At 37.5% G+C, this 72,089-nt stretch overlaps 1 long non-coding RNA gene and 2 other non-coding genes across 3 annotated transcripts; 1 reads left to right on the top strand and 2 right to left on the bottom strand.

Annotated features, from left to right (window-relative positions):
- The first annotated feature begins 3,426 nt into the window (after window positions 1-3,426).
- Window positions 3,427-3,533, top strand: LOC141650066 (small nucleolar RNA R71). The gene has a single exon (XR_012546128.1). It is a non-coding gene; the product is annotated as a small nucleolar RNA R71 (small nucleolar RNA).
- Window positions 3,534-41,156: 37,623 nt separating this feature from the next.
- On the bottom strand, window positions 41,157-48,872 carry LOC141646229 (uncharacterized). Its single transcript, XR_012545445.1, has 3 exons — window positions 48,781-48,872; window positions 42,572-42,657; window positions 41,157-41,240 (listed from the first exon to the last, which is right to left on the bottom strand). It is a non-coding gene; the product is annotated as an uncharacterized LOC141646229 (long non-coding RNA).
- A 6,890-nt stretch (window positions 48,873-55,762) lies between these two features.
- Window positions 55,763-55,869, bottom strand: LOC141650312 (small nucleolar RNA R71). The gene has a single exon (XR_012546353.1). It is a non-coding gene; the product is annotated as a small nucleolar RNA R71 (small nucleolar RNA).
- Window positions 55,870-72,089: the final 16,220 nt, after the last annotated feature.

Below are 72,089 nucleotides of genomic sequence, written 5' to 3'. Positions count from 1 at the left end.
CTATGAGAGTCGAAAGTGAAAATTACCTCCGGATAATCATCTAGTTATTCAACAACCGGAGTAGAAGTAGTAGCTTCCATAGTAGGAATAGACTCTTGAATTTCCATCCTTGCATTTTGAACCACCAATGCCTTAGATGCTTGAATAGCTTGAAGAGCTTGTTGTCTTTTGGAAAGGTTCTTCTTTGAGGGTGCCTTTCTTCCGCCTTTTGTTCTTGCCATGTTCTCCTTTATGTAGTAACACCAAAGATAAGCTTGATTTCTTCAAATTCCAATAAGACCCAAACCAATTTAAGATAGTTGAATTTTGCCTTGTATCCTAAAACTCGATTCAAACTTTGAAGATGTTGGTGTTTTAATTGCTTGTTGTTGGTAAAGGAGTGATTTATTTGAGTTTTGAGGACGTTTGGAATTAATTTGAGTGATTTTGGTTGAGAAATTTGATGTTGGTGGATGGAGAGAATGAGGGTTTTGAGGGTTTTAGAGTTGTGTTTATGTTATGAGTGAGTAAAATGAATTGGGAAAGTTGGGGTTTTAATCCCGTTGGATTTGAAATTCAGAGGGGAGACGAGAGGATTTGGGTCGGGACGCTTGGATTCTACTCTAGTTTGCTTCACGAAATAAGACGTGCTGGGACGAGCGTCTTCTGAGGAAGACGAGCGTCTTTTTGAAGGAGGACGAGCGGATTTGTATGAAGACGCTCGGATTCCTTGTCAGGGAGAAATCCCAAATTTTTTCAACAGGAGGACGAGTGGATTCTTTATGGGACGAGCGTCCTGACTGAGACGAGCGGTCTCAAGAGGGACACTTGGATTCTCAGTCAGACAAAAATTTCATTTTCCAGCTCTCTCAGGACGAGCGTCTTTTCACCAGGACGCTCGAATTGTCTTCAGGACGAGCGAATTCCTGTCAGGCCACTCGGATCTTCCCTTTACCACACGAATTCAGTTCCATCTGTGGGTACTTCATAACCCGTGTCATTTATTCTTTATTCATTTGGTCTTCATTGTGGGGGCATTACGAAGGCTTGGGTAGCCTAGGCAATTGCTATCCCCACACTATGTCAAAACACTCCACATCAATAATCATATAAGTCCCTCCCTCACTTTCTCTCGAAATGATGAAAATCTTGATCAAGGCATAAAAATATAAATCCAAAATTGACAAAAATGCAATATAATAAGTAAAATGCAAGTTAAGGGGTTAGAATATTTACAAATGGTGGTTTAGGGAGGACTCCACCAAACTCTCATCCATAAGTGAGATGCCAAGAGGGCATGGCCAAGGTGTTGTTGATGTTGCTCAACACCTTGAAGAAGTAGTCGAAAGCTTGTTCATTGTCATGATAAAGATCTTCAATAGACCTTTGCACTTGTCGTTCTTCATTGTGGTCTTGGGTCATAGCATTACCGATATAGGGATTAAATATCCCTTCAAACTCATCATCCCAAAGACCGCATACTTCATCTACTTGTTCCCCAATAATATCACGAGTTGACAAGAGCAACTCTTCTTCCTTCTTGTCATGGCCAATGAGGCCTTCTTCTTTACTTGTCATGGGTGAGCTTTTCAAGCTCTCTTTGTTGAAACCTTCTTGCTCTTTGGGTGGAGCATCTTTCACTTTCCTCTTCCATATGGGTGGTAATTCATTACCCATAGCTTGTTCTTTGCATTGAGATGCCAACTTCTTCCTATCACTTTCTCGGCTATAGTGATCAACCATGAAACACGGCTCATGTAATCGGGGAGCTCTCATTGTCTTGTCAAGATTAAAATTGATTGTTTCATCTCCCACTTCAAGGGTGAGCTCTCCATGTTTCACATCAATCACCGCTCCTGCGGTGTGCAAGAAAGGTCTTCCTAAAATGATAGAAATGTTGGAATCCTCCTCCATATCAAAAATAACGAAATCTACCAGGATGAAGAATTTGCCAATTCTTACGGGCACATTTTCCCATACCCCTAAAGGTATCTTTATTGATCGATCCGCCATTTGAAGCGTGATATTAGTGCACTTGAGCTCTCCTATTCCTAGCCTCTTGCTTACCGAGTATGGCATGACACTTACACTTGCCCCAAGGTCACATAAAGCTTTGTTGATTGTAGTGTCACCAATAGTGCATGGAATGGAGAAACTTCCCGGATCATTGAGTTTTGGAGGTGAACTTCCTTGAAGAATAGCACTACTCACTTTAGTGAAAGAAATAGTCTGAAGCTTCCGGATATATTTCTTCTTTGTAAGAATATCTTTCATGTACTTTGCAAAGGCCGGAACATGATTAATCAATTCCGTGAATGGAATCGAGACTTCTAAGTTCTTCATAATCTCCATGAACTTTCCAAGTTGTTCATCAAACTTAGGCTTAGCTTGACGACTTGGGAATGGAAGTCTAATCACAATAGGCTCCTTCTCTTTAGCCTTTTCTTCATTCTTCTTTGAAACTTCTTGAATGGTGGGTTCTTCTTCCCCAGAGTTTTGCACAACTCTTTCCTTATCACTAGTCTCCACAATGTCATCCTCAATTTGTTTCTTTGTCCATTCATAGCTTGTACCACTCCTTAAATGGATGGCACTCACCGATTCATGTCTTGGGGGATTACTTTGAGGTGGTAATTGCTTCTTTTGTCTTTGAGAGCTAGAAGATGCTAATTGAGACATTTGGGTTTCCAACATTTTGGTGTGGGCTAGGATGTTGTTGATGGTGATGTCTTTTGCTTGACTATCTTTTTGCATTTGAGTGAAGAATTCTTGTTAGTTCTTTTGCATTTGTAGGACCGCTTTTTGAACATTAAAACCTTGGTCATTGGATTGATTGTATGGAGTTTGATTTTGATAACCTTGGTTTTGGTTGTAAAAGGGTCTTTGAGCTTGGTTTCTCATTGGAGGTGGGGTGTATGTTATTTGAGGGTTTTGAACATTTTGGCTTTTGTATGAGAGGTTTGGATGGAATTTGGTGTTTTCATTGTAATAGGTGGAATAAGGGGTACCACTCTTGTATGCTTGGAAAGCATTCACTTGTTCACTTGTTCCCCTAAATTCACTTTGGTCATGTCTCAAAGTTCCACAACTCTCACATACTCCACTTGGAATTGATGAAGATGCCACCACGGCATTAACATGTTGCTTAGGTGATTTGGAGGCTTCTTCAAGCTTAGCCATAGCCTTCTCAAACTTCAAATTAATGGTATCAATATGAGCACTAAGTTGAGCACCAAATTGAGTAATAGAGTCCACTTCATGTTTCCTCCTTTAGTAGCCTTCCGAGGTCTACTATATTGTAAGTTATGGACCGCCATTTCCTAAATCTTGTTCCATGTTTGATTATCGTCAACTTCGGTGAACATACCATTTGATCCCATATTGGGAATGTTTCGGGAGTCTTCATATAGACCATTCCAAAATTGTTGTATGAGGAACCACTCGCTAAGTCCATGATGTGGACAAGATCGGCAAGTATCCTTGAATCTCTCCCAAGCTTCATACAAAGATTCTTCATCCCTTTGTTTGAACTCGGTGATTTGGGCTCTCAACATGTTAGTCTTTTCCGGAGGATAGAACTTTTTGTAGAAAGCAAGTGCCAATTTCTTCCAAGAGTCAATACCAAGATTAGCTTTATCAAGGCTCTTTAACCATTATTTCGCGGTACTAATCAAAGAAAAAGGAAACAAGACCCATCGAATTTGGTCTTGAGTAACTCCGGTTTGAGAAATCGCATCACAATTGTCATAAAAAGTCTCTATATGAGAATGAGGGTCTTCACTAGGCATCCCTCCAAATTGACTTCTCTCAACTAGTTGTATAAATGCGGATTTTGCAATGAAATTACAGGGCAAATGTTGTGGTGTGGGAGTACCGTTTGGTAGGTTCTCCTCGGTTGGTACGGAATGTGATGAAAATTTAGGCATTGTGGGTTGATTTTGTGGTTGATTTTGTGTTGGGTTATCCTCTCCTTCTCTTGCAAAAGGGTTGGTAAACTCAATATTATTTGGTTGGATGTCCATAATCTCACCAATACCTCTCAAAGTATTTCTAGCAAGTCTTCTATTGTTGGTCAAAGTTCTTTCAATTTCAAGATCAATGGGTAACAAGTTACCTTGTGATCTCCTAGACATGCAAAATATCAAACAACTCGAAAACAATTAGAACAAACCTTGAGGAGTTTTACTTCCCCAAGATAAAGAAAGACACAACTAAAATAAATAAAATAAAATCAAATCAAGTTAACACCATCCCCGGCAACGGCGCCATTTTTGGTCGGTGTATGGATTTCGGTTACTTGTCGTTAAGAGTTACCTAGACCAATACAATATTTATAACTTCACAAACTACCATACTTTTAGTAAAGAGGTAAGTAAAGGTCGGATCCCAAGGGACGGGTATTGATGTAGGATTTTCGATTGTAAATGGTTGTGTCTAAGGGTGTCAGAATTTGGGTTGAAGTAGGAGATCAACTAAACTAAATAACAATGTAAACAAAGTAATGAAAGCAAATAAGATGATTAAAATGAGATGTAAACAATTGATTAAAGGCACTAGGGTGTCATGGGTTCACATGGGATTCATTGGATTTGATCATAGAAACATATTTTCTACTAGATGCAAGCAATTATTGTTGTGATGGGATCGAGTTAGTGTATATCTTACAATCCCTATGAAGGTTTGGGTCCCGGAGCCGAATCGATTAGATTGTACAACACTAGAAGTCGACTTAATCCTCCCTATCCAACTATATACATGGTCTAATGAGAGTCGAGTTGGTTTATGTCTTACAAGTCTCATTGAAAAGATAAGTGATGGGTAAAAAATAGGATTCATAGGCTCGCATTTCATCAAACATAACATGTGCGTAAGTTGGAATCACAACACGCAAGCAAATTAATTATGAAAACATATTAGATTAAGCATGAATCATGCCCCATGTTGGTTTCCCCTAATTCCCCATTAACCCTAGTTAAGGTAACTACTAACTCATTATCAAGTTTAACATGCTAACAATGTTGTCAATCATACTAGCAAGGCAAAACATGATGAACAAATGAAGATGATTAACAATAATTAAAAAGAATTAAGAGATAATTATACCTATAAAGATGATTCCAAATAATAAAGCAAAGAATAATAGAAGTACTTGATGATTGATGGAAGGTTGTCAATCCTCCAAATAAACCCAAATAATCTTCTAATTACCCAAAATAAATGATGAACAATAGAGAAATTAAGGAAAGATTAAGGAATGGGATTTGTATTAATGCTAAATTAAGAGTTGATTACAAGAATAAGAGAGTATTAAGAATTGATTAAGATAAGAATTAAGATGACATGCTAATCTAGGTAGTACAATGGGGTATTTATACTAGAGATTAGGTACAAAGATTAGGGTTACTAAGGGCTTAAATGACTATTAAGACCCTTAAGAAAAGTTAAGGAAGTGCTCCTCTCCAAGGAGATGCTCATCTCCGTTTTGGTGCTCTCCAAGGAATATGCTCGTCCCGAGCGTCTAGACAGCAGGGACGGTTGGTTCTGCATGGGAATCCGAGCGGATTGTGGGAGGGACGCTCGGATTGTTTGGCCTCAAGACGAGCGTTTTGGCATAGGGACGTTAAGATTGTAGCAGGGCGACGCTCGTCCTGGGCAAGGCGACGCTCGGATCATTTGTCAGCACCTTCTCTTCTTTTCTTTCCTCAACAATCCTCAGGGATCTTGTTGGAGATACAAGGATCCTTTCATCATTGTCCAATCTACTTTATTATCTACATAGGCCTTCTAGTATTGTCTTCCCTTTGATGCTTGGTCATTTAATTTGATCAATTTAGCTCCATTTTGCCATGAGAATGTAAGGTTTGCACTCCTTTCCTACCAAGGGATGAAAACCTCAAAGAATATGCAACACGGGAAGCTAAAGGTAGTAAATGACCTAAATATGCACTAAAAAGCATAGGAATGAGGCTAATTCGGGGACTAAATATGCTTAAATATGAGTCACATCAGTATCAGTTATATAGATTGTTGATTTGTTTACTGCTATTTCCTGCTAGTTTCGGTCTGAGCATATAGATTGTTGTTTTTTTATTGATGTTTCTAACCAGTTTCAGCTTGGGAGTGAGGGTAAAGTATGATATGGAAGAGAGTTACTTATGTTTCCGTTGTTGTCATGGTATAGTGATATTCTGTTAATAGGACACATTTGTGAGAGGTTGATGGAGTACTTTTGCACTTGTTTTAGAGGAGGTACATGAACTGGAAACTACAGGTGGTTTATAATGTTTACTGGGACAGTAGGTACGGAGTGTTGGGACTTAGTATCATATTAAGTTATGGGTGATTTTTGCGGTAATAAAAGAAAAGAACTTGAGGATCTAGTGTGAGTGTGTGTAACATTGTGGATCGTGGGTTATCATTCTGGAGATAAGTGCATGTATAAAGAAGTATGTCGTTTTGCGGTAATACAGAAAAGTTGGAGTGGTGGTTATGCTGAGGATTTTATGGTATAGGTTAGATGGAGTACAGAATAATTGGAGGCACGAGAACTGTTAGAGAAAGAGAGCCCTGGATATAGGAATGGTTTTAGGTGTTAAGGTTATAGTCGGTTATTGTTGACATGCGGTGGTCATGAGGGTTATGGGAGATATAGCAAAGGATCTGGTATTAGTGACTTACGAGGACGTAACATTTAGCTTAAGAGGAGTATGATGTGACAAAGAGAGTTTGATGGTTATACATGTAGCGGTATATTTGGAAGTTGAGCCTTGGTGTAGAATAAAGGTTGGATTTATGTTGTGGTTGATACTATTAAAGGTAATGGCAAGGCTTGTAGTATTATGATGTTTATGAGTGTGAGTAAATTTCGGGGACGAAGTTCATTTTAAGGCCGGGTGATAGAATGTAACATTCCGTCTGGTGGTAGCGACATTTGTGGTTGGTATTATGGAGTTAGTATCGAGAGACTATGCCATAGTTGAGATGATATCGTGAGCCGTGTTGTGGAAATAGGAAAGGTTGGTAGAGTTAATGTTAGGTGTCCATGTTTTATAGGTTGATTTTGAACTTCAGGGAGGAAGTTCATTTTTAAGAGGGAAGACTATAATACCTCTGATTTATGAGCTGTTGGGTATTCTATCGAGTAAAGGCTTACTCTGTCGAGTAAGTTAGTTTTGCGTTCTAGAGAATGTTCTTCCTGTTGGGTACTCGATCGAGTAGGCGGTACTCGATCGAGTACCTCAGTTACTCGATCGAGTAAGTTGGTTTATACGGGTTTTAGCCAACTTTGGTAGCAACGCGTGAAAAGGTTATATAAACATTTTCGTCAGTTTCTTTTACCTTTTTACTCATTCTTAACCTTTTACAAGAGAAAACAAACAACATAAGATCCTTCTCTCGCATTGCTATGAAATCCAAGGGCTAGAGTCGTCGGATTTCAGAGTTTGTTATACCGTTTAGACCGTCGTATTATGGGTAAGATCCTTGTACAGTTTTTACGTTAATTCGTTAGTTTTGGTTAAACCTTAATTGGGTGAATTGGGGGTGTTTGGGAGTATTGTTGATGATAGTTTCTAATTGTATGATTATATGTTGATAGGAGGTGATTTCATAGAGTAGCACTTTTTATCTGCTTATCGTGTCCATTTGTGGTGATTATTTTCCAGGTAGGGATTCCTACTCAATTATTGTATACTTGATTATGAGATGGTTGTTGGCATTTGATTATATCATAATTGATTTGGTATTATTGATATTGTAATTGGTTGTTGTTGTTTGTCAGTGGTTCACGAGGTGCGCCCTCGGCTGAGTGGAGTCACTTGCGGAAGTGGCTTTACCCCCTTGATTCGCCCCTTGTGGAACCCGCCACAAGAGGTGATGTGTACTTTAAGGAACAAGGGTTTTCTCTCGGTAAAGATGAGCGGGGATTAGGTGAGAACGACTGCGGTCCCCCACTGGCGGAGTGGATTACTGGTTGCAACTGGTAATCTGAAAGGGCTAGACCTTTAGGCTAGTCAGATGATTGGTGTTGTGACTGTGTTCGAGAATTGTGTATGTGTATTGTTGTTGTATTATCTTATATTGTTTAAGCAGTAACTGGCCCCGTTTAATTGTTTTAAAAACTGTGGTGATCCATTCGGAGATGGTGAGCAGTTATTGAGCAGGTATGATTTGGATGCGCGAGGGTTAGCTGGTGATGAGTCACCACGAGTCAGCTAGTAGTCTTCCGCTGTTATGTTGTGACATTTTATTTGATTAGTTGAATTTTTGGTTTGGAAACTTGTATCGTATTTTATTAGTTGGTTTTGGCATATAATCACTTAAACTATTTATTTATAGTACGTTCATTGATGGTCTATTTGATATACATTGCCTCGGGCAACCGAGATGGTAGCACTCTCAAGCATTAGGTGGTCTTGGTAAGGCGCCTTGGTGTATGGGGGTGTTACAGAGAAGTGAAGAAATCCACATGAGAAAGAGCTGAGAAGAGTTGATACTCGATCAAGTCAGCCAGTACTCGATCAAGTGGCTGTGTACTCCGTCGAGTATCCTATACTCGATCGAGTATGCAGTCTGCTGAAGGCTTTTCCGAATATTACCTAAAACCCATTATTTTGTAATATTAATACAAGACTCGTTTTAAGTTATTAGGTTACGCTTTAATTGTCATTAGAGCTCCTAAAACTCTTAGTTAGTCGGTGACATCATTAATTTCGGATCTACTCTCTTTATTACGGTACTTTGTTAATCTTTCTTCAATTATTAATCATTCAATATTTAGTTTATTCAATCGATCTTTTGTTATTCCTTCTTATTCTTATTAGCATGTTTATCATTCTATTTGTTGTTCCATACTTTATAATTATGAGTAACTAATTTCTTTATCTAAGGTAAAGGGGATCTAGGTTAAATAGAAGGCGATTAGCTGCTTAATTGTTAGTAATATCGCATGAATTATCGTTTGATTATTGTTCTTCTTCTAATTAATTGATTTAGGCCTGAATTGTTAATTTGTCTAGCAAATTGTGATTTTCTCCGACTGGGTTAGGACAAATATAGGCTGCGATAATTAAATTGATATAGTTTAATTATAGCGATTGAATTTTATTCTAAATATAAAGGCATTATTGAATTGACTGATCTTGTGACCTTAGGTAATTAGATTAAGCTTACAATTGATTAAATTACATCCCCGGATAATTGACCTAGCGAACCTGATCCCTAAACCTTTTAATCTTATTGAATTCATCCTTAATTATTCGCAATTAGATATCGCTAAACAAATCAATCTTCAAGAAAACCGTTACCTTGAGACATTGCATTAACAAATAGTTTAAACGCCTCCATGCGTATTCGATACTTGTCTTACCGCTAGCTATTAGTTAGTATTAAGGTAGGTGTATTTTGATTAAGGTGATACGACCTTAGCCCTATAAAATTTTGCGCCATTGCCGGGGAGGCAACAATTTTTTTGTTTGTTGTTATTTTAATTGTCTTTTATCTCAGGGAACCTCCTTCCTTGAGACCAATCTCACACTTTTCTTGTTAATTTCGTGTATGCCCAGGTCGACCAGGCTTGATATTTTACCACTAGATCCCGAGCCAGCGAAGACGTTTCACTACAGACAAAAGTTCAGAAAGAAGTGGGTCAAGTAGAAGGCGCGAGTATATTTGACAGTGAGATAGAGCATTCAATTACCTCAGAAAACCCGTCCTTTGAAGAGGACAACATTATTTTTGACACCGATATTCCAGTTCCTAGGATAATCAAGATGTCTACCTTTGCAAGCCATTCTGAGCTTACTTTAGCTTCCATCCCGAAAGGATTCAAGCTCCCTAATACATATGAAGGTACTTTTGAGATTCACCCATCATACATCAATTTGGTGGAGCAAAATATGTTTGGATGAGGAGTTAATGAGGACCCTGTAAAAAACATGGAGAAATTTACCGATTACTGCTGCTCCATCCCTTTAACTGCTGGGGTAACTCAAGATCAAGTTAAGTAGGTGCTCTTTCCTTTGTTTTTGCGAGATGGTGATGCAGCGTGGTTACGTGATTTACATATGGAGGCTCATGTTATCACCGACTGGAATTCCATAGCTCTTGCATTCTACAAGAAGTATTTCCCACCTCAAAATACTAACGCTCTGAGAGGCCAAATTACAAATGTCAAACAAGCTCCTACTAAAGACCTCAATGAGACGTGGGTGCGGTTTAAAAGACTAGTTCGTTCCGTTCCACGTCATGGCTTCCAGACTTGGTTTCTTTGCAACCAGTTCTACAATGGGTTATACGATGCTCGTCGAGCTCTCCTTGATTCTTCTGCCAATGGGAGATTTCAAAACAATAATAAGGTTACCACTACTTGGAAACTTATAGGTGAGATGGCTACTCATACTGCTAAGTATGGTAACCCAAGAGGAAGTACAAGGGAAGGAGGAGGAGATAGTGTTATTGCAGCAAAATTAGATGCGTTGACTGCCTCAATTGCAGAGAAGAAGACTATCCAATCCTTAGGTAAACAACAGACGGTTCACGCTATGGTTCAACAAGAGGAGTCTTGTGCTCGTTGTGGTGTTGATGGTCATATAGTTGTTGTGTGTATGAGCCCTATAAAGCGCGTTAATACCTTTCAGTCTTATTGGCAAGGTAGCCCCTTCTCTAACTTCTATAATGGGAGGATCAAGGAGCATTCATTCCTTCAGTGGACGAGTCAGAATGTGCAAAACCCGCAACCGCAGCAACAACTGACTAATTCTAGTTATGTGATTCCCCAAAACCGCATAAACCAGCAGGGTAATTATAACAGGCAGAACCAAGGAGGTAATCAGTTTAATAATCAACGCCAACAACAATTTCAACAGCTATAACCTCCGCAATAGCCTCCACAGCAACCTCCTCAACAAGCTCCAAATAATGATCTGGAAGAGCTGAAGGCTATGTTGCAACAAAGTTTGATGATTCAACAAAAGCAAACGGCTCAAATTACTGAACTTGTGGCTCATAACAAGATGTTGGACACACAAGTTGCTCAGTTATCCATCCAAAATCCTTCAAAGCAACCCGGAAACCTTCCTCCTCAAGGTAAACAAGCTCATGAGCAAGCTAATGCGATTCATCTGAGGAGCGCCACTACTTATCAAGATCCGAAGATGCCTACTGATGAAGATGAGATACTCTACATGCATCCTAAGGCATTGGGTAATTTGGAGCTAAGTGATGACAAGAAGGAATCAAATACAATTGAAACACGAAGCAAGATGAAAAGAGAAAAATCCACGATTCCAGAGGATACTCGATCGAGTGGTGATGGATCGATCGAGTACCCTCAATTGAAGAAGACAATTATGGAGAAAATAGGTTACTCGATTGAGTGACCCCTGAACTCGATCGACTAACCCTACTAACTGATGATGGTGTTTCCAAAACTATGACTAAAGCAAAGGAATCCGAACCTATTACTATTGTATTACCTTTTCCGCACAAACAACATAAATCCAAGTTGGATAGGCAATTCGGGAGATTCATGGAGGTAGTATAGAATTTACAGGTGAGTGTTCCATTTACTGAGTTGATCACTGAAGTGTCGGCCTATTCAAAGTTCATGAAGGAGATGCTGACGAGGAAGCGGTCATTTGATGAAGTGGAGACGGTCGCATTTACTAAAAAGATCGGCGCTGTGTTGCAAACTAACTCACCACCTAAGCTAAAGGATCCAGGGAGTTTTTCTATTCCTTGTCATATTGGTCATCTTGATATTAGCAAAGCTCTTTGTAATTTAGGGGCTAGTGTCAGTTTTATATTCTATATCTAAAAAGCTAAATATGGGTTAACTAAATGTAACTAATATGACCTTGCAAATAGCTGACCGATCTGTTAAGCATCCGTTGGGTGTTTTAGAGGACGTACCAGTTCGAGTGGGGAAATTTTTCATTCCAGTTGACTTTGTTGTTTTAGATATGGCCGAGGACGCCCAAATTCCTATCATCTTGGGTAGACATTTCCTTCATACAGCAAGGGCGGTTATAGATGTTACGAAGGGGGGTCTGACATTGGCTGTGGGGGATGACATTATTGTTTTTAACTTGGAAAAAGCTTTGAAATACCCCATGATAGAAGAAACTTGTCATAGAATTGATATTATTGATATTACTGATAAGTGTCTTGCTTTGTGTTTGAGTAGGGATTCTCTGGAGATTGCCCTAGTGACCGATTCACCTGCTGAGACGGGTTCATGGAATCAAGAAGTTGATGAGATTGAGAAGTTGTTGACTGGAGAGGAGTGCAAAAAGCAAAAGGTTTATTGTATAGGTAGCTCATCTAAAGCTACCGAGGTAAAGAAGCCTGAACTTAAACTCCTTCCCTCTCATCTTAAGTAAGTATTTGTGGACAACTGTGACATGAACCCAGTAATTGTCAATGTTAGCCTAACTGAAGTCCAAATTTCTCTCAAAACATTTTGGGTGCAACAATTAAGAGAATATCGATCTCGATATTTGTTCTTAGGCCAAATTGCTAGGACCAAAGGTTGATTCTAATCTCTACTCTTTTTGTTTATGCAATTTCGTTTATGACTAGCAATTTCATAATTATAATTTCGTTATAATCCGAATTTCTTGATGAAGTATACCGATATTTCTCACAAGTGGTATCAGAGCATAGGCCACGAAATTATTTTATATGATTTTCATAAATGGATTTAAAAAAAAAATTAAGAGAAAAAAAAAATAGGTCTCGGCCGAATCAAATTTTTTTTGCCGAGACATTTTTTTTTTTTTTTGATGCTTTGTTTCCATTTGATTTATTGATATTGTTGTTTTAATATGTTAAGATGATAATATGATAAATTTGTAGATGTTTTAATTTAATAAGAATTAAATTAAAATGGAAATGGAAATCGTTTTCATTGTTGATAATTTGTTTTTGCTATATAATTTTGGCATACAAGTTGATTTATAATGTTCAAATCAATTTTGATGAATCATATATTCGGATAATCGATTTAATCATAATTTAGATATTCATTTTAAGAGGTTAAATTGAATCATCTAGTTTGAATCTATGTTTAAATTAAAAGATGATGATTATGCCAATCTTGTTATATTAGCAACATTAAACATTTTGTTCACATAAAAAAAATTGTGAGAATAGAAAGAAAAAAAAAACGGCTGAATGCCGTGAACTTCTAAAAAGAAAAAAAAACTGGATTTTTTTTGTATTTAGGGCAAAATGCCGCAACAAATAAAAAAAACTGTTTTTGTTTTTAGGATTGGAATGCCGAGGGCATTTAAAATAATAATAAAAAAAAACTGTTTTTTTTATCTATGCCGAGAGCATTTTAAAAAAAAAATTTTTTTTTTTTTTTGGCCAATAATCTTTATACATTAAATCTATAATGTATGATTGTTTGTTGTGAAAAGGTTCACAAATTTGAGATACCCAAATTATTTTAGGGTTATTTCACGGGAATAATCCAACCTATGTCTCTTCTTCTCGTATTAATATGACCTATATTTTAACCCATATTAATCTGACCTATACACACATTCTTCTCACAATACACTAGGTAACCAACTACTTGTTTATCCGGTCATACTTTAAAAAACAAAATCATTAAAAACAATATAACCTTTTTAACTAGCTCCTTCCCTTCATCCCTTCCTCAGTTCATCCGATTACGTCAATTCACTTAATTGACGTAGCCTCGTTATGCTCAAATGTGCACAAATAACAATAACCAGCACCACACAACAACAATACAATACGCCACTCAATAACAATAACGATCATCAATTCGAAGGATGAGTAGAGATTAGGGAAAATTGATTTGGGGATCGTCGTGTTTGCATAAGAACATATAATTACACAATTGGTACATAGAATACTCCATTAATGGACTACCAAGCTTACTCGGAAGTTGTTTTGTGCTTTCCTAATCTACTTGATTTGTTGTATTTTCTGCTCCTTCTCGTTACCGCCAACCCCAACTCTCACAACCGTCACCCCCGCGAAAATCGTGGGGAATCCACCGATTATCGAATTTACGCGTTAATTCTCGAAGGATTTGTTGCTGGAGGCGTTTATCTCCCTTAAATCGAAGTCGCCAGATGTCGGCGCTCGCGTGTTGAGAGGTCGGTGTTGATAGCGCCGTCGGCGATACAGTGGCGATGAATTTAAGCCTCTTCTTTATGGTTTGTGGTGGTTGGTTATGGAGGAAGGAGGTAAGGGAGTGAAGGGATGAAAAATTAATGGAGAATGATGAATGAAGTTGGAAAGGGAAGAAATAAATCCCACAACAAGAAGAAGATCCAGGAAGAAGAAGATAAGAAGATCTAATTAGGTTAACGTATTAGGATTTTTCTGGATTTTGATAAAATTAGAGTTTTGTAATTTGGGAAAAGTATTGATTTAGGAAGATGAAGATTGATAAACAATGGGAAAAAAAGTCCTGAAAAAAAAAAATCCACAAGTGACCTGTTGGAAAACTTGTAATATCAGGTAAATTATGGGATCGGTTTAGTACAAGTTAAATGATGTTATAGTTCGGATTTTTCTCAGTTAAACATTAGGTTGGATTAATATGAGAAGAGAGGTCTTAGGTTGGATTATTCTCATGAAATAACCCATTATTTTAAAGAGGTTTAAAATAATGTTAGATTAATTCATATTATAGGTTAATGTGAATTAAGATTGGAATTATTGTGAGTAATTTAGGAATTTTCACATAATTTGATCATTTAAATAGGTGGTTTGGATAAATTACTCTACATAATTAAGGAATTATGTCTTGAATGGTTAATTTATAGTTGATGCATTTTTATTTGTAATACCTAGTGTGGCCTTAGTTAATTATATTTTCGTAATGATGGAAACATAATTTTAATGTAATTTTGAGATCTCGTATCTCCTTTGGTTTTCTTTAGTATTATGGTTTTGAAATTAGAATGTAAATAGGTTTATTTTGTAATTTTTATTGAAATTTTGAGAAGACTGAAGATGGAGATTGGATTGCTCACTCCCACTACATGGACCAAGATGGAACATCCAGACAAGCTTCTCGGGTCCTAAGAAGGATTCCAAAGTTGTATTAATGTTCATTTTGGTAGATAGGCCACACTAGGACTTTAATTTTGTTTTACGTTTTTCCATTCTAATTGTTGTTCTTCGCTTCATAGTTAGTGCATCATATTCCGCCTAAACCAAACCACCTACTAATATGCATGAAAATTGACTCATATAGATTGAATGTTAGTTATCATGGACATAAAGATGTCACACAATTTTAAGCCATCATCTTAGTTTATTCATTCTCGCATGTTAGATATTAGTTCACTTAAAATGAATTAAAATAAAGTTGATGGGATCTTCCTCTATAACTACAATTGAGACTAGTCTTTACAAGGCCAAACAACTATGAATCCCTTCTTCGTCGGTAGGCATATAGGACCTTACTCTCCATGTGACCCCTTCTACGTTGGGTAAGTAGTTTGTGTTGACTTATTTTACCTCAACATTATAATCCGAAGAGTTTCTCGTGATTATGATGGACTATAGATAGAATTTACAGAAATTTATCAACCAAGAATTCTAACAGTAGAATTAGCCAAGAGGTTGGCTAATCAATTTACAGATAATTGAGTCTTGGGATCATTTATATAATTCTTGAGGGAGGTCAATTGTATAAATGCTTGAGTCTTCGCTTATAACAGTTTTGCATTAGACTTAAATCATAACGATGAGTATGCTTATTATGTTTTTATTCTTCTTTTCGCAGTGTAGAATTCGTTTTATATTGATAATACTGCTTACAACAAATGACTGGAAATAATGATATCCCTATGCCAAGTGCCACACTTGCACGCGAGTCCTGGCTCAAAACTTTCATGTACCACATGAATCAGTCCACATGACTGAAGAATGACGGGTCCAACTTTGCGGACTGGGAGGCATCATTACGGAATGTTGCCATTGTTGACGGTAAGCTCAAGTACTTAACTGAGCCAATACCACCAAACCCAGGCCCTAATGCAAAAGCTAACGAGTCACTTGCTTATAGTGACTTCGTCATGGAAGCGGGTGCGATAAAGAACGTACTCATTTTTGCAATGGAAACCAATTTGCAAAGACGCTTCATTGCCCAAGGTGCGAACAAGATTTTCACCACGCTCACTAATGAGTTCTCAAAAGCACCGAGAATCGTTACTTATGAGCATACCTGTCGCTTCTTTGATGCGAAACTCCAGAAGGGTCAACCGGTTAGCCCACACATTCTTAACATGATTGAGAATGTCGAGAAACTGGAGGCACTTGATTGCAAAATCAGTGAGAGCATAGTCATTGACCGTATGCTTCATTCACTTCATGATGGTTTTGCCCTCTTCAGGGCAAATTACTACATGAATGACATGAAAAAAAGTCCTCATGAGCTACACTCACTTCTCGTACAGACCGAGAAGGATATGAAATTGAGTGGGAGCATGAAGCAAGATGTTCTCATGATTTCCAACAAGAATAAGGGTAAGGGCAAAGCTCACGGCGACCTAACTGTAGGAAAGCCAAAGTTTAAGAAGTCAGGAAACGGTAAGAGTGGGCCTGGTGAGACTAGTGGATCACAAGGCAAGGCAAAGAGCAAGGGCGGTGACATTGACTGCCACCATTTTCACAAGACTGGGCATTGGAGGAGGAACTGTCCCGTGTACCGTGAGGACATAAAAGCAGGCCGCGTCACTCCTGTTGGTATGTCATCTTATATTCATATGATTGAGATTAACCATGTAAGTTTCGGAACTTGGGTACTTGATACTGGTTGTGGTTTTCATCTGTGTAATCATTGTAGGGCCTAAAAAACATCACACCTCTCGCAAAGGGTGATGTGGACCTGCGAGTCGGGAATGGAGCAAGAGTTGCTGCAGTCTCAAAGGGAACATACGTAATCCAGCTCCCCAGTGGTTTTGAGTTATATTTATATAACTGTTACTATGTACTCAGTTTATCTAAGAATATTATTTCTGTTTCCGTAATTGATAAAGACAGTTTTTCATTTTCAATAAAGGACAATAGCTGTATTTCTCTTTTAATGAAATGGTTTATGGCAAAGCAGTTTCCATGAATGGAATTTATATCTTAGATCAAACCACAGAAATGTTACATGTGAATAATAAGAAATTAAAGGTTGGTGACAAAGATCAAACTTATCTATGGCATTGTCGAATGGGACACATAAATGAAAAACGTGTAAAGAAACTCATCGAGAATGGGACTATCCCTACATTTGATTTTTCTTCATTTGGTACGTGTGAATCATGTCTTATCAGCAAAATGACTCGAATTTCCTTCAAAGGTGTTGGAATGCGCGCTAATGACCTATTAGGACTCATACATACTGATGTATGTGGACCTATGTCAATTACCGCAAGAGATGGTTATAGATATTTTATCACTTTCACGGATGATTTGAGTAGATACGGATATGTCTACTTAATGAAGCATAAAAGTAAGTCTTTTGAAAAATTCAAGGAATACCAGAATAAGGTTGAGAACCAACTGGGAAGAAAGGTTAAAGCACTCCATTCAGATCGGGGTGGCGAATATCTTTCAAATGAGTTTGATCAACACCTTAAAGACTGTGGAATAGTTTTGCAGTTAACTCCACCTTGGTGTGTCCGAACAGAGAAATCGAACACTACTTGATATGGTTCGATCCATGATGAGTCACACGGTAGTACCTGATTCATTATGGGGTTTTGCTCTTTTGTCAACTGCTCTTATACTTAACTGAAGTCCGTCTAAAGCTGTCGACAAGACTCCATATGAAATGTGGAAGGGAACGGTCCCTAACTTGTCCTTTATTCGGGTTTGGAGCTGCGAGGCTTATGTCAAGTGGAGACACGAGGATAAGCTCGGCCCGCGATCGGTCAAGACATACTTTATTGGTTATCCAAAAGGAATGTTTGGTCATTACTTCTATTCGCCTACCGAACATCGAGTTTTTGTTGCGGCTAGTGCAAAGTTCTTAGAGAAAGAATTTCTCGAGAACAAGTCAAGTAATAGAACCTTCGAGCTGTCGGAGATTCAAGAACCAACAACCGAGGAACAGATGGAGGAAGATGTTCCTTCAACTAATGATACGGTTAACATTCCTCAGGAACCTAGGAGGTCGGGTAGAGTCTCTAATCCTCCAGACAGATACATTGGTATGGTCGAGGAGAATGACGTTTTGCTCCTAGAGAGTAATGGACCTGCTACCTATAAAGGTGCCATGACCTGTTCCGACTCTAAGCTATGGCTTGAAGCCATGCAATCCGAGATGGACTCTATGTATGAGAATGACGTATGGGATCTTGTTGATTTACCTAATAAGGTACGACCTCTGCAGTGCAAATGGCTTTACAAAATAAAGCATTCTGTAGACGGGAAACCAGATACCTATAAGGCACGACTAGTGGCAAAAGGGTTCACTCAAGTGCACGGATTGCATTGTGATGAAATTTTTGCACCCGTAGTTATGCTGCGTTCCATTCGGATAATCTTAGCGATTGCCGCTTTTCATGACTATGAAATTTGGCAGATGGATGTGAAAACCGCCTTCTTAAACGGTTATTTGGAGGAGGAATTGTACATGGTACAACCCGAAGGTTTCATAGATCCTGAAAATCCTAAGAAAGTGTGCAAGCTTAAACGTTCCATTTATGGACTTAAGCAAGCTTCTCGGAGTTGGAATCATCGGTTCGACCAGGTGATAAAAGAGTATGGTTTCACTCGATCGGTCGAGGAACCATGCTTATATATCAACTCAAGTGGGAGCAAGATTGTTTTCTTGATATTGTATGTCGATGATATACTCTTGATTGGGAATGACATTTCTCTCTTATCTTCGGTAAAAGGATGGTTGAAGAACCATTTCCAGATGAAAGATCTGGGTGAGGCACAACGCATATTGGGAATCCGTATCTATCGAGATAGATCACGACGGATGTTATGACTGAGTCAGGAGTCTTATTTGGATAAGATTCTTGAAAGGTTCAGCATGACCAACTCCAGGAAGGGGAACCTTCCAATGACTTCTGGGATGCATTTGAGCAAGTCTCAGTCACCCACGACACTGGAAGGGGTTGAACGCATGAGTCGTGTTCCTTATGCATCAGCCATAGGATCAATCATGTATGTCATGATATGCACACGTTCAGACGTGGCATATGCATTGAGTATGATGAGTCGGCACCAAAACAATCCAGGTGAAACACATTGGATTGCTGTTAAAAACATCCTTAAGTACCTACGATGGACTAAGGATTGGGCATTGACTTATGGAGGAGATACTAAGCTATGTGCAATCGGTTACGGAGATGCTAGCTTCCAAACGGATCGAGATGATTCGAAATCTCAGTTTGGATTCCTTTTTACTCTTAATGGTGCTGCGGTCACCTGGAAAAGTTCCAAACAGGAAGTTGTAGCAGATTCTACTACTGAATCCGAGTACTATGCCGCCTCAGAAGCAGCAAAGGAAGCTATATGGATGCGTCAATTCTTACAAGGACTAACCATAGTTCCTAGTTCGAATGACCCAATCACCATCTATTGTGACAATAGAGGTGCCATCTTCCAGGCTAAGGAGCCTAAGTCTAGCAACAAGTCTAGACATGTACATCGGAAGGCTCACCTGATCCGTGATTACGTGGAGCAAGAGGAGATAGTGATTGACAAGATTGCTTCGGATGACAACATCGCGGATCCTCTCACTAAACCTTTGAAATATGATAAGCATGAAGGGCACGTTATTTCCATGGGAGTTAAACGTGTTCCTGAGTTGTAGTAGTTGATTATGGATTCGATACATTTTCTTTTCATATGCTATTTATAACTTCATCGTTTTTCATATTTTGTTTTTCATGTGGATTGTACGACAACATTAAATGCCACAAAGTGAACTGAATTACATTAGATTTGTTTTGGTTCGTAATCGCCTACATGAGCTGATAACTCTGGCTATTATATTGTGAAGTTGATTGATGGTGGGTTCAACGAGCCATAAGTCAAACAGTTGGCTGATCGATCACAGATGCGAGTTATAACAATAACTCGTAGGACAATTGTGACAACGTAATGGAGTCCTAAATGTTTAAAAACATTTGGTGCCAGGTCGTGGATTCGACGTCCATTGTGTTCCTAGAGTCGATTCTTTTGACTATCGACTGTCTCTTGAGATTAAGGCAATTTTTAGGTGACTTTGGTTTCTTTCTCATGGTCGACCGTAACAGGAGGCTAAGCAGATTTTCACTGGGTAATTTCATACTGTGCTTATATCTGCAGGATTCGAGTTAAAGAAAATATCCAACCCTTATCAGGTATAGTTATTTCTCAGGGCCACTCGAGGTGTTGTAACTGAAATGCATGGCCATGCTCGAATGTTGATTCGTTTATCAGCTAAGTTACTCTCTAGTCGGGGAAACCACTCTTGATGATGATCGCTTGTAAAATACGACCTTTGTGAATACGGATTTGCAAATTGTTTTACATTGAGTGGGAGAAATTTTAGGATATGAGAATCGGTTATCGCACATACACTTGTGAGGACAAGTGGGAGATTGTTGGAGCTAGTGTCCTCCACAGTTAGTGTGATAACGTATATAAATCTCTTATAGGTTCACAGGGTATACTTAGTATTTTATCAGTTGATTAACGTTTACTTAATAACGGCTGGCTTGCTAGAAGTTTGACGTTATTATCATACTGATGGCGGTGATCAACTGGTCCCTAAAAGTCACACCTAAAGGATGTGTTTGAGAGATGTGATTGTATGAAAATATAATCACATTGATGCCTTATATGACTAAAAGGTTAGTCCAAATATTTGACTAAAAAGTTAGTCAATGTGATGATGAGACAATTATTTAATACAATTAAATAATATTAGCTGAGACGAATTAATTGTTAATTCGTAAATTGAATATAAACAGTTATATTTAATTAATGTATATAATGTTAGCTTAAACGAATTAAGATGTTAATTCGTAATTAAACGTAACCAGTTATATTTAATTAGAAAATTATAAATATGCGATATTTATAGTTAATGTATATATTATACGATATTGTTATAATAAATGTTGACAGGCCGGTATTAATGAATCGACTACAAACTGTTGTGTGTGGACTTATTAAATACGTGTCGACATAATTGACAATTGATAAAATATACACATATTATACATTTTGATAACTACCTAAAAATAAGAAGATTTTTCTCCTTATTTGGTTTGGTGGTTGACCGAAAAAAGGAAGAAAAAAAATCTTCCCTATTCCTCTCATTTACACGGTTAAAAGAGAGAGAAAAGGGGATCATTTTTTGACTACTTCTTTTGACCTAATTCTATCATCACAGAAACCCTAAAAATAATTAGAGAAATTAGGGATCTCATTCTAGCAAAAGGAGAGGCATTCCTCAAAGCATTTTGGGTGCAACGATTAGGAGAATATCGATCTCGATATTTGTTCTTAGGCCAAATTGCTTGGACCAAAGGTTGATTCTAATCTCTACTCTTTTTTTTATGCAATTTCGTTTATGACTAGAAATTTCATAATTATAATTTCGTTATAATCCGAATTTCTTGATGAAGTATACTGATATTTCTCACAATTTCTGCTTTGTTGGTTGTTTTGAGAACTCATAAAAAGGCTATTGCGTATAGCATTGACGTTTTAGAAGGTATTAGTCTTGATTTTTGTATGCACCGTATTCATCTGGAAGAAGGTCATAAGCCTAGTGCTCAAGGTCAGAGATGGTTAAATCCTGTTATGCAAGAGGTGGTAAAAAAAGGTACAAAAATTACTTGATGTTGACATTATTTATTCTATTTCTTATTTTAAGTGGGTCAATCATGTTCAGGTCGTACGTAAGAAGGGAGGTACTATTGTAGTAACCAACGGTAAAAATTAATTATTTGTTACTAGACATGTTACAGGATGGAAGATGTGTATAGATTATAGGAAGCTGAACTCAGCTACTGAGAAAGATCACTTCCCTTTACCTTATATTGATCAGATGTTAGAAAGACTAGCATGTCATAGTTATTTTTGTTACCTAGATGGCTACTCTAGATTCTTTCAGATACCCATTCATCCTGATGACCAGGAAAAGACCACCTTTATATGTCCATATGATTAGTTGTTTATAAGAGGATACCTTTTGGTCTCTGCAAGGCCATAGCTACCTTACAGCATTGTATGATGGCCATATTTTCTAATTACATAGTCTCTATTATGGAAGTCTTTATGGATGGTTTCAGTGCTTATGGTACTGACTTTGATGTTTTTTTTTAGAAATTTGTATAAGGTTTTGCAGCACTGTGAGGAAAGCAATCTTGTGCTAAACTGAGAGAAGTTCCACTTCATGGTGACTGCAGGGGTGCTACTTGCTCATTTGGTGTCAGGAAGAGACAACCAAGTGGATAAAGTTAAGGTTGAGGTGGTTGAGCGACTACCGTACCCGGTTAATGTTAAGAGTGTGCAAAGTTTTCTCGGTCATGCAGGATTCTACCGCCGCTTTATTATATTTTTCAAACACCGCTCAACCATTAACCCAGCTTCTTCATAATGATGCGCCTTTTATTTTTGCTGATAAATGTCTTTAAATCTTTTGACAGGATTAAACAGGCTCTTATCTCAGCTCCCGTGATCCAGTCTCCAGATTGTAATTTACCCTTTGAGATCATGTGTGATGCTAGTGACTATACAATTGGAGCCGTTTTGGGTCAAAGAAAATACAAGGTGTTGCATGCTATCTACTATGCAAGTAAGACTCTCGATAATGCACAAATCAATTATGCTACTACGTAGAAGGAGCTTCTTACAGTTGCCTATGCTTTAGACAAATTTAGAGCCTATCTTGTGGGTTCTAAGGTGATAGTTTATACCGACCATATGGCGCTGAATTATTTGTTGGCTAACAAAGAAGCCAAACGAAGACTTATTCATTGGATTTTATTGCTGCAAGATTTTGACTTGGAAATTCGTGATAAGTCCGGCGCAGAGAATGTTGTAGCTGATCATTTATCTCGTTTGAGATACGACGGAGGAGATGCCATTCCAATAGATGAGTCTTTTCCGGATGACCACTTACTAGCTATTACTACAGACACTTTGTGGTTTGATGACTATGCCAATTATTTGGTTGGAGGTATTCTTCCTCCTGACTTATCTTATCATCAGAAAAAGAGGTTTTTGCATGATATGAAGCGGTATTTCTGGGATGATCCATATTTATTCCGGGGGTGCGCCGATGATATCTATGGACGGTGTACTCAAAAGAGTGAGGTATATGCCATTATTTCTCACAGTCACTCTTCTTCTTATGGTGGTTATCATGGTCCATCTAGAACCTTTGTTGAGGTGATGCAGTCGGGTTTCTTTTGGCCCACTATTTGACGGATGCTACTAGTTTTGTCTGTTCTTATGATACTTGTCAAAGGACGGGAAATATTTAGCAAAGGCATGAGATGCCTCAAACTGGAATCTTGGAGGTGGAGATTTTTTGCGTTTGGGGTATTGACTACCAAGGGTCGTTCCCTACATCTTATGGGAACTAATACATATTAGTAGCTGTTGACTATGTCTCTAAATGAGTGGAAGCCATTGCCACTCCTACCTGTGATGCTAAAGCAGTTGTCAAGTTGTATCAGAAGATCATCTTTCCGCGGTTTGGAGTCCTTTGTGCTGTCATTAATGATAAGGGCAAGCACTTTAATGAGGTCATCTTAATTATTTATTGAAGAAATATGGCGTTACACACCGTAGACGAGTGGACTATCATCGAGAGACTAGTGGGCAAGTGGAGAATAGAGAGTCGAAGTCAATCTTGGAGATGGTAGTGAGAAATAATACAAAGGATTGGAGTCGTACGTTTGATGACACCGTATGGGCTTACCGTACTGTATTCAAAACTTTGATTGGTGCATCACTGTATTGTTTAGTCTATGACAAGGCATGCCATCTACCAGTGGAGCTCGAGTGCAAGGTTATGTGGGCCATAAAGGAGTTGAATATGGATCCCTCATTGGTGGGTGATAAAAGATTGATGTAGTTGAACGAGCTTGATGAGTTTCTACTGCACGCCTATGATAGTGCTCGAGTGTATAAGGAGCGGACCAAGAATTGGCATGACAAGCACATCTTGGAAAGAGAATTCCATGTGGGTGATAAGGTATTTGTAATACTCCAAATAATTTGGGTATTGTCTTTGGGCTTGTTTTAGTATTTTAAAAATAACTTTTATTAATTTATCTAAATGCTTGGAAAATGAATTATTTTCTATATTTTAGTATTTTACTTGGGAAAGATTAGAGTCGTAGCAACTATGGGTTTAACCCGAAACCAACCTTATTTGTTCTTGTTAATAGTCAATTATCTAAAGTCTTCATCAAAATCAATTTGTCCATATTTCCTAATTGACTTCTCACCTAAATCTGTTAAAAGGCAATGAATAATGCCAAATCATAACCCTATAGTCTTTTACCCTTTTTGGCTCTTCCATGCTTCCACTTCAAGCACCATTAGTTAATTTCCTACATCCATTATTACTTAACCATCATCACCAATAATAACTATAGTTTTAACTTGTCCTTTCCGTAATCTTATGTTGGCGCTTGTGTACTCATCCATTATTTCCTTATGCGACCAGTATTTGTTATTGTTCCGTCGTTGTGAGCATCATGAATTGGTTGTAAGGTAACACGATTCTACCGTCCCTAATACTTATACTATTACTCGGGGTTGTACGTTATATTTGCTAATTGATTTGTTCGGGTTTGTACGCTGAAACTTGTTATCTATGGTTTTTCTTATGTACAATACTATTAGTATATATATCTTTTTATTGAATTTATTTCCTGTGAGATGGGTTATCTTGTTCTAGTGCTTGACATTAAGATTGGGTCAAGAATTTGAGATGATATCAGGTGGGACTCCGTCGCAAGTAATATGTATATGAATTAGTACTCAAGAATGAGTTGGAAAAGTAAGTTAATGGTGATGATTGATTATACGAGGTGTTTGTCAAATTGGGGTTACTTGGGCTGGTTGATTTTGGTATTGCTATAAGAGGCCAGGTCTTGTTCGAATGATTACATTAGTACTTGTTACCCAATTTTCTGGTATAAAGTTATATTAGTATTGGAGAATATGGAGATTAAGCTTTGTTATCGTGTAATTGTTGTTGTTTTATTTGACCTCGACTAGCGAGTGAGCAGCTTAGAGTTTTGTACTCTAAGTGTTAAGCACGGTTCTTCGAACTTTTGACAATATCGAGATTGAAATTGAGATGGAAATTGGTTACTGGTATTTAGTTATGAGTTATGGGGCCTTTGAGCCGAGTTATCTTTACGGTCCAGCGTGACCATGGTTATTGAGTTATTGAGTTATTTCAGTTTGAAATCGATATTAAGATGGAAGTATTGTTTTGCGGTTTTATTCTGTCAGTTCACTCACCCCTTGTCTTTGTCTTAGGGTCGACGATGAGAATACGATACATGTTTACATTGGATTATTATATTATGAGATAGAGTAATGAGTGAAGCGGAGTAATGAGATGAGACTTGGTTAACTATGGGAATAAGAGAGTGTGTTATATTATGGAATTAGAACGGAGTTGGTTTGAGATGAGTTATCGGGGAGTGTTTTTATTATTCTCTCTGTTTATTTTTATTCTTACATGTCTGTGTTTCCGTGCCATGACCAAAAACTATTCTGCTTATATTGAGGTATTATCTGTTACTCAGCTTTCCGGCTGGCGTGTTTTCTCCCTTCTGGGCTACTCGTCATGGGGGTAGTTCCTTTCTGTCCTCTAGTTTGTCTTCAGGTTAATTCCGCTGCGGTTCAAAAGGATTTGATTTCGAGTCAAGATTTTTATTATAGCTTGTAAATGTTATTGGTTCCATTTTGTATTATGTATTTTTAAAAGGATTTGTAATAAGAGACTGTTATTAATTATAATATCCCGTATTGTAAATGTAAGTTTTAAATTTAGCCAAAAATATGAGGTGTTACAGTATTACTATTTAACTCTTGTTTGCGCTTGTTTCCAGGTAAGCTCAAGACTAGATGGTCTGTACCGTTCACTGTTGTTGAAGTGAACAAATTTGGGTCAGTTACACTAACTGCAAACTGACAAAGGTGAGACTTTTAAGGTGAATAGGCAGCGCTTGGAAGTGTATTATGATGGTGTCTATGTTGGAGTGATAGAGGTCGTTGACCTCTTCACTATTGATTCCTCTCACTGATGGGGTAATACGGTCGTGCGGAACCGCTTAAACCAGCACTCCCGGGAGGCAGCCCGGACCTTTACTTGTATTGTATTTGTAATTTAGGACTTTAATTGTATTTAATTTAATTTATTTATATTTAAATTATGATCTTTCGTGTTTTTCGAGTGAAGTGAGGGAGAGAATTTAAGAGTGTTTTTACATACAAGACGGAAATTTAGACGTATACTGACGTCTTGGGAAAGAGGTAGGACGATTTTAGATACTCGATCGAGTTTGCTGATACTCGATCCAGGAACTTGGACCAATTAATTAAATACACAAATGTCGAGAGTTGGACATGCTAGAAATTGGATACTCGATCGAGTCCACCACCAGTCGATCGAGTGTCCTTGGTGAACCAAGTTCCGCGCCCCTTTTCTTCCTCTTTTTCCTTATTCTTTCTATTCTTCATTATTATTTTCGTCTACTACTTACTCTCTTTTCTCTCTAGATCTACTAATTGTTTCACTATAAATCCTCTAAATCATCATCAAAACTCAAATTAAATTGTTCTAAGTTGATTTCTTGCAATTTAATTCACTCCTTTGTGCTTATTATTTTGCTAACTCATTCCAATCTCAAGTATTAAGGTATTTTTCTAATTGTTGTTTGTTAGTATTCGAAAAATCAATTTTGTTGCTTGTTTCTTGTGTTAATTTTTCTTCAATATTCCATTGATTATCTTCCATTGCTATTTCCTTACATTTTAACCCATTAATTGTTGAATTAAAGGCCTAAAATCGAAAATTTCCAAATTATGGTTCATAATTTCGGGTACTAATTGTGTGTTAAATTGGTTGGTACTTATGTTTATTTTCTTGGAATCATAATTATTCGTCATCTAATTGTAATTTCCTTGCCATTTATATAGTTTATGTGTGATTTTCGACCCCAAAATCGAATTTTCTGACTCGCTGTGTCTTAAAAACGTGAGCTATTTTGGCATTAAAATTGGTTTGTAATATTGTGAATGACATTTATAGGCATGTTTAACCAAGAGTAAGGCAATAAAAAGCGGAGGGAGAGGCGCGCTCCCGTCCGTCAACCAGTTGCTGAGTCTTCCGACGAAGAGGAAGTAGAAGAGCTTGAGCCAATTTCCGAGTATCCCTTTGTTAAGTTTCGGGACAGTAAACAATGGGAAGAATTCTTGAGGTTGATGGACCGCCGTATGGAATCTACTCGGTGTGTTGATCGTAAAATTTTGTGTACTTTTAAGATAAAGACTACCATGGAAGATATGTTTGGTGAAATTGGTTTATCTGGTTTATTTGATATTCATGCTCTCTCTTATCGTCCATTAACCTTAGAATTTCTGAGTTCTTATCTTTATGACAAGTTACGACAAAGAGTGCGGTTCCGGTTGTTTAATGTTGAGCGTAATTTGTCATTTGCTGAATTAGCTGAGTACTTGAACATTGATCCTCATACTAGTGGTGACTACTTGGTTATACCTGAGGACTTACATGCCATCCGATACTTCCTTTTATTTAGTGGTTATATTGATGTAGATGTTAGTGCTACGTCACTAAGTGATGTTCAACATGTTTGCTTGAAGCTATTTATGAGGTTGATGAATTATCTCCTATATGGTCGTTATGATAGGATTAAGGTACATTCCATGAAGGTTCTCTTACTTGCAGGTTATTTGAACCCCTTCCAAGAGGCTACATACCAATTTAGCCCTCTTGTTGTTATTGCTAGTGCCTAAAACGTATGACATGAACCTTTGCGACTCTGGATTGTAGGGCTATTATTACTGGGTTGGCTCGTAGGTTGGCTAGCTTTGATGGTTAAGCTCCTTATGAGCCAATGACTGACTATGAGCCGCTTGTGGATGATGAACACTTGAGATATGGTATTCGTTACATAACCATTGTTAGTGGCACTGATCAATATTGTAGGGTGAAAGATGATTCTGCTATTTGTCCTTTTCCTCGCACTTACTTGATTCTTGAGGATTCTCTAGTTGATTTGTCTTCTATTAGTACTACGACCACTACGAGGCGTCGTAGACCATACTGCGCTGCACCTGTTCATGTTCCTAGATCTTTTCAGCCGCGACCTATTTCTCATTCATTTCCACCTCTTATGAATTATAGTTACCACTTTGATCCTATTGTTGAGAGAGAGGTGAGGATTCATGAGGGGGAGTAGTTAGAGGCCACTAGTATGTCTAAGGGGCGCCGTACACTAAGACTCCTCCCAGATACTACACCACTTATAGGGATGATAGTCAGGTTTTTCATCATTATGGTGTTTCTTCTGAGGAGTTTAGCCATGACTTTGGTACTCTTAGTCGGCCTTTCAAGCCTGATATGCCCGTTGGTGGCTTTGGGGATTAGTTTGGAGCTTCTACTTCTCACGGAGGTCAGTTTGGTGCTGGAACCTTAGGTTATGGTGGTCAGTTTGGTTCATCTTATTCTAGGACAGCCTGCTAGAGTCTGTGGTGGCCATACTAGAGTTGTGTTGCTGATCCGGGGATTGAATCTTTTCTAAGAGAGGTTTATGAGTATGATGAGGCCATCCATGGTGATGGCAATGATGATGATGATGATGGAGATGAGCAGTAGTGACAGCTGGTCACTACTTCCCCCACTTTGCAGCTGGTTTGTGGGCGCTTCTACTTTACAGCTGGTACTATCTTTCTTTGTATTTTCTTTTTATTGTATTATCTTTAGGTTGTTAGTCTTCCCTTTCCTTTGTTAGTAGTGTCCTATAGGTTGATGCTGATGATTTCTTGTGATTGCTATGCTATTAGAGTCACAATGGGGACATTGTGACATTTAGGTTTATGGGAGTATTTATTTATGTTGTGTGATATTCCAGTTGTGTGCTTTAATTATTGTTGTCTGCATTTAAAAAAAATCCATAAAAAGTTTTAAAAAAATTCAAAATCCAAAAATAAATTTTTCCTTTGTTTCAGGTTGAATCTTGGTGAATTGTTTTAGCAATGATGATAATTCACATTATTTTTGCATTTGAATCCCAAAATAGTTATCCATGTACCTTGTTTTGACACATTATTCATGAAAACAAAGCTCATAATGCAAGTCTTGACCGTAATGGCATGCCTCATGCTAATTAGATTTGACAAATTATGTTGGTAAACCACTTAAATTTCTGAGGTCTATAGAGCTTCCTAGGCCAGGAAAATTAATAAACTGGTCTCATTGTCAATTAGGCTTGAGTGTGGTTCTCCTTGTGCAATATGTAATATCAAACTGCATAAGTGTGACATTAGTTTCTTAATACTTTACGCGCTCATAAGATAAAGTCCATTAGAATAGGGAGTTCTTACTATTCAAATAAGCCTTACATTATCCTTTGTTTAGCCCGTTTGAACTTTTGTAGCCATTTTATATCCCATTCAATAACTACATTCCTAGAATTTGCCTACTTTTTCAGAGCAGTCGCAGTTGTATATATATTATGTTTATTTTGCTATTATGGTTGGGTTGGGACTACTCTTGTCTAGTGGGTATAGTAGAAATTTTACTAGCAATTGTGTTGTATCCCTTCTCTTTGAAAAAGAAGGAAAATATGAAGTAAGAAAGAAAAAAAAAAAAAGAAAAAACGTGAAAAAGAAGAAAAGAGAGAAAAAGATGCTTCATTTATTTGTATTAAAGGAACAAAAAGATGGTACTAGAGTCTAATTCATTGTTGGAGAGTAGCTCTTTTGTCTCTCATATGTTGTCAAGTTAAGATGATTTCTCTAGTTGGGTGTATTTATGCTTAGTTTTATTTAGAGTTTGTTTTGGTTAGCAAGTGTAGTGCGACTATCGTCTTAGCCCCACATATCCATACGTGCCTTGACACAAACCACTTCTATACCTTGACCCATTTGCCACCTTTATTGTCCTTGATACATGTACTTTTATCTAGGTTGTGAATACGTATTAAGTTGGAGAAATTTCTATCACATTAGATTGCATGCATGTTTCATAAGTTGAGTGATTGTCTATTTCTTTCTATCTTCACATATAACTCACATTATATACTATGTGTGCATGAGTGAATCCGCGAGAATCCGGCTAATTTGACTTGCAAGATCGAATGGTATTTGGCTATTCTCTATATTACGGTATCATGTTACATCTTGAGACTTGGGCTGCGTTTTTCTATTACCCGTGTCTTTGAATTTGTTTTATTGGTACAATTTTGGTATCTGAAAGGATTCTATAACCCTCTAATTAAATTCTTTTAATTATAGATCTAAATTTCTCATAAATTAGATGTTGATCTTATGCATGCATAACATTATATAAATAGAAAGGTAAGAAAAGTTTTCCTTATATTAGTAAAATCGGTCCAAGGGCACAAGTGAGGACTCTTTCCAACACTTGTTCTTTAGCTATAAATTAAAGAATGATCCACCAAAACCCCAATATTAGAGATTCTCCTCTTCATGGCACCAAGATAACCCCTTAATTCTAATAAATATATTAACTAGATATATAAATTAGAAACCTTAATAATAATCTTAATATTATTTCTGTAACACCCGCAAATTTTCCATTTTGACATTTAAAATTATTAAACCGTTTGATTTCTTTATTTTATATTTTCGAGTTATTCAGTTTAATTAATTTTACTTCAAATACGATTTTTATAAAAGCAATATATAAAAGCTCATTTATATAAAAATACGTATTTTAGTCGGACGGTAATAATAGTAACAATAATAATACTAGTTTCCATCTTAAGTTAATATAGACTCGATACATTATTCCGTCTAACCATAGACCGTCACATCTCCACTTCTGAGACTAATATTTTCTCGACCTATCCTATATCGACAACACACTCACCTACCCTCTTACACTCTACCTTTATATATATATTATTATAATTCATTTATTATTATTAAATACTATTATATATTATTATTATTATTATTATTATTATTATTATTATTATTATTATTATTATTATTATTATTATTATTATTATTATTATTATTATTATTATTATTATTATTATTATTATTATTACTACTACTACTACTACTTTGTTGTGGTTAGTGCATTCCGTGAACCTCACCCCCTGCATTCCTCTTTCTTTCTTTCTGCTTCTTCTTTCGAACACAGCAGCAACAACCACAATAACACAGAGCTCCGTACAACCCCATTTTCGTCCCTTTCAAACCCAGATTTCTTCTCCAATTCTCGACCAAATTCTCTAGTTTTTGTACCATTCTCTTCCTCCTTCCTTCCTCATTCTTTTAAGTTAAAGACCTTGAAGACAGAAGAAAGGCTCATATTTTTGGACATTTTTACTCGGGAATTCTTGAGCTAAGGTAACGGTGATAGGTTACTCGACAATGAGTCGATATTTCACCCTTTCTACTCTATTTCCACTTTTATTTGTCATAAAGTTTGGTTCTTTTGTCTTACTCATATATGTGGTTAAATTTGTGGTGTTAATGGTTAACTTTCATGGTTGTTGTGTCTCACTGCGTACCCCCTCATTTTTTTATACGGCTGAGTTCGAAAATGGAGAGCTGCTTGTCTACGTGCTGAGTAATTTGTGCTTTCGTACCGCTGGATTTTCCTGAGTTTATCTATGCTGTAAATGAGGGTCTTATTCATGTCCCAAGCTCGCTCATCCTCGTCCCAACCCCGTACTTAGTTGTGTCCTAAAACTGAATCGAAAACAGGGTGGATGTGGGTTATATCGTGACTATAGGACCGTTTTTGGGACTTTGTTTTGTTGTCGCAAAAGGGCTGTTTGGGCTTTGCTTTGGGTGGCCGATATAGTGCTTAGTGGTTGGCTAGTCACGGCCTAAACTGGGTTGTTATAGCCTGCTTTTGGTGATGGTTGCAGACTGTGTTAGCGGTGTTTGCAGCTGCTATGGTGACCTATTTCGGCCTGCTCTTGGGACTGTTTTGACGCGACTTGTGAGACTATTTCACAGGCGGTGTGATAGCCGTGTAAGGGTATTTGGGCGGACTATTTTTGGATGTCGAGGGTGGCTAAGGTAGTGTGCATAAGTGGTGGTTTTTGGGTCTTGTTTAGGTGGTCGTAAAAGTTGGTTGTGGCAATGGCTTGGCTGTGGCCTAGGCAGTGGCATTGCTAGTCACGGGTTTGAGGCCGCGTGTAGTTGGTTGTGAGGCCGAGTTTGAGGCTGCCATAATAACTTTTGAGTCGTGTTTATAAATTTTTGGGCGCTAATTTGGTTTATGTAAAATATTTTTAATTCCCGTCTCGTGTTTTATACAAGTAATCCGTTAAATTATATCGTTCTTTCACATGTTTATTTTTGTTAGGACTCATTTAGTTTGGTTTGTTGGGCTTACTATGATGAGCTTGATAGATTCTTCCTAATTTAATTGTTGGGCTTCACATGATTATATGTTTGGATTTTACATGAGTAATATGTTAAGTCTAACATATCTTGTTTGTCGGGATTAATGTGATTCAATTGTTGGACTCCTTATAATTTGTTTATTGGACTCATAAACGAGTCACTTGAGTTGGTCATATTTTATTCCGTAAATTATTCTTTATCACTTGTTATATTTTATTTAACCGGCATGTTAAAATATAAAGTGGAATATTTAATCATACAATACAAGTATGAGACATTCACTATAAATAAGTACTTGAAAGAGTCGTATTCTTAATAATGTCTAGTATTGTTCTGTTGTGAGAGTCTTGGTCATATCGGATACTAGAGGTGAGCTATAAGCCCTCTGGTTGCGATATGATCGTCGGAATTGATGTTCACCTTCAATGAGTTAATAAACTCCATGGTAAGGGAGGAGTAAGTCAATTCTTGTATCTCAAAGATGGTATCCAACTTCATAGACTCGAAAGGGCTGTTTAGGCTTTGCTTTGGGTGGTCGATATGGTGCTTGTTGGTTGGCTAGTCACGGCCTGAAATCGGGTTGTTATAGCCTCGCTTTTGGTGATGGTTGCGGACCGTGTTAGGTGTGTTTGCAGTGCTATGGTGACATGTTGCGGCCTGCTTCTGGGACTGTTTTGACGTGACTTGTGAGACTATTTCACAGGCGGTGTGGTAGCCGTGTAAGGGTATTTGGGCGGACTATTTTTGGATGTCGAGGGTGGCTAAGGTAGTGTGCGTAAGTGGTGGTTTTTGGGTCTTGTTTAGGTGGTCGTAGGAGTTGGTTCTGGCAATGGATTGGCAGTGGCCTGGCCGTGGCCTAGCTAGTCACGGGTTTGAGGCCGTGTGTAGTTGGTTGTGAGGCTGAGTTTGAGGCTGCCATAATAGCTTTTGAGTCGTGTTTATAAATTGTTAGGCGCTAATTTGGTTTATGTAAAATATTATTAATTCCCGTCTCGTGTTTTATACAAGTAATCCGTTAAATTATATCGTTCTTTCACATGTTTATTTTTGTTAGGACTCATTTAGTTTGGTTTGTTGGGCTTACTATGATGAGCTTGATAGATTCTTCCTAATTTAATTGTTGGGCTTCACATGATTATATGTTTGGATTTTACATGAGTAATATGTTAAGTCTAACATATCTTGTTTGTCGGGATTAATGTGATTCAATTGTTGGACTCCTTATAATTTGTTTATTGGACTCATAAACGAGTCACTTGAGTTGGTCATATTTTATTCCGTAAATTATTCTTTATCGCTTGTTATATTTTATTTAACCGGCAAGTTAAAATATAAAGTGGAATATTTAATAATATAATACAAGTATGAGACATTCACTATAAATAAGTACTTGTAAGAGTCGTATTCTTGATAATGTCTAGTATTGTTCTGTTGTGAGAGTCTTGGTCCTATCGGATACTAGAGGTGAGCTATAAGCCCTCTGGTTGCGATATGATCGTCGGAATTGATGTTCACCTTCAATGAGTTAATAAACTCCATGGTAAGGGAGGAGTAAGTCAATTCTTGTATCTCAAAGATGGTATCCAACTTCATAGACTCGAAAGGGCTGTTTAGGCTTTGCTTTGGGTGGTCGATATGGTGCTTGTTGGTTGGCTAGTCACGGCTGAATCGGGTTGTTATAGCCTTTGCTTTTGGTGATGGTTGTAGACCGTGTTAGCTGTGTGTTTGCAGTTGCTATATGGTGACTGTTGCGGCCTGCTCTTGGGACTGTTTTGACGTGACTTGTGAGACTATTTCACAGGCGGTGTGGAAGCCGTGTAAGGGTATTTGGGCGGACTGTTTTGGGATGTCGAGGGTGGCTAAGGTAGTGTGCGTAAGTGGTGGTTTTTGGGTCTTATTTAGGTGGTCGTAGGAGTTGGCTGTGGCCTAGGCAGTGGCCTGGCCGTGGCCTAGCTAGTCACGGGTTTGAGGCCGCGTGTAGTTGGTTGTGAGGCCGAGTTTGAGGCTGCCATAATAGCTTTTGAGTCGTGTTTATAAATTGTTGGGCGCTAATTTGGTTTATGTAAAATATTATTAATTCCTGTCTCGTGTTTTATACAAGTAATCCGTTATATTATATCGTTCTTTCACATGTTTATTTTTGTTAGGACTCATTTAGTTTGGTTTGTTGGGCTTACTATGATGAGCTTGATAGATTCTTCCTAATTTAATTGTTGGGCTTCACATGATTATATGTTTGGATTTTTCATGAGTAATATGTTAAGTCTAACATATCTTGTTTGTCGGGCTTAATGTGATTCAATTGTTGGACTCCTTATAATTTGTTTATTGGACTCATAAACGAGTCACTTGAGTTGGTCACATTTTATTTCGTAAATTATTCTTTATCGCTTGTTATATTTTATTTAACCGGCATGTTAAAATATAAAGTGGAATATTTAATCATACAATACAAGTATGAGACATTCACTATAAATAAGTACTTGAAAGAGTCGTATTCTTAATAATGTCTAGTATTGTTCTGTTGTGAGAGTCTTGGTCATATCGGATACTAGAGGTGAGCTATAAGCCCTCTGGTTGCGATATGATCGTCGGAATTGATGTTCACCTTCAATGAGTTAATAAACTCCATGGTAAGGGAGGAGTAAGTCAATTCTTGTATCTCAAAGATGGTATCCAACTTCATAGACTCGAAAGGGCTGTTTAGGCTTTGCTTTGGGTGGTCGATATGGTGCTTGTTGGTTGGCTAGTCACGGCCTGAACTGGGTTGTTATAGCCTGCTTTTGGTGATGGTTGCAGACCGTGTTAGCTGTGTTTGCAGCTGCTATGGTGACATGTTGCGGCCTGCTTCTGGGACTGTTTTGACGTGACTTGTGAGACTATTTCACAGGCGGTGTGGTAGCCGTGTAAGGGTATTTGGGCGGACTATTTTTGGATGTCGAGGGTGGCTAAGGTAGTGTGCGTAAGTGGTGGTTTTTGGGTCTTGTTTAGGTGGTCGTAGGAGTTGGTTCTGGCAATGGATTGGCAGTGGCCTAGGCAGTGGCCTGGCCGTGGCCTAGCTAGTCACGGGTTTGAGGCCGTGTGTAGTTGGTTGTGAGGCTGAGTTTGAGGCTGCCATAATAGCTTTTGAGTCGTGTTTATAAATTGTTAGGCGCTAATTTGGTTTATGTAAAATATTATTAATTCCCGTCTCGTGTTTTATACAAGTAATCCGTTAAATTATATCGTTCTTTCACATGTTTATTTTTGTTAGGACTCATTTAGTTTGGTTTGTTGGGCTTACTATGATGAGCTTGATAGATTCTTCCTAATTTAATTGTTGGGCTTCACATGATTATATGTTTGGATTTTACATGAGTAATATGTTAAGTCTAACATATCTTGTTTGTCGGGATTAATGTGATTCAATTGTTGGACTCCTTATAATTTGTTTATTGGACTCATAAACGAGTCACTTGAGTTGGTCATATTTTATTCCGTAAATTATTCTTTATCGCTTGTTATATTTTATTTAACCGGCAAGTTAAAATATAAAGTGGAATATTTAATAATATAATACAAGTATGAGACATTCACTATAAATAAGTACTTGTAAGAGTCGTATTCTTGATAATGTCTAGTATTGTTCTGTTGTGAGAGTCTTGGTCCTATCGGATACTAGAGGTGAGCTATAAGCCCTCTGGTTGCGATATGATCGTCGGAATTGATGTTCACCTTCAATGAGTTAATAAACTCCATGGTAAGGGAGGAGTAAGTCAATTCTTGTATCTCAAAGATGGTATCCAACTTCATAGACTCGAAAGGGCTGTTTAGGCTTTGCTTTGGGTGGTCGATATGGTGCTTGTTGGTTGGCTAGTCACGGCCTGAACTGGGTTGTTATAGCCTGCTTTTGGTGATGGTTGTAGACCGTGTTAGCTGTGTTTGCAGCTGCTATGGTGACCTGTTGCGGCCTGCTCTTGGGACTGTTTTGACGTGACTTGTGAGACTATTTCACAGGCGGTGTGGAAGCCGTGTAAGGGTATTTGGGCGGACTGTTTTGGGATGTCGAGGGTGGCTAAGGTAGTGTGCGTAAGTGGTGGTTTTTGGGTCTTATTTAGGTGGTCGTAGGAGTTGGCTGTGGCCTAGGCAGTGGCCTGGCCGTGGCCTAGCTAGTCACGGGTTTGAGGCCGCGTGTAGTTGGTTGTGAGGCCGAGTTTGAGGCTGCCATAATAGCTTTTGAGTCGTGTTTATAAATTGTTGGGCGCTAATTTGGTTTATGTAAAATATTATTAATTCCTGTCTCGTGTTTTATACAAGTAATCCGTTATATTATATCGTTCTTTCACATGTTTATTTTTGTTAGGACTCATTTAGTTTGGTTTGTTGGGCTTACTATGATGAGCTTGATAGATTCTTCCTAATTTAATTGTTGGGCTTCACATGATTATATGTTTGGATTTTACATGAGTAATATGTTAAGTCTAACATATCTTGTTTGTCGGGCTTAATGTGATTCAATTGTTGGACTCCTTATAATTTGTTTATTGGACTCATAAACGAGTCACTTGAGTTGGTCACATTTTATTTCGTAAATTATTCTTTATCGCTTGTTATATTTTATTTAACCGGCATGTTAAAATATAAAGTGGAATATTTAATAATATAATACAAGTATGAGACATTCACTATAAATAAGTATTTGTAAGAGTCGTATTCTTGATAATGTCTAGTATTGTTCTGTTATGAGAGTCTTGGTCCTATCGGATACTAGAGGTGAGCTATAAGCCCTCTGGTTGCGATATGATCGTCGGAATTGATGTTCGCCTTCAATGAGTTAATAAACTCCATGGTAAGGGAGGAGTAAGTCAATTCTTGTATCTCAAAGATGGTATCCAACTTCATAGACTCGAAAGGGCTGTTTAGGCTTTGCTTTGGGTGGTCGATATGGTGCTTGTTGATTGGCTAGTCACGGCCTGAACTGGGTTGTTATAGCCTGCCTTTGGTGATGGTTGCAGACCGTGTTAGCTGTGTTTGCAGCTGCTATGGTGACCTGTTGCGGCCTGCTCTTGGGACTGTTTTGACGTGACTTGTGAGACTATTTCACAGGCGGTGTGGTAGCCGTGTAAGGGTATTTGGGCGGACTATTTTTGGATGTCGGGGGTGGCTAAGGTAGTGTGCGTAAGTGGTGGTTTTTGGGTCTTGTTTAGGTGGTCGTAGGAGTTGGCTGTGGCAATGGATTGGCTGTGGCCTAGGCAGTGGCCTGGCCGTGGCCTAGCTAGTCACTGGTTTGGGGCCGCGTGTAGTTGGTTGTGAGGCCGAGTTTGAGGTTGCCATAATAGCTTTTGAGTCGTGTTTATAAATTGTTGGTCGCTAATTTGGTTTATGTATAATATTATTAATTCCCGTCTCGTGTTTTATACAACTAATCCGTTAAATTATATCGTTCTTTCACATGTTTATTTTTGTTAGGACTCATTTAGTTTGGTTTGTTGGGCTTACTATGATGAACTTGATAAATTCTTCCTAATTTAATTGTTGGGCTTCACATGATTATATGTTTGGATTTTACATTAGTAATATGTTGAGTCTAACATATCTTGTTTGTCGGGCTTAATGTGATTCAATTGTTGGACTCTTTATAATTTGTTTATTGGACTCATAAACGAGTCACTTGAGTTGGTCACATTTTATTCTGTAAATTATTCTTTATCGCTTGTTATATTTTATTTAACCGGCATGTTAAAATATAAAGTGGAATATTTAATAATATAATACAAGTATGAGACATTCACTATAAATAAGTACTTGTAAGAGTCGTATTCTTGATAATGTCTAGTATTTTTCTGTTGTGAGAGTCTTGGTCCTATCGCATACTAGAGGTGAGGTATAAGCCCTCTGGTTACGATATGATCGTCGGAATTGATGTTCCCATCCGTACTTATGGTGAGATGCAAGCCATAAGTATGAATGTGACATTAGTGATTCAATGATATATGACATTTGACAGGGCTGTCGTGTACCTATCAAAAATAAACTAACTAAACTAACTATATAGCTAGGGAAGTCAGGTCGATCTCCTCAGGGAGGCAAGATATCTGTAAAAGTCCGCCTATTTGGTCACAAATTGGGAGGGGGGGGGGGTTGTTTAAATTGTTTTCCTAAACTAAAAGTATTAAAGGAAGAGAAATAAGGAGAGAGCAATTAAGGCAGGAAATAGAATTAAACTATCAAATTGACAAAGGTCATGTCAGGATTTCGGTTCACTACGGTAGTCCAGTGACTCAACTGTAAACAACTTAGACAAATTATTGCGGGACGGATATGGAAAGGTCCTTCCGGTCCACTTTCTACCCTAAACTTCCACTAACTTAACTTCCGTCCTCGTCAGGGTAGTCTACTGTTCATAACAGGCCTATTTAGTCAAATCTTCTGATCCTGGATTAAATTTAGCCAGATTAAAAGGGTGACTCAGAAGCGTGCACTCAACTAAGTCGGTAAAATACAGTTAAATTGCTATGGTGACAGAATCCCACAATTAACTCATCTAAACCATTCACTACATCGTCACATTTCTACCGTAGATCCCCTAATCCCAACATGAAACAAGTTTAGCTACTCATATCGCTATTATTACTATCAAAACTAACAGCAGATAAATAACCAGCATTCAACATATTGAAACGATAATTAAATTGCATAAAACGTAAATTAGGGCAGAAATTAAATAAAGCAAAACAAGGAATTAAAGTAAACAAAAGAGAGATTATTATTAAGAGAGGAGAAAGAGATTACAATCGTGAGAATCCGGCGTAAAGAACACACAAATCCGAGCGAAATAACCCCGGAAGCAAAGTTACAGAGAAAAGGGAAAAGCAATGTAATGTGTTTACTGTGGAAACTAAGAATAGTGGATGATAAGCTTAGATCCCTAATGACCTAGTAACGTTGCGTTTAAATAGAAAATAAACTAAGTCCAAAAGCTAAAACAAGCTTACGGGCTAATTAGAGTCCACGCCAGACCAAACCACTCGATCGAGTAGAATAAATCCACTCGATCGAGCAAAACTCCAGAAAATCTACTCGATCGAGTAGAATAGTTACTCGATCGAGTAACCTCTCTTTTCAGCACTTCTCGATCGAGAATAAAAGTGCTCGATCGATCAACCACTGGCGTAGAAACTATTCGATCGAGTAATAAAACCACTCGATCGAATGTTCTTCCTTCAAATCAGCTCAAACTCGTGCCCAACTGCCTCGTAAACCGTGCCTTCACGCATCCCAATGCAAAAGCTCACTCCAGAAAATCCCGTCTCCTCAAAATGCATGCAAAAGGACGAAAAATGGTACGATTCCACTACTTTCGCGTTCATTTCTACAAAACGGACAAAACGAACCAAAGTAGCCAATTCGGGGCATAATACTATATAAACAGTACAAAAATGCATGGAAATACGTGCTAAAATAGGCTAAAAAGACTATACAATATGCACGTATCAACATTCTATCGTGTTTATATTTGCATTATCATTCCTACTCTTATTGTGACTCAAGTGTGACGTTTTACATTGTGTGACGACTTGACATTCCTTATTTACCCTTTCGGACCCTTGGTTATGGTTAGGTGCCATGTTTTCGGAGTGGGCTATCCTTCCGGCTCTTCGGACCTTGGGTCACGGTTAGGTGACATGGTTCTGATTTGGGGTTACTCGACCTTCGGTCACGGTTATGTGTGCTATGTTTCGAGTCTTGGATGCAGATGGGTCACCGTATGTCGAATTGGGTGTCGTCCATCCCGAGAGTCTGGATCCAGGTTTAGACTAGGACCGTATTATGATCGTCGTCCTACCAGGAGGTTGGAGTCTAGGATGTAGTCTTGTGTGTGGTATCTCGAACATGCTTTAAAGGTATCCTCTGAGCCGGATACTCCGTCTACACTTTGTGTTGGTCTTACACTTGTGAGCCGTGTCAATATGAGTTGGCTGACTTGATTATTCTATTTCCTTGATTGCATGTTTATTCTAATGTAGCATGCCTATTCCATTAAGAAAGTATTATGCCTATCTCATCATGATTGTCAATTATATTCTCTTGTTCTTTATTGTTCATATATGATGAATGATTAATATGTTTAATTAAGTATTTATTTACTTGCATTTCAACATATTGTGGCTGGAAGAACCTTGAGTTACTCCCCCACTGACTGTGGCATTCATGTTTACATGAATGACAGGTGGTGAAGATGCTTACGTGGGGAAGACGTGTGGGCTAGCGATAACTAAACCCTTGGACCTTAGTTTACTAGTTTAGAAACATCTTATGTGACACCCTCACTTATCGCGGAAAAGTAAACACGTAATTCTAGAATAAAACTGCATGGATATGTTTGTAATAGGTTCAATTGGGTAAAAACCTGTAATTTTAAAACCTGAACCTGTTATAAAGATATCCAAATTGGAAGGTGTCAAACATACAAGGTCTAACTAGAAGTGTCATAACATAACCATCGCTAAAGTCGCGAATAGCAAATTATACAACCAAATGTAAAGAGGGAGACATATGTCCCTAAAATGTATGTGACATAAAAAGTGTTTAAGGTCACAATAAAATAAAGCCAATCTAGGTTCCAAGGTTACTTTGCTCGCTAGCTCGTCCATGTACCCCATATATGCATCACCTACCTGTCAATCGCATTTTATACAAATACGAAAGCCACAGTCAGTGGGGAGTAACTCCGAGTCCTCCTAGCCACGAAATGTCATAATTAATATAACATGTAAACATAAGAATATGAATACGAATCACACAATGCCTTAGCATATAGATGCTAGACAATCGTGCTTATCATGTGAACAACAATATAACACCACATAGTCCTAGCATGTGAATACTAGACCGACTCAAGCTACACTATCATGTGAGTCAAATAACACACGGTAATCCAAACTCTATCAACCATAGCCGGCTTGCATCTCACCTTCTATGATTCATAGAATCATCAAACAAGAAAGGGCAATATATCAAAGACAGGCATAAGTTCTTAGTCCCGTCAATAGTCACTCTGTAACTCGAGTCTATACCACGAGGTAGGGAAGGTAATCGAACCGGTATCTTGGCTCAGAGGTTCTATCAAAACATGGCCAAGACACAACACAACCCTAGCCTAAAATCTGCGCAGACCTAGACATGCGGATACACACCACCGCACCCAAGACCCACAATTTTATAAAACCATGTGAGTACCCTAAGGAGTCCACCAAAGGGTTGGCTAGTACTTAAGCTGACCACTTACTCTCAAAATAAGTAACGAGGTCATGCCCCAACTTGGATATAAACCCACCAAGTCGGGAACACAGAGGCTATTAAGCAGTGAACATACACTCGTCAAAGACTATAATGACCTATCTATGATGAAGGCCGAAATACTCACCTAGGACCTAGTCCCAGCTAGTCCCAGCTTGAATACTTTAGCCCACACCACACAAGACAAGTAGGATACCCAATTCAGCTGACAATCCAACAATATCTCCAATATCAATAATAATCCAAATTCCAGCTAACCGTTAATCTCATAATTCATGAGAACAAGCTAAAATGGCAACAAGGCAAGAAGACTCAAGTATAAGGCATCCAAAGCATCCAACAACCAACATGTGAAATGATAATTACAAATATCAAGACATAACATAAAATTTCCAATAACAACCAATCTCACCTCAAAGACAAACCCTCGACCCGAGTCCCGCGACGGGTCATCGGTCAAATCGAGGCGATGGTTTTTAAACCTAGTTTGACCAAACTCGTTTGGTCAATCTGGCCCAGCTCAGAGTCTTGGCCTACTTTGGCCCAAATTACAAATTTTATCGCAATATTATTCTCATGCTATTTCCAATTTCTATCATGTGAAAAACAAAAGTAACACATTATCAATCACCTAAACATTTAACAAACAACAAGCACCACATTTACTACTAATGTGACATTAATTCGTCGAGTAACTCGGAATAGTTACCTTACGCTAGCAAAGAGACAAGTAATAACTTGAGAAAGCTTCTAAAACCCAAAATTACTCTTCATCTTCAACCACTTATGAGGCACCTAAAAATAATTATGTGAAAGGACGATATTAACGAATTATCTTTATATAAAATATGAGACGGAAATTAATTTAATTATATTTTAAATAAACCAAACTAGCGTCAAAACAATTTATAGACACGGTTCAAAAGTTATTATGACAACCTCAAACTCGGCCTAACCACTAACTACACATGGCCTCAAACTCGTGACTTAGCTAGGCCACGGCCAGGCCACAGCTAGGCCACAGGGAGTCCGACACGACCACCACCCGACTACCCATAGCCACCCTTCACCCTACTTCATAACCTGACCCAAAAATCAGTCCAAAACAGAACCCAAAAGATGCCTAAGTTCGACCCCAACTCCAGTCCTCAAATGCAAAGTGAAAACCCACGATGACGGCTCTCGTCCCCCGCCCAAACAGTACCAATCGTCCCCTTAAGACTCCATTCTCGCGCCTAAAAACAGTCCTAGCTGAGCCAACTAAGTCAGCATTTAAAACGGTTTTAGAGCGGAAATCCACAAGTATAAAGCAACTCAAAAACAGACCCTAAAGACTACAAAAATCGCCCCAACACAGAGTCCAAATCAGTCCAAAACAATCCCTACATGTCAGTATACACCGTCTCAACTATAAAACACACCAATTATCACCCAAAACAATCCATACATGTCAGCATACACCGTCTTAAATATACCACTTACTAGCTAGCATCCCAAATGATCCCTAGAGGTCAGTATACACCGTCTCAATCATCTCCACATATCAGTATACACCGTCTCAACTATACAACTGACTAATTAACATCAATAAGGATCCCTATATATAATTATACACCGTCTTAATTATAAAACAGACTAACCAGCATTCGAAATAAACATATTTTACAAGTAATATTGAGTGACCTATCATTTATGACTAACAAATCTTCTACCAGACCGTCTATCTCAGCACCTACAACCGTCTTATAATAAATAAAGCTGAAAATATAAATTGGGTTTGTAAAAATACGTAACGAAAATGAATTTTACTTACAACGGATTGACGAGAACGACGAAAGGAGCGCTATGGAACAAAAATAGTTGAAAACGGATGACAAACGGAGCATCAGTATCAATTTTGAAGATCAAAATTAAAACGAAGGAAAAGAAGAACAAAGAAGGGAAGAAGAAGACGTGAAGGGATGAAGAAATGAGGCAGCAGCCTGCCAGCCTGCTATTTATTATACGTACGTTTCTTCGTCGTTAAGAAACTTCGATCGTTATTAAAACCGTTTGAGTTTAAATTTAACCGTTTAAGTAAAAGTTTCAAGTAATAAAACGGAATCAATAATAAATAAATTTAATGAGTGAAAATAAAATAAACTCAGCTAGTTAACGTAAATAATACAATATCAGCTTGAATCGGAATTATTAGCGATTTTTACAAAACTAACGGATATTAATAAAAATTGCTAATTTAGTGAAATAAGCTCAAAATAGCTAATTGGACGGTTTTGTTCCCAAAATCCATCTCGGGTTTACTTAAAACAACTTTCATAAGGACTCGTAAAGAAACGGAAATTATTAAATAAATAAACTCGAACTAATTTCAATAAACTCGAACTAACTTTAAATAAACTTATTAATGATTATTAAAATTAACGTATCGAATTATGATGAAATTAATTAATTAGCTAAGCATAAATATATAAATCGTTAAATGATGTAATTAAATTCAAAATAGCAATTAAAAGAATTTTATCCAACTTAATAAAATACGGGGTGTTACAATCACCCCATCTTTTAAAAAGTTTCGTCCTCGAAACTTGAAAGTATAAATGAAAGGTTATAAAAATAAAACTGAAATTGGAATCTGTAACCAAAACATTTAAAAGGTCACTTATCGTAAGAATCAAAATTCTTTCAAGAACTTCAACTAAAATTTTCCGAAACTGAACGGACTCTCATCGGAGGACGGAAGTGTTCTCGTTACGTATTCAAGAACATCACATTCCAAATCAAAGATAAGGTCAAAAGGCAAATCATTTGTATAAATCAAAAATCAAAATACCTTCAAAAACATTAATGAAGAGTTTTCAAAAATATAAGTCTCATTCATGGAACGGAATTGCTCTTGTCGTGTACACAAGAACGCTAACTTTCCAAGTCAGAGACAAATTTAAAACCGAAAATCACTCGTCGACAAGAGTAGAACAAGTTATTAAACGTTTCTAATAACGAGTTCTAACATCCGATCAACGTTAAAATCAAAAGAAAAGGTAATCTACTCAAATTTTTTTTTTTACAAAAAGCCAAAATAGAAATAAAGGTTTCACCTTTAAACCCAATTGGGGGTCAAATCCCTGAAAGTGTAACATTAAACTTTGACAAAGAAGTCATTAATAGATCAAAGTTAACAGAAATTGGACAAAACTTAACGAAATCTCGGGTCTAGTAATTAAAAATTACGATAAATGAGTTTATATTCAAGGAAAGAATAGGGAACTAAATCAAATTTTCATTTTCAGATCTTTAAAAATAGGTTAGGTTTGCAGAAGTGACATAAACTTTTAAGAATGAATCGAAACTGGTAGCTTGAAAGTTTAGAAGTTGTACAAAAAGGAAAGTAACTTAGATAGCATAAAAACAAAGTATGTTAAGAGAGCTCAAACTTAACCAACAAGAGAGCTATAATGACTTTCATAGGGTAAAAATTGAAGTCAAAATTACAAGGATGTCAAGGATAGAGTTTCACAAGATACGAATGTCAAACTTAAAGGAGGAGCAAGATGAAGCGAGGAAATGAGGTATGAACGGTAACGCTTATGATCAAGGAGAAAGGGAAATTAGACAACAAGGAAACTTAAGCAACATGTCAGGGTGTGAGACTAAAAGAGTCGAATCATAAAGATAACTAGTTAACAACCAGTAAGAGATATTAGAATTAGGGAGGTATTCAAGACAAGGAAATAACGAGTAAACTTCTATACTTAAGAATCAAATCCAACCAAGGTATGAACGAAAGGGAGGAAACTGATTAAAGGTATGAAAGAGGATTTTAAGGCTTAAACCATACGCTTCCTAAAACTTAAGGTTCTCTCTAACAAGGTCACGCCTATTATGGTATTGTACCTTCATGACAAAGCGACCAAATCCCAAACAAGGGTCAAGGTAAAATAAACGCTCGCTTAAGGGGTGATAAATCGGTTAGATACTTCTTCCACCTATCTTATCACATACTAGGATTTCCCTAAAGCAAATCTACCACTCAAGTATAAAAGCATCTCTGTATCTCAAGCACTCGACACAACCTCAATGTTTTAAAAACCAAAGAATAAATTGACAAAGACTTCTCAACAAAGTTCTCAAGAAACAACTAACACCAAATCACATTCCCAATCTATACGGGATTGTTAACATCTAAAAATGGGTTTTCTTCCAAATTCAAATTCTAAACTTATCTCATGTTTACTCCTAAGGCGACGACGCTCAACCTACTAAGCTTTCAAATCCCAAACATAAACAACAAAGCTAAGTTCTATAACTTTAGTAACATAGGCAACTCATTCCTAACACAAAGAATCCACCAATCGATTATACTCACTTTGTCAAGGAACTAGGTATAAGAATCACTAAGTATGTCTCATCACATTACCTAAGTCTTTCTAACATCACGACTTCTCAAAGCCAGGGTTAAGGGTCAGACACAAACAATCTCCTCAAAAGTCGAATTTTCCAACCCAGGTCAACATTCCTCACAAGAAAGAGTACTATCATATGGCGTTAAGGGAGGATAAGCAAGGAACAAAAGACAAGTTAGGAGTACAAGCTTAGCTTATAAAGTAAAACAGAAGGGAGTTTAGAAGGAGGATAAGCACCAAGAGATTAAGAATAAGGCGAGATACAAAAAGAACGAGAAACATCTTCAAGGAAGTAGAAGCATTCTTCAAAGGTTGAACAAATCTTCAATCCTCGGAATAAGCACTAAATCTTGATCTTCTTAAAATATAAGTGTCCTTTCAATGGAACGGTGATACTCTTGGCGATCACTCAAGAACATCAATATTCCAATTCAAAGACATAAAAATACATTTTTACACCAACAAATGATAAAACTAATTATCAGACGTCTCCAATAACAAGCTTTAACACTAATTGACGTTAAAACCAGTGAAAAACATTAAAATATTTTCAAAACCTTTAGTTCAAAAATTTTTTTATAATAAGGGTAATAACTCCATTAGCTATAGATAAGCTCACGGTCATTGATCCAAGAACGCAACAATTATTAAATGACAATCAACAAACAGGTTAGTACCTAACAAAGAGCAAACACAAAGAGACTACAACATAAGGTCCTAAGTCTACCCATCTTACCCATCTCTCAAGTTTATTATTTTAAGGTCAAGTTATTTATATTGGGGTGCACAAACGTGCGTCGGGAGCAAATATGCTCGATACCAACTCGTGACACCCTCACTTATCGCGGAAAAGTAAACACGTAATTCTAGAATAAAACTGCATGGATATGTTTGTAATAGGTTCAATTGGGTAAAAACCTGTAATTTTAAAACCTGAACCTGTTATAAAGATATCCAAATTGGAAGGTGTCAAACATACAAGGTCTAACTAGAAGTGTCATAACATAACCATCGCTAAAGTCGCGAATATCAAATTATACAACCAAATGTAAAGAGGGAGACATATGTCCCTAAAATGTATGTGACATAAAAAGTGTTTAAGGTCACAATAAAATAAAGCCAATCTAGGTTCCAAGGTTACTTTGCTCGCTAGCTCGTCCATGTACCCCATATATGCATCACCTACCTGTCAATCGCATTTTATACAAATACGAAAGCCACGGTCGGTGGGGAGTAACTCCGAGTCCTCCCACCACGAAAATGTCATAATTAATTAATATAACATGTAAACATAAGAATATGAATACGAATCAAACAATGCCTTAGCATATAGATGCTAGACAATCGTGCTTATCATGTGAACAACAATATAACACCACATAGTCCTAGCATGTGAATACTAGACCGACTCAAGCTACACTATCATGTGAGTCAAATAACACACGGGAATCCAAACTCTATCAACCATAGCCGGCTTGCATCTCACCTTCTATGATTCATAGAATCATCAAACAAGAAAGGGCAATATATCAAAGACAGGCATAAGTTCTTAGTCCCGTCAATAGTCACTCTGTAACTCGAGTCTATACCACGAGGTAGGGAAGGTAATCGAACCGGTATCTTGGCTCAGAGGTTCTATCAAAACATGGTCAAGACACAACACAACCCTAGCCTAAAATCTGCGCAGACCTAGACATGCGGATACACACCACCGCACCCAAGACCCACAATTTTATAAAACCATGTGAGTACCCTAAGGAGTCCACCAAAGGGTTGGCTAGTACTTAAGCTGACCACTTACTCTCAAAATAAGTAACGAGGTCATGCCCCAACTTGGATATAAACCCACCAAGTCAGGAACACAAAGGCTATTAAGCGGTGAACATACACTCGTCAAAGACTATAATGACCTATCTATGATGAAGGCCGAAATACTCACCTAGGACCTAGTCCCGCTAGTCCCTTGAATACTTTAGCCCACACCACACAAGACAAGTAGGATACCCAATTCAGCTGACAATCCAACAATATCTCCAATATCAATAATAATCCAAATTCCAGCTAACCGTTAATCTCATAATTCATGAGAACAAGCTAAAATGGCAACAAGGCAAGAAGACTCAAGTATAAGGCATCCAAAGCATCCAACAACCAACATGTGAAATGATAATTACAAATATCAAGACATAACATAAAATTTCCAATAACAACCAATCTCACCTCAAAGACAAACCCTCGACCCGAGTCCCGCGACGGGTCATCGGTCAAATCGAGGCTGACTGGTTTAAACCTAGTTTGACCAAACTCGTTTGGTCAATCTGGCCCAGCTCAGAGTCTTGGCCTACTTTGGCCCAAATCACAAATTTTATCGCAATATTATTCTCATGCTATTTCCAATTTCTATCATGTGAAAAACAAAAGTAACACATTATCAATCACCTAAACACTTAACAAACAACAAGCACCACATTTACTACTAATGTGACATTAATTAAATCGAGTAACTCGGAATAGTTACCTTACGCTAGCAAAGAGACAAGTAATAACTTGAGAAAGCTTCTAAAACCCAAAATTACTCTTCATCTTCAACCACTTATGAGGCACCTAAAAATAATTATGTGAAAGGACGATATTAACGAATTATCTTTATATAAAATATGAGACGGAAATTAATTTAATTATATTTTAAATAAACCAAACTAGCGTCAAAACAATTTATAGACACGGTTCAAAAGTTATTATGACAACCTCAAACTCGGCCTAACCACTAACTACACATGGCCTCAAACTCGTGACTTAGCTAGGCCACGGCCGGCCACGCTAGGCCACAGGAGTCCGACACGACCACCACCCGACTACCCATAGCCACCCTTCACCCTACTTCATAACCTGACCCAAAAATCAGTCCAAAACAGAACCCAAAAGATGCCTAAGTTCGACCCCAACTCCAGTCCTCAAATGCAAAGTGAAAACCCACGATGACAGCTCTCGTCCCTGCCCAAAACAGAGTACCAATCGTCCCCTTAAGACTCCATTCTCGCGCCTAAAAACAGTCCTAGCTGAGCCAACTAAGTCAGCATTTAAAACGGTTTTAGAGCGGAAATCCACAAGTATAAAGCAACTCAAAAACAGACCCTAAAGACTACAAAAATCGCCCCAACACAGAGTCCAAATCAGTCCAAAACAATCCCTACATGTCAGTATACACCGTCTCAACTATAAAACACACCAATTATCACCCAAAACAATCCATACATGTCAAAGATACACCGTCTTAAATATACCACTTACTAGCTAGCATCCCAAATGATCCCTAGAGGTCAATATACACCGTCTCAATCATCTCCACATATCAGTATACACCGTCTCAACTATACAACTGACTAATTAACATCAATAAGGATCCCTATATATAATTATACACCGTCTTAATTATAAAACAGACTAACCAGCATTCAAAATAAACATATTTTACAAGTAATATTGAGTGACCTATCATTTATGACTAACAAATCTTCTACCAGACCGTCTATCTCAGCACCTACAACCGTCTTATAATAAATAAAGCTGAAAATATAAATTGGGTTTGTAAAAATACGTAACGAAAATGAATTTTACTTACAACGGATTGACGAGAACGACGAAAGGAGCGCTATGGAAGAAAAATAGTTGAAAACGGATGACAAACGGAGCATCAGTATCAATTTTGAAGATCAAAATTAAAACGAAGGAAAAGAAGAACAAAGAAGGGAAGAAGAAGACGTGAAGGGATGAAGAAATGAGGCAAAGCGACACACCACCGCTATTTATTATACGTACGTTTCTTCGTCGTTAAGAAACTTCGATCGTTATTAAAACCGTTTCGAGTTAAATTTAACCGATTTAAGTAAAAGTTTCAGTAATAAAACGGAATCAATAATAAATAAATTTAATGAGTGAAAATAAAATAAACTCAGCTAGTTAACGTAAATAATACAATATCAGCTTGAATCAGAATTATTAGCGATTTTTACAAAACTAACGGATATTAATAAAAATTGCTAATTTAGTGAAATAAGCTCAAAATAGCTAATTGGACGGTTTTGTTCCCAAAATCCATCTCGGGTTTACTTAAAACAACTTTCATAAGGACTCGTAAAGAAACGGAAATTATTAAATAAATAAACTCGAACTAATTTCAATAAACTCGAACTAACTTTAAATAAACTTATTAATGATTATTAAAATTAACGTATCGAATTATGATGAAATTAATTAATTAGCTAAGCATAAATATATAAATCGTTAAATGATGTAATTAAATTCAAAATAGCAATTAAAAGAATTTTATCCAACTTAATAAAATACGGGATGTTACATCTTATCTGTTTATTCGTGGGATATCTTTTCCCCGCTTTTGAGACTTGGGTTGTAATAAACTAAGTTTGCCTATTGTTGTATTTGTTTCATTTATTTTTGGCACCCGCGTGTTAATCTTTAACTTGTAATAAAAAGTTTTTAAAACCTCATAAATTTCCGCTTGAATTTATTAGTTATATTTTCCGCTTTATCGCGGGGTGTCACAATTTCTATTACTACCTTTAGTAATCTAAATATAAGATTCTTTGAACAATTTATTTTTCTAAAACATATTTTAGAGAGATAATAAGAGAAGTGAGAAGTGAATAATGTAAGAAGGAATTATCGAGCATAAGAACAATTCTTATGCAAGTATAGAGGGGGAAAAACCGGTGGGTGTCGGGTGGTCTAAGGACCCAATGCATGCCCTTTTACTTTTGCAATTTATTCTTCTCAAAAACAAGCTAGAGTGTAGATTAGGTTAAATGGTAATCATTATGTTTTCTATACTATAAAATAATTTAACCATTTCTCCCTAAACACCCCTCTAAAACCGGTCCATATGGATAATATGGAGTCCATTTTATTTTTTTGTCAATTGTCATTTTGACATATAATGTGTAACATGTAACATGTTATTAATAATATTAATGCATATTTAACGTTAAATATCATTACATATATTAATTCAATTATATGTAACAATTGACTAGTAATTTATGATTACAAGTATATAAAATGGTTCATGTTAATATAATCTACAACAGATAGTAATTATAATTAACCGATCATTCTCAATTTAATTGTTTCATAAACAAAGTTTTAGTAATATAAAATATTTTATTTACTAAAACAAATCTCATTTAATCGAATTACAATAAGAATCATATTCTTACTCTCATATGTAAATTGTTAAATTTTAAGGAATTAATTAATCTGTATCAATATACAATTAATTAATTTATCTATTAAGGGAATCGTCCTTTAGGTGTGACCTTAAGGGATCAACTGATCACCACCGTATAAATGACAGTAATGTCAAACTCTAAACAGCCAATCAGTACCGATTAATGTTGACCAGTTGAGTTATTGATGTGACTCATATTTGAGCACATTTAGTCCCCAAATCAACCTCGTTCCTATGCTTTATAGTGCATAATTGGGTCATTTACTATCTTTAGTTTCCCATTTTGCATATTCTTTGAGGTTTTGTCCCCTTGGTAGGAAAGGAGTGCTAACCTTGCATTTACATGGTGAAATGGAGCTAAATTAATCGCATCTAATAACCAAGCATCAAATAAAAGACCAATACTAGAGGCCTAAGTAGATAATAAAGTGAAATGGGCAATGATAAAAGGATTCTTGCATCCCCGAAATGATCCTTGCGGATTGTGAAGGAGCCAAAAGAAGAGAAGTTGACTGCCTAGAGATCCGAGCTGATCAGACACGATCCGGACGTCTCCCATTATCAGCATCCCGGCGTCTTTCGGCCAAGACGAGCGTCTTGCAACCCATGGAGCCGAGCGTCTCCCAGACGATCCGAGCGGATCCTTAGTCAGAGAGCCCGTGCCACAGCTCAAGACGCATGGATTGTGGCAGGACTAACACGAGAATATGCTCATTTCCTTCGAGAGGAGCATTTCCTCAACTTTTCTTAGGGTCTTAATAGTCATTTAAGCCCTTAGTAACCCTAATCTTTGTACCTAATCTTTAGTATAAATACCCCATTGTACTACCTAGATTAGCATGTTCCTTTAATGTTCTCTTAATCATCCCTTAATTACTTCTTAATCATCTCTTAATACTCTCAAATTAGTTGTAATATAATTTATCAATATTAATCATATCTTAATCTCTTCTTAATTTCTCTATTGTTCATCATTTATTTTGGGTAATTAGAAGATCATTTGGGTTTATTGGGAGATTGATGACCTTCCCTCAATCATCAAGTACTTCTATTATTCTTTGCATTATTATTGGAATCTCCGTAGGTAAAATTCTTTTAACCCTTGTTTAATTATTGTTAATTGCTTTCATTTATTCATCATGTTTTGCTTTGTTAGTATGATTGACAACCTTGTTAGCATACTAAACTTGATAATGAGTGAGTAGTTTCCTTAGCTAGGGTTAATGGGGAATTAGGTGAAACCAACATGGGGATTGATTCATGCTTAATCTAAAATGCTTTCATAATTAATTTGCTTGCTTGTTGTGATTTCAACTTATGCACATGTATGCTTGATGAAATGCAAGCCTATGAATCCTTACATTTTTCTATCCATCACCTATCTTTTCAATGAGCCTTGTAAGCTTATACACGAACTCGAGCCTCATTAGACCATGCATATAGTTGAATAGGAAGGATTAAGTCGACTTGTAGGTCTTTTACAATCTAATCGATTCGGCTCCCGGACCCAAACCTTCCTAGAGATTGTAAGCTTATACACCAACTCGATCCCATCATAACAATAAGTGCTTGCTTATAATTGAAAACATGTATGTATGATCAACTCCCATGAATCCCTTATGAACCCATGACACCCTAGTGCTTTTAATCAATTATTTACACCCCTTTATTTACCGCACTTTGTTTTTTATTCATCTTTTTCATTAGTTTAGTTGATCTCCTATCTCAACCCCAAATTGTGACACCCTAAGACACGATTACTTACAATTGAAAATCCTACATCAATACCCGTCCCTTGGGATCCGACCTCTACTTGCCTCTTTGCTAAGAATAGTTCGTGAAGTTATAAATATTGTTTTGGTTGGTAGCTTTTGACGACGAGTTTTATACCACACCAAAAATGGCGCCGTTGCCGGGGACGGTGTTAACTTGATTTGATTTTCATTAATTGTTTTTAGTTATGTCTTTCTTTACCTTAGGGAACTCAATCTCCTCAAGGTTGTTCTAATTGTTTTCGAGTTGTTTGATATTTTGCATGACTAGAAGATCACAAGGTAATCTATTGCCTATTGATCTCGAAATTGAAAGAACCTTAACCAACAATAGAAGAGTTGCTAGAGGTACTTCAAGAGTTGTAGGTATTGGTGAGATTGTGGACATTCAACCAAATAACATTGAGTTTACCAACCCTTTTGCAAGAGAAGGAGAGGACAACCCAATACAAAATCCACCACAAAATCAACCCACAATGCCTAAATTTTCATCATATTCCGTACCAACTAAGGAGAACCTACTGATGCGTGTCATTTATATGATGTTTTACACCTTATTTTACACGCATTTCAGAGCTCATTTGTGTAGTTTGTTCTACTATTTGCCCCATTTCGTCTACTTTCGTATTTTCATGTAATATTGCAGATTATTGCGGAAATGAGTAGATGTTGACCTAAATCCGTCCCTGAGTACTTAGCATTGCATTTGACATGGAGTAGATGCTTGAGAATTGAACTTGGCGCGCTTTTCAAGGCCTGGAAATAGATTTATGGAGAATTTAGAGGCAGATTACCAGCTACAGGGGTCTATAGACTGACTTACGTGGTCTATAGACTGTCAGAATGCTGAACAGAAGTCTACAGGAAAGAGGAGCAGTCGATCGACCATGCTCTGTGGTCGATCGACCAAGTGAGCTGTAGCACGAGTTCCGGAAATCAAATCAGAAGCCTCTGATAATCTCGACCTTTGGTCGATCGACTGATGCCTAAGGTCGATCGACCGCTTGTGCAACCTGACGGGAATTAAAAGATTTTTAACCTAAGCCCATTTGTAATTAGGTTTTAAGAAGAGTTTTACATATTACTTCTATATAACGTAACTCTTCCTGCTGCTTTATTTTATTATTCATCATTCATTCATTAATTTGTATTAGGGATTCAGATTTATCATACCTAGTTTACAGTTTTCTTAAGTATTTCAATAAAGTTCTTCTTTGCATCCGGATTTGTTCTTCCTACTTTCCTTATTTCTGGTAATTCTTGCTCTGAATTTTGTTCTTTCTTTATAGATTAGAATTGATTAGTTAGAATCCCTAAGCCCTAATTTCTTCTTTTATACGGTTTTACTGTTTATTTAATTTAATTATGAATTCTGTCATTTGCATCTTTAGTTTCGTTATCATTATTAATTCCAGTATGAGTAGCTAAATCTCCCGCGCTAAGATGTGAGAGGATCTGTAGTGTAGATGGCGTAGAATAGGTAGACCTGAGTCGGGGTATGGTCGATCGACTGACCTTGTTGGTCGATCGACTGTATCCGTTGGTCGATCGACTACCTCCATTGGTCGATCGACTGCGTCGTGTTAGATTAGCACCGTTTCAATGTTTTAATTACAATATTTGACAAAATCGAATGCATGCGACTAGTTAAATGGTTAGTATTTGACCGACCCTTAAGATCGAGAGATAGGGGAGGGAAAATAGATTAATAAATTGAGACGACTAAATTGCTGAGATCGAAAGATAAGTAATTTAGGCTTTAGGAATCACTATTCAGGGCGAGAGCTAGTTTTAGTGAGACTTAGGGATTAATAGCATAGGCCGAAAGGAGCTACTAGTTAACTCGGACCGAGAGGACCTGTTGTTTGCCCATCTTACATGATTATTTCAGATTTACCTAGGTTTACCATCATCGTAGCTACAGTGAACCGATCGTCTTAGCCTTCTTTTAATTATTGTTTACATTTCTTCCGTTATTTGTTTATCTATCGTATGTTATTAGACTTAGTCCAATTCAAAACCCCCTAATCTTAGACTAAAATTTAGATAATTAGAACTCCCTACCTTCCTGCGGATCGACCCTTACTACCGCTTGCTAGTTGTAGTTTGGAAATTATAAATATTATTTTTGATACTCACATCGACAGGTATCACCTACCAAATGGTACTCCTACACCACAACATTAACCGGTAATTTCATTGACAAATTCGCATTCATATAATTAGTTGAGAGAATTCAATTTGAAGGGATGCCTGGTGAAGACCCTCATTCACATATGGAGACTTTTTGTGACTATTGTGATGCGATTTCTCAAACCGGAGTTACTCAAGATCAAATCCGATGGGTATTATTTCCTTTCTCCTTGATCGGTACCGCAAAACAATTGTTAAAGAGCCTAGACAAGGCTACCCTTGGTATTGACTCATGGAAGAAGTTGGCACTTGCTTTCTACAAAACAATATATCCTCCGGAGAAGACTAACATGTTGAGAGCCCAAATCACCGGGTTCACGCAAAGAGATGAGGAGTCATTGTATGAGGCATGGGAGAGATTTAAGGACACTTGTCATTCTTGTCCACACCATGGACTTAGGGAGTGGTTCCTTGTGCAACAATTTTGGAATGGTCTATATGAAGACTCCCGCAACATTCTCAATATGGGATCCAATGGAATGTTCACCGAAGTTGATGACAATCAAACATGGGCCAAAATCGAAGAGATGACGGTTCATAATTCACAATATAATAGGCCTCGAAAGGCTACTAGAGGAAGAAAGCATGAGGTAGATTCCATCACACAATTGGGTGTTCAATTAAGTCTCACACTGACACCATCAATTTGAAGTTTGATAAGGTCATAGCTAAGCTTGAAGAAGCTTCCAAATCACCCAAACAACATGTTAATGCTATGGTGGCATCATCCTCAATTCCAAGTGGAGTATGTGAGAGTTGTGGAACTTTGGGACATGACCAAAGTGAATATAGGGGAACAAGTGAATGTTTTCCAAGCATATAAGAGTGGCACCCCTTATTCAAACTATTACAATGAGAAAACCAAATTCCATCCCAATTTTTCATACAAAAGCCAAAATGTTCAAAACCCTCAACAAACATACACCCCACCTTCAATGAGAAACCAAGCTCAAAGACCCTTTTACAATCACAGCCAAAGTTACCAAAATCAACCCTCTTACAATCACACAAATGACCAAGGCTTTGATGTTCAAAAAGTGGTCCTCCAAATGCAAAAGAACCAACAAGTATTATTCACTCAAATGCAAAAATATAGCCAAACAAAAGACATTCACCATCAACAACATACTAGCCCATACCAAGATGTTGAAAATCCAAATGTCTCAATTAGCATCTTCTAGCTCTCAAAGACAAAAGGGGCAATTACCACCTCAAAGTAATCCCCCAAGACATGAGTTGGTTAGTGCTATCCACTTGAGGAGCGGTACAAGGTATGAAGGACCGAAGAAGCCAATTGATGAAGACATTATGGAGGCTAGTGACAAGCAAAGAGTTGACAACTCTAAGGAAGAAGAAGAACCCACCTTCCAAGAAGTTTCAAAGAAGAAGAATGAAGAAAAGGCTAAAGAAAAAGAGCCTATTGTGATTAGACTTCCATTCCCAAGTCGTCAAGCTAAGCCTAAGTATGATGAACAACTTGGAAAGTTCATGGAGATTGGGAAGAACTTAGAAGTATCAATCCCATTCACGGAATTGATTAACCCTGTTCCGGCCTATGCAAAGTATATGAAAGACATTCTTACAAAGAAGAAATCCATCCGGAAGCTAGAGACTATTGTTTTCACTAAAGTGAGTAGTGTTATTCTTCAAGGAAGTTCCCCTCCAAAACTCAAAGATCCGAAAAGCTTCTCTATTCCATTCACCATTGGCGATACCATAATCAACAAAGTGTTATGTGACCTTGGAGCAAGTGTAAGTGTCATGCCATAATCGGTGTGCAAAAGGCTAGGAATGGGAGAGCTTAAGTGCACTAATATTACTCTTCAAATGGCGGATCGATCAACAAAGATACCTCTAGGGATATGGGAGGATGTGCCCGTGAGAATTGGCAAGTTCTTCATCCCGGTAGACTTTGTCATTGTAGACATGGAGGAGGATTCCAACATTCCTATCATTTTAAGAAGACCTTTCTTACACACCGCTGGAGCGGTGATTTATGTGAAACATGGAGAGCTCACACTTGAAGTAGGAGATGAAACAATCACTTTTAACCTTGAAAAGACAATGAGAGCTCCCCGACTACATGAGCCATGTTTCAGGATCGACCATTATAGCCGAGAAAGTGATAGGAAGAAGTTGGAATCTCAAAGCAAAGAACAAGCTATGGGTAAAGAATCACCACCCATATGGAAGAAGAAAGTGGAAATCCTCAATATGCTATATCCAAAGAGCAAGGAAATTTCAAAGAGAGCTTGAATAGCTTATCACCAACCATAACAAGAAAAGAAGAAGGCCTCATTGGTCATGACAACAAGAAAGAGGAGTTGTTCTCATAAACTCATGATATTATTGGAGAGCTCGCTAATGAAGTATGTGGTCTATGGGACGACGAATTCGATGGATTTGTCAATCCCTACATTGGCAATGCTATGGCTTTAGACCAAGGCTTTGGTGACCATCTTGACTCAAGTCACTACCATGAAGAACACAATGTGGAAAGGTCTATTGATGATCTTTATAATGACAATGAACAAGCCTTCGACTACTTCTACAAGGTGTTGAGTAACATCAACAACACCTTGGCTATGCCTCCTTGGCATCTCATCCAAGAATGAGAGTTTGGTGGAGTCCTCCCTAAACCACCATTTGTAAATATTCTAACTCTTAACTTGCATTTTACTTCTTGTATTGCATTTTTGTCAATTTTGGATTTGCAATTTCATACTTTGATCAAGATTTTCATCATGAGAGAAAGTGAGGGAGGATTTTAATGTGTTTTGATGTGTAGTGTTTACTTTAGTGTAGGGATAGCAATTGCCTAGGCTATCCGAGCCTTCATAGTGCACCCACAATGATGAACAAAGGAATGAAGAAGAAATGACTTAGGAAATGAAGAATCCCTGCGGGTGGAACTGAACTCGTGGGTGCTGTACAGGAGAAGATCCGGGCGTCTCAGAGGGAACCCGCTCATCTTGGGCATAGTCTGAGCGTCCTAGCCCAAAGACGCTCGTCTTGAGAGTGCTGAGTTTGAAAATTTGGGACTGTTCTACAATCTGGGTAGATCACAAGCAAGACGCCCGTCTCAGTCCATAAGACGCTCGTCTCAGACGAAATCCGCGTGTCTTTACCTGTGCAAAAACTGAAATCTCACACTGCCTATAAATTTGAGCGTCCCCAAGTGCAGACGCTCGTCTCCTGCAGAATCCGCCTGTCTCCAGATAAATCCGCGCGTCTTGACTACGGGTTAGAAATTCCTCAGCTGACTGTCTAAGGATCCGAGCGTCTTCACAAGAATCCGCCTGTCTCCTTCTGCTGAATGCTATAACACGGGATTAAAAATCCCTTCTTCCCCAATTTATTTCCTTCTTTCAAAACACAAGCACACACCCAAAACCCTCAATCCCCTCATCAACAAAACTTAAAATCCTCAACCAAATTAACCAAAATCAAACCCAAACTTCCTAAAAACACAATCAAATTACTCCTCTATCAACAAAACACCAACCAACATCCAAATCCTCAAAAATTGAATCGGTTTCATGGAAAAATTCAAAAACCCCATAATCGATTTGGGATTAATTGGAGCTTGAGGAGACTAGAAGCATTCAAGCAAAGGTTTGTTAATACAATCTTGAAAAGGAGAAGACATGGCAAGGACTAAAAGTGGAAACAAGGCACCCACAACTTATAATCTCTCAAAAAGGCAACAAGCCCTTCAAGCCTCAAAGGCTATGGTAGTGCAACAAGCAAGGGTGGAGATTCAAGATGTTGCTACTCCTATGGTGGAAACTACTCCTATTCCGGTCATTGAACAATTACAAGATTATCCGGAGGTAATTTTCACAAACGATTCACATAGAAAAGCATTTATGTCCCTTGCTAGAAAAACGGTTTTGCCTACCAAATTCCTTTGTCAAGATGCCTTAGATAAGTTGGGTGTTCTTGAAAGGACCAAGAACTTTTTCGAGTCTATGAAGTTGGATACCATCTTTGAGATACAAGAATTGACTTACTCCTCCCTTACCATGGAGTTTATTAGCTCATTGAAGATAATTTAACTAATGTATTGAATTTGAAAAGTGTTGAATTCCATCTAGAAAATAAGGATAGAAAGATGACTTTGGAAGAGTTTGGGAAAGTGTTTGGTCTTGTAGAGCATTCCCATTATGATAAGAAACCCTTAAAATATGATCCCGCACCTCTATAGAAAGCAATCACCGGAAGAAAATTTGAGTCCTACCATGAGTGCCATGTTCTTTATATCCACCATCCGAGCATAAGAGTATGGCATAAGGTTGTGGGGAACACTTTAATTGCAAGAAAGGGTACTAATCATTTTACCGAGCTCGACTTTGTCTATCTTGAATCTACCATGAATGTCAACAAAAAGATCACCAAGGAATACAACATACTTCAACTCTTAATTGATCAGTGGCTTACAATTGACCATGGTAAAGAAGGAGCGGCTTTTATTGTGAATGGAGGATTAGTGACATGGTTAGTAAAACACTTCAACCCGAATTTTAACTAAGACAAGACATACAAACCGGTTAGAGGTGGCAACCTTCTTGATTTGGCCATTATGATTAACAAGTTTCATTGGGTCAAGAATGATAATCTTGACAATAAATTTGAGTGGCTCACTAAGGAAGCTAAATCCTTCATCTTGCCAAGCAAAATATGTCGTCTCAATGTCCGAAGCACAAACTATCTTCTTCCACTCTCCGATGAAGCCGAGTTGATTATGCAACAACATAGGGAAACCATTGTCGAGCCCTCCTCCTCCTCTATTGTGACTCCACCATATCCGTTTACCTACCAAGAATTCCGACCCAAAGATGTTGAGGTAGGTAATGATTACTTGACCCAATTGATGCAACATATGCATAGGGAAGCTTATAAGGACCGGGTCAATTCTTACCGGGCTCAATATCCGCCCCTCCTACACCTAGCTAGGCAAGGACTCCTTGATCCTGTTGGAGCTTGTGTCCTCCACAAATTAGTTTGATAACATTTATAAATCTCTTATAGGTTCACAAGGGTATACTTCGTATTTTATCAGTTGATTAACGATTACCTAATAACGGTTGGCTTGCTAGAAAGTTTGACGTTATTATCATACAGATGGCGGTGATCAACTGATCCCTAAAAGTCACACCTAAAGGTTGTGTTTGAGAGATGTGGTTATGGAAATGTAATCACATTGATGCCTTATATGACTAAGCAGTTAGTCAACGTGTTGATGAGACGATTATTTAATGCCGATTAAATAATATTAGCTGGGACGAATTAATTGTCAATTCGTAAATTGAATATAATATGTTATATTTAATTAATGTATATAATGTTAAGCTTGGACGAATTAATATGTTAATTCGTAATTAAATGTAATCGGTTATATTTAATTAGCTAATTATAAATATGCGATATTTATAATTAAAGTATATATTATACGATATTGTCATAATAAACTATTACGGACCGGCATTAATAAGTTGACTGCATGCTGTTGTGTGTAGACTGATTAATACGGAATAAATAAATGACAATATAATTATACACTTTATATAAATATTGTATACTACCAAAATAAGAAGATTTAATCTCCTCATTTTAGGTAGGTAGGAAAACCGAAATAAGGAGGATATTCCTCTTATTATTTCGGTAAATGGGCCGAAAAATAGGAAGAAAAATCTACCCTATTTCTCATCCTCTTTCACGGTTTAAGAGGGAGTAAGGGGACTTATTTTTTCTTTAACCTAATTTGACCTAGCCTCCTCTCATCATAAAAAAAAACACACAAAAACCTAAAAATTTTACAGAAAATTTGGGATCGATTCTAGCAAGAACATAAGGGCATATCTCATATCATCTTGGGTGCAACTGATAGGTGAATATCATTGCGATATTGTTCTTAGGCCGATTTTGCTAGGACCGAAGGTTGTTTCTTCATTCTCTACTTTTGTTTATGCAATTTATTTTATGACTCGTAATCATCTTTATAAATTCGTTATAATCCTTAATTATAAGGGAAGTATACAGATTATTTCCCACAAGTGGTATCAGAGACAAGGCCGCGAAATTTATTTTGATGATTTTCATAAAATTGGATGTAAACGAAATTAGGGTTTCGAAAAAGAAAAAAAAAAGGGTTCGGTTGAAATTTTTTTTGGCCGAGAAGAATTTTTTTCCAGCCGTTTTTTTTCCTTTTTGATGATTTATTTCCATTTTGATTTTTTATATTGTTGTTTTAATCAGTTAAAATAATTATATGATGAATTTGTAGATGTTTGATTTAATGAAGATTAAATTATAATGGAAATGGAAATCGTCTAGTTGTTGATGATAAATTGTTTTTTGCTATATTGTTTCTGGCATAAATGGTTCTAAATTGTTGTTTAGAATTATGTTTCATAAATTTACATGATTAAATTATAAGGTGAATATGCCAATCTTGTTAATAGCAACAATAAATGATTTTGTTCATCAATATCATGTTTTTGCAATTTAGGGCATTATGCCGCATAAAAAAAAAAAAAAAAAAAAAAAAAAAAAAAAAAAAAAAAAAAAAAAAAAGGTTTTTGTTTTGTTTTGTGGAAATGCCGGAACAATAAAAAAAAAACAAGGGGCTGTTTTGTTTTTTTTAGTTCCAGCCGAGAGGAAGAAAGAAAATTTTTTTTTTTTTTGTTTTAGATATGCCAAGGGCATTTGGGAAAAAAAAAATTCTGTTTTTTTTATTTCCCTGTTTTGCCGAGACCCAAAAAGAAAAAAAAGGATTTTTGTTCTTGTTATTTTTGGCTAATAATTATAATTATACATTACTTTTATAATGTATGATTGTATGTTTTGAAACAGTTCAAAATTTTAAGATACCTAATTATTTTAAAGAAGTTTAAAATAATGTTGGATTAAATTCATATTACAAGTTTAATGTGAATTAAGATTAAATTTATAGTGAGTAATTGAGGAATTGTCACTTAATTTGATCAATTAAATAGGTGGTTTGGGAAATTAATCTACATAATTAAAGAATTATGTCTTGCATGTTTAATTTGTTTTAGTTGATGCATTTTATTTTAGTTGAATGAATCGTTAAATGGTTTTATTTACGTATTTTTGCAATCGGTTGTAATTTGTAATACCTAGTGTGGCCTTAGTCAAATTATGTTTTCGTAATGATGGGAACATAATTTTTAATGTAATTTGAGATCTTGTATCTCCGTTTGGTTTTCTTTTATTAAGGTTTTGAAATTAGAATGTAAATAGGTTTATTATGTAATTTTAAATTGTAATTTGTTTAGAAGACCAAAGATGGAGATTGGAGCTCACTCCCGCTACATGGATCAAGATGGAACATCAAGACAAGCTTATCGGGTCCAAGGATGGATTCCAAAGTTGTATTTATGTTCATTTTGATAGGATAGGCCACACTAGGACTTTATTTTTGTTTTACGTTTTACCGTTCTTATTGCTTTTCATTCACATGCTAGTTAGTGCATCATTTTCCGCCTAAAACCAAACCACCTACTAAAATGCATGAAAATTGACTCATATAGAATGTATGTTACTTTTCATAGACATACAGATGTCACTCAGTTTAAGCCATCACCTTAGTTTATTCATTCACGCATGCTAGATATTAGTTCACTTAAAATGAATTAAAATAAAGTTGATGGGATCTTCCTCTAAAACGGAAATTGAGATTAGTCTTTATAAGGGCAAACAACTATGAATCCCTTCTTCGTCGGTAGGCATAATATGACCCCTTCTATGTTGGGTAAGTAGTTTGTGTTGACTTAGTTTATCTCAACATTATAGTCCGAAGAGTTTCTCGTGATTATGATGGACTAAATATAGAATTTACAGAAATTTATCGACCAAGAATTCTAAAAGTAGAATTAGCCAAAAAGTTGGCTTATCAATTTACAGAAAATTGAGTCTTGGGATCATTTATATAATTCTTGAGGGAGGTCAATTGTATAAATGCTTGAGTCTTCGCTTATAACAGTTTTGCATTAAAACTTAAAATCATAACGATGTATATGCTTATTATTTTTATTCTTCTTTTCGCAGTGTAGAATTCATTTATTTTGATAATACTGTTACAACAAATGGCAGGAAATAACGAAATCCCAATGCCAAGTGCCACACTTGAACGCGAGTTCTGGCTGAAAGTTTTTATGGATAACATGAATCAGTACACGCGACTGAAGAATGACGGGTCCAACTTTACGGACTGGGAGGCAGCACTACGGAATGCTGCCATTCCTGACGGCAAGCTCAAGTACTTAACTGAGCCAATACCGGTCAAACCAGCCCCCAATGCAGGAGTTAACGAGTCACTTGCTTATAGTGATTTCGTCATGGAAATGGGTGCGATAAGGAACGTACACATCTTTGCAATGGAAACCAATTTGCAAAGACACTTCATTGCCCGGGGTGCAAACAAGATTTTCACCACGCTCACTAACGAGTTCTCAAAAGCACCGAGAATCATTACTTATAAGCATACCTGTCGCTTCTTTGATGCGAAACTCCATAAGGGTCAACCGGTTAGCCCACACATTCTCAACATGATTGAGAATGTCGAGAAATTGGAGGCACTTGATTGCAAAATCAGTTAGAGCATCGTCATTGACCGAATGCTTCATTTTCTTCATGATGGTTTTGCCCTTTTCAGGGCGAACTACTACATGAATGACTTAAAGAAAAGTCCTCATGAGCTACACTCACTTCTCGTACAGACCGAGAAAGATATGAAATTGAGTGGGAGCATGAAGCAGGATGTTATCACGATTTCAAACAAGAATAAAGGTAAGGGCAAAGCTTCAGGCGACCTAACTATCGGTAAGCCAAAATTCAAGAAGCCAGGAAACGGTAAGAGTGGGCCTGGTGAGACTAGTGGCTCACAGGGCAAGGCAAAGAGCAAGGGCGGTGACATTGAGTGCCACCATTGTCACAAGACTGGACATTGGAGGAGGAACTGTCACGTGTACCGTGAGGACGTAAAAGCAGGTCGCGTCACTCCTGTTGGTATGTCATCTTATATTCATATGATTGAGATTAACCATGCAATTTTCGGAACTTGGGTACTTGATACTAGTTGTGGTTCTCATCTGTGTAATCATTTGCAGGGCCTAAGAAACATCACACCTCTCGGAAAGGGTGATGTGGACCTGCGAGTCGGGAATGGAGCTAGAGTTGCTGCAGTCTCGAAGGGAACATGTGTAATCCAACTCCCTAGTGGTTTTGAGTTATTTTTAAATAATTGTTACTATGTACCCAGTTTGTCTAAGAACATTATTTCAGTTTCCGTACTTGATAAGGACGGTTTTTCATTTTTAATAAAGGATAATAGCTGTATTTTCTCTTTCAATGAAATGATTTATGGCAAAGCAGTTCCCATGAATGGAATTTACATCTTAGATCAAACCACGGAAGTATTACACGTGAATAATAAGAAATTAAAGGTTGGTGACAAAGATCAAACCTATCTATGGCATTGCAGAATGGGACACATAAATGAGAAACGTGTAAGAAACTCGTCGATAATGGGACTATTCCCGCATTCGATTTTTCTACACATGGCACGTGTGAATCATGTCTCATTGGCAAAATGACTCGAATTTCCTTCAAAGGTGTTGGAATGCACGCTAGTAACCTATTAGGACTCATACATACTGATGTTTGTGGACCTATGTCAATTACCGCTAGAGATGGCTATAGATATTTTATCACTTTCACGGACGATTTGAGTAGATACGGATATGTCTACTTAATGAAGCATAAAAGTGAGTCCTTTGAGAAATTCAAGGAAGACCAGAACAGGGTTGAAAACCAACTGGGTAGAAAGGTTAAAGCACTTCGTTCAGATCGGGGTGGCGAATATCTTTCAAATGAGTTTGATCAACACCTTAAAGACTCGTGGAATCGTTTTTACGCTTAACTCCACCGGAACACCTCAATTGAATGGTGTGTCCGAACGGAGAAATCGAACCTTACTTGATATGGTTCGATCCATGATGAGTCACACGGTAGTACCAGATTCATTATGGGGTTTTGCTCTTTTTTCAGCTGCTCTTATACTTAACCGAAGTCCGACTAAAGTCACGACAAGACTCCATATGAAATGTGGAAGGAACGGTCCCTAACTTGTCCTTTATTCGGGTTTGGGGCTGCGAGGCTTATGTCAAGTGGAGACACGAGGATAAGCTCGGCCCGCGATCGGTCAAGACATACTTTATAGGTTATCCAAAAGGAACGTTTGGTCATTACTTCTATTCGCCTACCGAACATCGAGTTTTTGTTGCGGCTGGTGCAACGTTCTTAGAGAAAGAATTTCTCGAGAAAAAGACAAGTAATAGAACCTTCGAGCTGTCGGAGATTCAAGAACCAACAACCGAGGAACAGATGGAGGAAGTTGTTCCTCCAACTGATGATACGGTTAATATTCCTGAGGAACCTAGGAGGTCGGGTAGAGTCTCTAATCCTCCTGGACGATACATTGGTATGGTCGAGGAGAATGGCGTTTTGCTCCTAGAGAGTAATGAACCCGCTACCTATAAAGGTGCTATGGCCTGTTCCGACTCAAAGCTATGGCTCGAAGCCATGCAATCCGAGATGGACTCCATGTATGAGAATGACGTATGGGATCTTGTTGATTTACCTAATAAGGTAAAACCTCTACAGTGCAAAAGGCTTTACTAAATAAAGCATTCTGTAGACGCGCAACCAGATACCTATAAGGCACTACTAGTGGCAAAAGGTTTCACTCAAGTGCACAAATTGCATTATGATGAGATTTTTGCACCTGTAGTCATGCTACGTTCCATTCGGATAATCTTAGCGATTGCCGCATTTCATGACTATGAAATTTGGCAAATGGATGTGAAAACCGCCTTCTTAAACGGTTATTTGGAGGAAGAGTTGTACATGGTGCAACCCGAAGGTTTCATAGCTCCTGAACATCCTAAGAAAGTATGCAAGCTTAAGCGCTCCATTTATGGACTTAAGCAAGCTTCTCGGAGTTGGAATCATCGTTTCGAACAGGTGATAAAAGAGTATGGTTTCACTCGATCGGTCGAGGAACCTTGCTTATATATCAAGTCGAGTGGGAGCAAGATTGTCTTCTTGATATTCTATGTCGATGACATACTCTTTATTGGGAATGACATTCCTCTCTTATCTTCGGTTAAAGGAGGGTTGAAGAACCATTTCCAGATGAAAGATCTGGGTGAGGCACAACGCATATTGGGAATTCGTATCTACCGAGATAGATCACGACGGACGTTATCACTAAGTCAGGAGTCTTATTTGGATAAGATTCTTGAGAGGTTCAGCATGACCAACTCCAAGAAAGGGAACCTTCCAATGACGTCTGGGATGCAGTTGAGCAAGTCTCAGTCACCCACGATGCCTGAAGGGATTGAGCGCATGAGTCGTGTTCCTTATGCATCTGCAATAGGATCAATCATGTATGCAATAGGATCAATCATGTATGCCATGATATGCACACGTCCAGACGTGGCATATGCATTGAGTATGACGAGTTGGTACCATAAGAATCCAGCTGAAACACACTGGATAGCTGTTAAAAATATCCTCAAGTACCTACGGAGGACTAAGGATAGGGTATTGACTTATGGAGGCGATATTAAGCTATGCGCAATCGGTTACGCGTATGCTAGCTTCCAAACGGATCGAGATGATTCAAAATCTAAGTCCGGGTTCGTCTTCACTCTTAATGGTGCCGCGGTCAGCTGGAAGAGTTCCAAACAAAGTGTTGTAGCAGATTCTATCACTGAATCCGAGTACTATGCCGCTTCGGAAGCAGCAAAGGAAGCGATATGGATGCATCAATTCTTGCAAGGACTTACGATAGTTCCTAGTTCGAATGACCCAATCACCATCTATTGTGACAATAGAGGTGCCATCTTCCAGGCTAAGGAGCCAAAGTCTAGCAACAAATCTAGACATGTACATCGGAAAGCTCACCTGATCCGTGATTACGTGGAGCAAGAAGAGATAGTGATTGACAAGATAGCTTCGGATGACAACATCGCGGACCCTCTCACTAAACCGTTGAATTTTGATAAGCATGAAGGGCACGTTATTTCCATGGGAATTAAACGTGTTCTTGAGTTGTAGTAGTTGATTATGGATTTGATACATTATCTTTTTCATATACTATTTATAACTTCATCGTTTTTATAATATTTTGTTCTTCATGTGGATTGTACCGACAACATTGAACGCCACAAAGTGAACTGAATTACATTATATTTGTTTTGGTCCGTAATCGTCTTAATGAGCTGATAACTCTGGCTATTATATTGTGCAGTCGATTGATGGTGGGTTCAACGAGCCATAAGTCAATCAGTTGGCTGATCGATCACAAATACGGGTTATAACGATACCTCGTAGGACAATTGTTTTTGTGACAACGTAATGGAGTCCTAAATGTTTAAAAACATTCGGTGCCAGGTCGTGGATAGGACGTCCATTGTGTTCCTAGAGTCGATTCTTTTGACTATCGACTGTCTCTTGAGATTAAGGCAGTTTTTGGGTTACTTTGGTTTCTTTCTCACGGTGCCGTCAGAATCGAGGCTAAGTAGATTTTTTCTGGGTCATTTCATATTGTGCTTACATCTCAGGGATTCGAGTTGAGGAAAATATCCAACCTTTATCGGTATAGTTATTTCTCGGGGCCACTCGAGGAGTAGTAATCAAAATGCATGGCCATGCTCGAATGATGATTCGTTTATCAGTTAAGTTACTCTCTAGTCGGGGAAACCACTCTTGATACAGATCACTTGTAAAATACGACCTTTGTGAATACAGATTTTGCAAATTGTTTTACATTGAGTGAGAGAAATTTTAGGATATGAGAATCGGTTATCGCATATACACTTGTGAGGACAAGTGGGAGTTTGTTGGAGCTTGTGTCCTCCACAAATTAGTGTGATAACATTTATAAATCTCTTATAGGTTCACAAGGGCATACTTCATATTTTATCAGTTGATTAAAGATTACCTAATAACGGTTGGCTTGCTAGAAAGTTTGACGTTATTATCATACAGATGGCGGTGATCAACTGGTTCCTAAAAGTCACACCTAAAGGATGTGTTTGAGAGATGTGGTTATGGAAATGTAATCACATTGATGCCTTATATGACTAAACAGTTAGTCAACGTGTTGATGAGACGATTATTTAATGCCGATTAAATAATATTAGCTGAGACGAATTAACTGTCAATTCGTAAATTGAATATAATATGTTATATTTAATTAATGTATATAATATTAAGCTTGGACGAATTAATATGTTAATTCGTAATTAAATGTAATCGGTTATATTTAATTAGCTAATTATAAATATGGGATATTTATAATTAAAGTATATATTATACGATATTGTCATAATAAACTATTTCGGACCGGCATTAATAAGTTGACTGCAAGCTGTTGTATATAGCCTGATTAATACGGAATAAATAAATGACAATATAATTATACACTTTATATACATATTGTATACTACCAAAATAAGAAGATTTAATCTCCTCATTTTGGGTAGGTAGGAAAACCGAAATAAGGAGGATATTCCTCTTATTATATTGGTAAATGGGCCGAAAAATAGGAAGAAAAATCTACCCTATTTCTCTTCCTCTTTCACGGTTTAAGAGGGAGTAAGGGGACTTATTTTTTCTTTAACCTAATTTGACCAAGCCTCCTCTCATCAAAAAAAAAAAAAACAAAAAAACCTAAAAATTTTACAGAAAATTGGGGATCGATTCTAGCAAGAACATAAGGGCATATCTCATATCATCTTGGGTGCAACTGATAGGTGAATATCATTGCGATATTGTTCTTAGGCCGATTTTGCTAGGACCGAAGGTTGTTTCTTCATTCTCTACTTTTGTTTATGCAATTTATTTTATGACTCGTAATCATCTTTATAAATTCGTTATAATCCTTAATTATAAGGGAAGTATACAGATTATTTCCCACAGATCCTACATATCCTTTGCCTAGTTGGGCGGATAGGGAAGTGTTCTTTCCTAATGCTCTTAGAGATTCTAGGATGGGTGGTGAGATTACCAAGGGGAAGGAGATTGTTGTTGAGAGTGAGGAAGAAGAAGAAGAAGAAGAAGAAGAAGAAGAAGAAGAAGAAGAAGAAGAAGAAGAAGAAGAAGAAGAAGAAGAAGAAGAAGAAGAAGAAGAAGAAGAAGAAGAAGAAGAAGAAGAGGAGGAAGAAGAAGAAGAGGAGGAAGAAGAAGAAGAAGAAGAAGAAGAAGAAGAAGAAGAAGAAGAAGAAGAAGAAGAAGAAGAAGAAGAAGAAGAAGAAGAAGAAGAAGAAGAAGAAGAAGAAGAAGAAGAAGAAGAAGAAGAAGAAGAAGAAGATGAGAAAGAAGAAGTTCAAAGTTCAAGTAATGATGGTGAAGCCTCCGGGTCCATGGAGGAGATGATGATGATGATAATGAGGATGATTATGATAATGAGGATGATGATGCTAGTGATGTCGCCATGAGCGACAATTAAGGATTAGCAAGCTTTTTGGAGGATGCCACAATCCATTGTGAGTTTCCTACACCTCCTTTAGCTTTGTTCATTTCTCTTGTTTTCAAATATTTTTATCTTGATCAATTGTTTGAGTCCTAGCAACACCTAGAAGACTCCCACCTTGATTCATTGAGGTGTCTTATATTGTCCTCATCATGAAAATCCAAAATGACAAACTAGTTTCATGCATAGCATTCTTGTGCATGAACTCCCCAATTCATACTTGGTATGGGGAAGTCCAAGCATAAGCATTGGGAGTTAATTCAAATTATGCTCTCCAACCAAAAAATATTCATGCATCATATAGTATAATTTAGAATGCATTCACTTATGTATATGTCATGTAATTCGCATTTAGTGTAGAAATCATGCATTCTCATATTAACTTGCATAATTTCCTATCGTATTGGCAATTGAGGACAATGCCATACTAGTGTGGGGATGGGAAATTCTAACTTCACTTTTAAAACAAAAAGGATAAAAATTGAAAATTTTTGAAAAATACAAAAACACGTCTTTTCATTTCATAAACATAAAAAGCATAAAAATTGAAAAATTGAAAACATGTTCATTGCTTTATTAGTGTAGAATTGTCTATTTTTGTATATACTTGTTTGTTTGTTTGTTTGTCTATCCTATTTCACATTGATCGACTACGCCACATCCGAGACATGAGGATTATGAAGACGGCATGGTATGATCTTTCCAATATCCTTTTTCTTCTCTATGTTAATGACTATGTGGCTTTATTTTGTTTGATGCGGTATATACCAATGTGATTAAAGGATTGCATTTAGCTTATATGGCATGGTAGAAAGGGGACGACCCTTCTTCTTGTCTGGGCAAGAAGGGGAATTCCACAATCCTCCGTGTTTCTAACACCATAGGGAGTCTACTCTTGATGAAAGCATTTAACAATTGAGGTCAAAGGTACCCTAGCTTGACACAACTTGGAGGTGATTTATTGATATCCTTCTAGGCTTAGTAGTTTGAAGAAACCATATCTATGATGGAACGTGTACCCTTAGATTGCTTCCCTTTTAGATAATTTCCGCCACTTAGATGAGGAAAGTGGCTATTCATTTTTGTATATGCATCCATTACTTGCTTTTGTGTGCTTAATGCTTGGATGTGTCGCCATTTTGGCAAGCCCCACCTTGCCTTGCAAAAAGGCATCCTACCTCATGGTTGTCTTGTTGTGAGTTGAAGGGGCGGAGTGAGACCCGTTAATTGTCTCATATTGTTTATATTAGTAGGTTAGTTTAAATAAAGGTCGTAGTTGTAGTCCCCTCTTTACTCGGGACGAGCAATGTTTCGGTTTGGGGATGTTTGATGTGACTCATATTTGAGCACATTTAGTCCCCGAATTAAGCTCGTTCCTATGCTTTATAGTGCATAATTGGGTCATTTACTATCTTTAGTTTCCCATTTTGCATATTCTTTGAGGTTTTGTCCCCTTGGTAAGAAAGGAGTGCTAACCTTGCATTTACATGGCGAAATGGAGCTAAATTGATCGCATCTAATGACTAAGCATCAAAGAGAAGACCAATACTCGAGGCCTAAGTAGATAATAAAGTGAAATGGGAAATGATGAAATGATGAAAGGATCCTTGCATCCCCGAAATGATCCTTGTGGATTGTGAAGGAGCCAAAAGAAGAGAAGCTGACTGCCCAGAGATCCGAGCGGATCAGACAAGATCCGGGCGTCTCCCATCATCAGCATTCGGGCGACTTTCGGCCAAGACGAGCGTCGTGCAACCCATGGAGCCGAGCGTCTCCCAGCGATCCGAGCGGATTCTTAGTCAGAGAGCTCGTGCCACAGCTCAAGACGCGCGGATTGTGGCAGGACTAGCACGAGAATATGCTCATTTCCTTCGAGAGGAACATTTCCTCAACTTTTCTTAGGGTCTTAATAGTCATTTAAGCCCTTAGTAACCCTAATCTTTGTACCTAATCTTTAGTATAAATACCCCATTGTACTACCTAGATTAGCATGTTCCCTTAATGTTCTCTTAATCATCCCTTAATTACTTCTTAATCATCTCTTAATACTC

This window comes from Silene latifolia, chromosome 3, assembly GCF_048544455.1.
Source record: "Silene latifolia isolate original U9 population chromosome 3, ASM4854445v1, whole genome shotgun sequence".
Classification (NCBI taxonomy): Eukaryota; Viridiplantae; Streptophyta; class Magnoliopsida; order Caryophyllales; family Caryophyllaceae; genus Silene; species Silene latifolia.
Note: the sequence above shows the minus strand (reverse complement) of the source record. Positions and strands in the feature narration are given on the sequence as shown.